Source organism: Rhinoraja longicauda, chromosome 23 (assembly GCF_053455715.1).
Source record: "Rhinoraja longicauda isolate Sanriku21f chromosome 23, sRhiLon1.1, whole genome shotgun sequence".
Classification (NCBI taxonomy): Eukaryota; Metazoa; Chordata; class Chondrichthyes; order Rajiformes; family Arhynchobatidae; genus Rhinoraja; species Rhinoraja longicauda.
The window spans coordinates 32,752,232-32,824,320 of NC_135975.1; the positions used below are offsets into that span (position 1 = coordinate 32,752,232).

Genomic DNA, 72,089 nt, shown 5'->3' on the forward strand with positions numbered 1-72,089 from the left:
AGGATAGGACTTTTCATTGTGAGCAGCAGAACCCTGGAGAGTGTGGTGGAACACAGGGACCTATAAGTGCAAGTACTATAAGCACAAGGCCTGAAGGATCTTGCTGGAGGCATTACCCCAGTTCATAGGGTTGCCAACTGTCCCGTATTAGCCAGGACATCCCGTATTTTGGGCTCAAGTGGTTGGTCGTGTACGGGACCGCCCTTGTCCCGTATTAGGCCCAGACACTGTAGGCCCGGACACTGTAGCCCAGGGGCCGCTGAAGTCTCGGACAGTGTAGGCCCAGGCGCTGCCTAATGGAGGTTGCATAGCAACCCACCTCCCGGCCTGGGCGGCCACCATTGGTGGAGCGTGAGCACGTGGCCTCTGGCTGGGTGACGTTACCCTTTGTCCCTTATTTTGGAGTGAGGAAGTTGGCAACTCTACCGGTTGTCCCTCCTCACGGTTCTCTGGTCGTCGGAGGACGGGCAGGGTGCGGGCCAGGCGGTTTTCCCCTATAGGCCTCCGACGGTCGAGCTACTGGCTCCCTATTTACACGTCATGCATTCAGCAAAAGGGAGTTCAGCGACACTTGGTTCCAGTGCTCCTCACCCATTGAGTCCTATCTGGGACACGTGAGTTTTTCACCAGACTAAGGAGGAATCTGGCAAATAGTCCTCAAGTGGCACATCAATGATGGTCTTTAGATAACCCACGATGGCAAATTGGGCCATAGATAGAACCACATTTTCTGCCAAGGTGGTCAAGGAAGTACTAACCGTTGCTCTTTTGAACATCCCAAGATTGTGTTTTAATTCCATATTCTTCATCATTGAATGTAAAGGCGAGGAAAATCACGACCTTACCGTCACCAGACCCACGGCATCCGATGGTCAAGTACTGGTAACACTGATCCTTCAAATGACAGCCGATAGACATAAAATGCTGGAGTAACTCAGCGGGACAGGCAGCATCTCTGGAGAGGAGGAATGGGTGACGTTTAAACAAGAGACAATAGGTGCAGGAGGAGGCCATTCGGCCCTTCGAGCCAGCACCGCCATTCACTGTGATCATGGCTGATCATTCTCAATCAGTACCCCGTTCCTGCCTTCTCCCCATACCCCCTGACTCCGCTATCCTTAAGAGCTCTGTCCAGCTCTCTCTTGAATGCATTCAGAGAATTGGCCTCCACTGCCTTCTGAGGCAGAGTATTCCACAGGCCAAGACTCTTCAAATGACGGCGATGTGTTAACTATCAGGAACCACTTGAGGTGTAACTTTGAGTTTATTTCAGGGATTAAAAATGAAGCATAGTTGACAGACACAAGGAACTGCACTTGCTGGAGTAGTGGTGCGTAGTTCACAATGTCCTGGAGCAACTCGGCAGATCAGGCGGCATTTCCTGAGGGAACGGCGTTTCCGGCCCGAAGACCAGAGAACTGATGAGGTGGGAGCTACCGGGGACGTTGGACATGAGAAGTAAGGACCGGTTGGAGGGCGAACCAGGGTAACGCCTGCAACACCTTCAAGGTCGGCTGCAGGAGGTGCCCCCTGGGACTTAAAGATGGCCGGGCCAGGCGAGGAGAGGACAGGAGAGGGATGTCGGTTCGCGGACCGTGCCGGTCGATGGCGACTGAGGAAGGCCCTGCAGGAGCCTGGGGCTTACCTGGATCGGGAGCTGCTCTAGTAGATATAGAGTGCGTGGGTGGAGCAGACTTTGGGAAATAGCGCCTGTATGTACAAATATGCAAAAAGAATTTCACTGTGCAGTTGCACACATGACAAATTAAGCACCATTGACTGTTGGAATTTATATTTTTTAATTTTGCCCAGGGATACTGCAGAAGGGGTGGCATGCTGGTGCAGTGGTAGAGCTGCTCACAGTGCCAGAGACCCGAGTTTGATCCTGACTACAGGTGCTATAAGAAAATAACTGCAGATGCTGGTAAAAATCGAAGGTATTTATTCACAAAATGCTGGAGTAACTCAGCAGGTCAGGCAGACCTGCTGAGTTACTCCAGCATTTTGTGAATAACTGACTACGGGTGCTGTCCGTACGGAGTTTGTACGTTCTCCCTGTGATCGTGTGGGTTTTCTCCGGGTGCTCCAGATTCCTCCCACACCCCAAAGACGTACAAGTTTGTAGGTTAATTGGCTTCGATTAAAAAAAAATGTAAATTGTCCCCAGTGTATAGGATAGTGTACGAGATGATCGCTGGTTGGTGCGGACTCGGTGGGCCGAAGAGCCTGTTTCCACACTGTATCTCTAAACCCGACTCAAACCATTGCCTCAGTCGTCATCTATAACCACTGCTTTACATCTAGGAAGCACACTGCGAGCAAATCTTTAAAAGGTCAGAACAAGATTGAATCGTTTTATTATTTGACTTAAAGTACAATTTTTGTCATCAAAGCCATTGTGACAAATACCAGACAAACTTCTAAAAACTTCTATAAAACTGGCCTTCAGTTCTGTGGAGCATTAATCCACATGCCCAAATCAGCACACTTAAGAATTCGGAGAGGTATTGTCGACAAAGCATATAACATATAAAATCTGCACCTCGGGCTTTACAACCTTATAAAAATGTAGTTAAAATATATGTAGGAAAGAACTGCAGATGCTGGTTTAAATCGAAGGTAGACACAAAATGCTGGAGTAACTCAGCGGGTCAGGCAGCATCTCTGGAGTGAAGGAATAAGTGACTTTTTGGGTCGAGACCTTTCTTCAGACTGATGGCAGGGGAGGGGGCGGGACAGAGATAAACTGTAGTCGGAGACAGTAAGACTGGTGGGAGAACTGGGAAGGGGACAGAGGTGTCAACTTCTCTATATCGGCGAGACCAAGAGCAGGCTCGGCGATCGTTTCGCTCAACACCTTCGCTCAGTCCACCTTAATGTACCTGATCTCCCGGTGGCTCAGCACTTCAACTCTCCCTCCCACTCCCAATCTGACCTTTCTGTCCTGGGCCTCCTCCATTGCCAGAGTGAGGCCCAGCGCAAATTGGAGGAACTGCTCATATTTCACTTGGGTAGTTTACACCCCAGCGGTATGAACATTGACTTCTCTAACTTCATATAGCCCTTGCTTTCCCTCTCTATCCCCTCCCCTATCCCAGTTCTCCCACTAGTCTTACTGTCTCCGACTACATTCTATCTTTGTCCCGCCCCCCTCTCCTGACATCAGTCTGAAGAAGGGTCTCGACCCGAAACATCGCCCATTCCTTCTCTCCACAGATGATACCTGATCCGCTGAGTTACTTCAGCATTTTGTGTCTAGTTAAAATATATTCCAGGTAAACCAAACACAAGAGAGAGATTCCATTAAGTTGTTGGCACTGAAGTGAAAATGTATCGTATATATTTTCAGCATGATAAATAAAGCTGGAGAGTGTACAGAGAGGATTTACCAGAATGTTGCCAGGACTAGAGTCTGAGCTATAGGGAGAGGTTGAGCAGGCTGGGACTCTATTCCTTGGAGTGCAGGAGAATGAGGGGTGATCTTGTAGAGGTGCACAAAATCATGAGAGGAATAGATCGGGTAGATGCTCAGAGGCTCTTGCCCAGAGTTAGGGAAACCGAGGACATAGGTTCAAGGTGAAGGGGATTTTTTTTTAATAGGAATCGGAGTGGTAACGTTTTTACACTAAGGGTGGTGGGTGTATGGAACAAGCTGCCAGAAGAGGTACAGTCGTTGAGGCCAGAACTATCCTGATGTTTAAGAAACAGTAAGACAGGTACATGGATAGGACAGGTTTGGAGGGATACGGGCCAAATGCAGGCAGGTGGGACTAGTGTAGATGGGACATGTTGGCCGGTGTGGGAAAGTTGGGCCGAAGGGCTCATTTTCACACTGTATGGCTATGACTCTATAAACATGCTGAGAAAAATAAAAGCATAGTTACATGCACAGGAGCCCCAGCGAACTTGTCAATTAGCTTCCCGACTGACAAGAGTAATGGTAGACACCCAGGGAATACTGGAACAGGAATGAAACAAAGCATACACAACATTTTTCTTTTCATCTGTCACAATCTAACAGCCATCATTTCCATTAAGCAAAATCTGGTAAGAGTACTGATAAAAAGAAAGCCTAATAATTTAGTGCAATGTACAAAAAATACAAAAGATAATCAGGTTTTATTTTTCCAGCTAAGCAAACATCTTCCACAGTAAACCCTATTCACATAATGAAACACTTTTTCTTGGATTTCTTTTTCTTCTTTTTGCCATCTTTACTCATTTTCTCTTTGTGTTTCCGAATTTCACGGACGAGTGTGTAGAATGCATCATCGACACCCTGGAAATAATGAAGAAAAATCAACTCGTTTGTTTTCATACCAGTTATTCACACAGTTAGGCTTAGAGTCATAGAGTCAGACAGTGCGGGAACAGGCTCCTCGGCCCAACTTGTCCACACCGGCCAACATGTTTAGCTTACTTTAGAGATACAGCGCGGAAACAGGACCTTCGGCCCACCGAGTCTGCACTGACCCTCGATCCCCGCATATTAACACTGTCCTACACACACACACTAGGGACAATTTACACATACACCAAGCCAATTAACCTACATACCTGTAATTCTTTGGAGTGTGGGAGGAAACTGAAGATCTCAGAGAAAATCCACGCGGTCACGGGGAGAACGTATAAACTCCGTACAGACAGCACCCGCAGTCAGGATCGAGCTCGGGTCTCTGGTGCTGCAAGCGCTGTAAGGCAGCAACTCTACCGCTCTGCCACGGTGGCCGCCTCATCTACACTACTCCCACCGGTCTGCGTTTGGCCCATGTCCCTCTAAACCTGTGCTATCCAGTTCAGCTCAGTTTATTGTCACGTGTACCGAGGTACAGTGAAAAGCTTTTGCTGCGCGCAAACCACAGCAGAAAGACAATACATGACTACAATCGAGCCATTTACAGTGTATAGATACATAATAAGGGAATAACGTTCAGTGCGAGGTAAAGCCAGCAAGGTCCGATCACGGATAGTCCGAGGGTCACCAAAGAGGTAGATGGTAGTTCAGCACTGCTCTCTGGTTGTGGTCCATGGACCTGTCTAAATGTTTCTTAAATGTTGCGATACTACCTGCTACCTGCTCTGGTAGCTCGTTCCATACACCCACCACCCTATGTGTGAAAAAGTTACCCCCTAGGTTCCTATTAAATCTTTCCATCACTTATCTGAAATTTATCATATCATCATATCATATATATACAGCCGGAAACAGGCCTTTTCGGCCCACCAAGTCCGTGCCGCCCAGTGATCCCCGTACATTAACACTATCCTACACCCACTAGGGACAATTTTTACATTTACCCAGCCAATTAACCTATGTCCTCTGGTTCTCGGGCATCTTAATCTGAAGTTTGGTATTTTAATAAACACACACACACACACACACACATACAGGAAAGAAGGGGTGGGCGCTGCTTTACATCCTCGTCATCCACCCCGAGTAGTTCTACGGAACTGGCAAAATGTGCAGCAAAGCGTCAACTACAGCACTCTGAAGCACCAATTGCCACTTTTGATTGTTGTACTTGACATGCGAAAGAAGAAGATAGGAAAGAAAAGACCAAAACGTGCTGGAGTAACCCAGCGAGTCGGGCAACAACTGTGGAGGACATGAAGAGGTGACGTTTCCACTCGGGGCCCTTCTACAGACTGAAGGGCCCCGACCCAAATCATCACCTATCCATGTTCTCCAGAGATGCTGTCTGACCTGCTGAGTTAATCCAGCGCTGTCATTTTCTTGACATTTGCAGATCCTTGCATCTCCACACAAAACTGGAGTCTGCCTTCAAGAACACTTTTAGAAAGGAAACATGGATGAATTTCTTTAGTCAGAGGGTGGTGAATCTGTGGAATTCATTGATTCAGACGGCTGTGGAAGCCGTCAATAGATATTTTTAAGGCGAATTCTTGATTAGCAAAGGTGTCAGGGGTGATGGGGAGAAGGCAGGAGAATGGGGTTGAGAGGGAAAGATGGATCAACCATGATTGAATGGCAAGTGGTGACTTAATGGGCTGAATGGCCTAATTCTCTCCTATAACTTATGAACTGAATTAGTATTATTTCCCCTGTGATGGCTGGACCTAAAAAGGCAATCTAACAAATGCAGATCCACTGAAAGGCAACACGCACTGGGCATTAGGTTAAAGAAAATCTTCTGATCTTTACAGAACAAGATATGAGCAAGTGGACAAAAAGGTTGTCAGTGGATGAATATAACCACAGGAAATGTTAATGCCTTGCCTTCATTTAAGGTCATAAGTAATAGGAGCAAAATTAGGCCATTCGGCCCATCAGGTCTACTCCACCATTCAATCAGTCTGAAAGGTCACCCATTCCTTCTCTCCAGAGATGCTGCCTGACCCGCTGAGTTACTCCAGCATTTTGTGTCCAACTTCAATTTAGACCAGCATCTGCAGTTTTTTTCCTACACATTCAATCATGGTTGATCTATCTCTCCCTCCCTGGGGTTACCATTCTCCTGCCTTCTCCCCATAACCCCTGACACCCGTACTAATCTAGAATCTATCTGTCTCTGCCTTAGAAATATCCATCAACTTGGCCTCTACGACCTTCTGTGGCAATGAATTCCACAGATTCACCACCCTCAGATGAAAGAAATTCCTCCTCATCTTCTTCCTAAAGGAAGGTCCTTTAATTCCGAGGCTCTGACCTCCAGTCCTAGACTCTCCCACTAAACGTTAGTCTTCCACTTCCCATCAGTTCAGCTTGGCCCATGGGAACAGAGCAGCATCCCAAGATCAGACACTTTGTTCATCTGCCAGGTGAGAGGGTGTGTGAGGAGGGAAGGGGTGAATGGGTGCGAGGAATCGCCATTATAATTCCTAGGCCCCAGTGCCCTTGCAATGTAAAGCCTCCTCCGGCCTACAAAGGAAGGTCAGTTTAGAGATGTAGCATAGACACAAACCCCTTTGGCCCACTGAGTGTGTGTGAAGCAGAGAATCTATGCTATTAGCTGATATAGTCAATTAGAGATATTGTATTTTGTTGTAGTAGAGATGGTTTATTTTGTTGTTTTAGCTAATATAAAATGAATGCTTATTTTCAGTGGAAAGCAGTAAGATGGATGCTTGTGGCAGAAATGTTATCCTTGGGAACAGAATGTGTTTGTCCCTTTACGAATGATAAGGAGTATACAGAATAGGGGTTCTTGTCCTCACCCACTACTCTGTCTGACTGTGTGAGTGCTGTGTATTGAAACAGTAAAGCAAGGGGTCATGCAGCTGTGAGATTGCTCGTCTATAGAGATAAAGAAAGTTTCTTTCTTAATAACAACTCCTTATATGGGTGCGTGTGAAAGTAGGAAAAGTTTTGAATGCGTTTCACCGAAAGCATGGGACTTGTATTAATGGTTTGGTTTCTGAGCATGTGACCTGTATTAATGATTTTGTTTTCTCTGTAACCATGGGAATTGTATCAGATTTGTAATTGGTCCTTAATTTTATCTGTTACGCCCCTTTTTCCTTTCTGTATAAAAAAGTAAACAACCGTGGAGAAGTTGTTCTTCCCCTCCCCTGAGTTGAGATCTTTTCAGACACTAGTGTTGTGTCTGGAGATCTTCTCGGGAAGAACCCCATGGTGGAATAAATCTGATGTGCTAATCCAGTATTACGTGTGATTATTCAGACTGAAGGTAAAGAACTTGATTTAACAAAGCAACCATTGACACGTTATCCCACTTTCCCTCCATTCTCAGACCAATTTGTCATATGTTGAAAGACTGGAGCGACTAGGCTTGTATACACTGGAATTTAGAAGGATGCGAGGGGACCTTATCGAAACGCATAAGATTATTAAGGGGTTGGACACGTTAGAGGCAGGAAACATGTTCCCAATGTTGGGGGAGTCCAGAACAAGGGGCCACAGTTTAAGAATAAGGGGTAGGCCATTTAGAACGGAGATGAGGAAAAACTTTTTCAGTCAGAGAGTTGTGAATCTGTGGAATTCTCTGCCTCAGAAGGCAGTGGAGGCCAATTCGCTTAATGCATTCAAGAGAGAGCGAGATAGAGCTCTTAAGGATAGCGGAGTCAGGGGGTATGGGGAGAAGGCAAGAATGGGGTACTGATTGAAAATAATCAGCCATGATCACATTGAATGGCGGTGCTGGCTCGAAGGGCCGAATGGCCTACTCCTGCACCTATTGTCTATTTACAGAGGGCCAATTAACCTACCTACCTGCATGCCTTTGGGACGTGGGAGAACTGGGAAGAAACTCACACAGTCACAGGGAGGATTTAGAGTCATTTATCAAATGACTGATTTGGACAACACCATCCAAAAGGGAGGAAGAAGCAGATACAATAATACATTCAGAGGATAGGGTTTTTGGATAAAATATACAGGTATGTGGGGTGGAGGGGTTGAGTAAGTGAAACTAGAACTCTTATGTGAGGTTGAAGAGTCCCGCCCTGAAACATCACCTATTCCTTTTCTCCAGAGATGCTGTCTGACCCGCTGAGTTTCACCAGCCTTTTGCGTCCATCTTCGGTGTAAAAACAGCATTTGTTTAGTTCCCACCTGCCCAGGTTTGTCGGAGAATCGGGTAGTTCCCACCTGCCCAGGTTTGTACGAGATTCAGGTAGTTCCCACCTGCCCAGGTTTGTACGAGAATCAGGTAGTTCCCACCTACCCAGGTGTGTAGGAGAATTGGCCCTTGTGTGTCGGGGGTAGAGGAGTAAGTGGAAGTGGGGAAGATTCCAACAAGGGGACATAGCTTCAGAATTGAGGGACAAAGGTTTAGGGGTAACATGAGGGGGAACTTCTTTACTCAGAGGGTTGTGGCTGTATGGAATGGGCTTCCGGTGGAATTGGTGGAGGCTGGCTCGATTTTATTATTTAAGAGTAAATTGGATAGGTATATGGATAGGAGGGGATTGGAGGGTTATGGTCTGAGTGCAGGTAGATGAGACTAGGTCAGGGAGAATGGTCGGCGTGGACTGGTAGGGCCGGACAGGCCTGTTTCCATGCTGTAGTTGTTATATGTTATGTTATGTTACTATTAACATATAACAACATATAACATATAACAACTACAGCATGGAAACAGGCCTGTCCGGCCCTACCAGTCCACGCCGACCATTCTCCCTGACCTAGTCTCATCTACCTGCACTCAGACCATAACCCTCCAATCCCCTCCTATCCATATACCTATCCAATTTACTCTTAAATAATAAAATCGAGCCAGCCTCCACCACTTCCACCGGAAGTCCATTCCATACAGCCACAACCCTCTGAGTAAAGAAGTTACCCCTCATGTTACCCCTAAACCTTTGTCCCTCAATTCTGAAGCTATGTCCCCTTGTTGGAATCTTCCCCACTCTCAAAGGGAAAAGCCTACCCACGTCAACTCTGTCGGTCCCTCTCAAAATTTAAAAAACCTCTATCAAGTCCCCCCTCAACCTTCTACGCTCCAAAGAATAAAGACCCAACCTGTTCAACCTCTCTCTGTAGCCTAAGTGCTGAAACCCAGGCAACATTCTAGTAAATCTCCTCTGTACCCTCTCCATTTTGTCGACATCCTTCCTATAATTTGGCGACCAGAACTGCACACCATACTCCAGATTCGGCCTCACCAATGCCCTGTACAATTTCAACATTACATCCCAACTTTTATACTCGATGCTCTGATTTATAAAGGCAAGCATACCAAACGCCTTCTTCACCACCCTATCCACATGAGATTCCACCTTCAGGGAACAATGCACAGTTATTCCCAGATCCCTCTGTTCCACTGCATTCCTCAATTCCCTACCATTTACCCTGTACGTCCTATTTTGATTTGTCCTACCAAAATGCAGCACCTCACACTTATCAGCATTAAACTCCATCTGCCATCTTTCAGCCCACCCTTCCAAAAGGCCCAAGTCTCTCTGTAGACTTTGAAAATCTACCTCACTATCAACTACTCCACCTATCTTAGTATCATCTGCATATTTACTAATCCAATTTGCCACACCATCATCCAGATCATTAATGTAAATGACAAACAACAGTGGACCCAACACAGATCCTTGGGGCACTCCACTAGACACTGGCCTCCAACCTGACATACAATTGTCAACCGTTACCCTCTGGTATCTCCCATTCAGCCATTGTTGAATCCATCTTGCAACCTCACTATTAATACCCAACGATTTAACCTTCTTAATCAACCTTCCATGTGGAACCTTGTCAAATGCCTTACTGAAGTCCATATAGACAACATCCACAGCCTTGCCCTTATCAATTTCCCTGGTAACCTCTTCAAAAAATTCAAGAAGATTAGTCAAACATGACCTTCCAGGCACAAATCCATGTTGACTGTTTCTAATCAGGCCTTGATTATCCAAATAATTATATATATTGTCCCTAAGTATCTTTTCCATTAATTTTCCCACCACAGACGTCAAACTAATAGGTCTATAATTGCTAGGTTTACTTTTAGAACCTTTTTTAAACAACGGCACAACATGCGCAATGCGCCAATCTTCCGGCACCATCCCTGTTTCTAATGACGTTTGAAATATTTCCGTCATAGCCCCTACTATTTCTGCACTAACTTCCCTCAATGTCCTAGGGAATATCCTATCAGGACCTGGAGACTTATCCACTTTTATATTCTTCAAAAGTGTCCGTACCTCCTCTTCTTTAATCCTCCTAATTTCCATCACTACTCTACTTGTTTCGCTTACCTCACATAATTCAATATCCTTCTCCTCGGTAAATACCGAAGAAAAGAAATTGTTTAATATCTCCCCCATTTCTTCCGGCTCAGCACATAGCTGTCCACTCTGACTCTCTAATGGACCAATTTTATCCCTCACTATCCTTTTGCTATTGACATATCTGTAGAACCCCTTGGGGTTTACTTTTACATTACTTGCCAAAGCAGCCTCATATCTTTTTTTCGCTTTTCTAATTTCCTTCTTAAGATTCCTTTTACATTCTTTATATTCCTCAAGAACCTCATTTACTCCCTGCCGCTTATATTTATTGTATATCTCCCTCTTTTTCCGAACCAAGTGTCCAATTTCCCTGGAAAACCACGGCTCTTTCAAATTATTATTCTTTCCTTTCCACCGAACAGGGACATATAAGAAACATTCAGGCAGGTACATGGATAGGACAGGTTTAGTGGGATATGGGCCAAACGCAGGCAGGTGGGACCAGTGTAGATGGGACATGTTGGTAGGTGTGGGCACGTTGGGCTGAAAGTGCTGTTCCCACAGTGTATGACTGATCGCTGACTGGTTCGCACGCGACCAGAGCTTTTCACTGTACCTTGGTGCACGTGACAGTAAACTTAACTGATCTAAACTGAATTGCAATTGTGTCCTGTAATACAAGTATGTTATGGTGAGAGGGGCAAAGTTTAAAGGAGATGCAAGGGGCAAGGTTTTTATTAAAGAGAGGGTGGTGGGTGCCTGAAGTGCACTGCCAGGGATGGTGGAGGCAGATACGTCATTCATTGTTCCTTATCTCTCTACATCACCATCTATATCTCGTTTCCCTTATCCCCAACCAGTCTGAAGAAGGGTCTCGACCCGAAACGTCACCCATTCCTTCTCTCCAGAGATGCTGCCTATCCCGCAGAGTTACTCCAGCTTTTCGTGTCTACCTTACGTTTAAGAGGCTTTTGGATTGGCACATGGATATGCAGAAAATGGAAGGATATGAATTATGTGCAGGCAGATATATCTAATAGTTTATCTTAGTTTAGTTTAGAGACACAGCACAGAAACACTGTGCTGTGCTATGATTTTATGATCAAGACAGCTGCAAGCCAATTATCCAAAAGGCAGGCCTTTTGCTCTACCGACTCCGCACCGACCAGCGATCCCCGCACACTAACACTATCCTACACACACGAGGGACAATGTACATTTATACCAAGCCAATTCACCTACAAACCTGCACGTCTTTGGAATGTGGGAGGAATCTGAAGAACTCGGAGAAAACACACGCAGGTCATGGGGAGAACGTACAAACTCCACACAGACATGCACCAGAGGTTAGGATTGAACCCGGGATCTCTGGCGCTGTAAGGCAACAACTCTACCGCTGTGCCGCCCTTGTCTGTCGCACACATTGTGCGCCTAAGGGCTTGTACTTGTGCTGCACTCTTCTAGATTATCTATATACTAAAATTCTCGTTTGTTTCTGAACTACAGCCAAAACAGTACACAGTAGCGCGACAATTTTAGGCCCACCTTACTCACCGTCGTCCCTTTGGTGCTAATGGAAGAAGTTTCATTGAAATCGGTGTTATATTTTTAAAGTTATTCACATTTTAATGTTTAAATCTATCTCCTAGGGAGGGAGGGGGGGGGGAGCAGGGAGGATAAGGGGTGTTGAGGTGGATGGAGAGGGGATGGGGAAGGGGGGCAGGGGAGTGGAGGAGGAGGGGGAGGAAGAGGGGGAGGAGGGAGGGAAGGGGGAGGGGAGGGAGGAGGGAAGGAGGAAGGAGGGAAGGGGCGAGGGGGGAGAGAGGAGAGGGGGGGAGAGAGGAGAGTGGGGAGAGAGGAGAGGGGGAGAGAGGGGAGAGAGGAGAGGGGGGAGAGAGGAGAGGGGGGGAGAGAGGAGAGTGGGGAGAGAGGAGAGGGGGAAAGAGGAGAGCGGTAGCGCAGCGGTAGAGTTGCTGCTTTACAGCGAATGCAGCGCCGGAGACTCAGGTTCGATCCTGACTACGGGTGCTGCACTGTAAGGAGTTTGTACGTTCTCCCCGTGACCTGCGTGGGTTTTCTCCGAGATCTTCGGTTTCCTCCCACACTCCAAAGACGTACAGGTATGTAGGTTAATTGGCTGGGTAAATGTAAAAATTGTCCCTAGTGGGTGTAGGATAGTGTTAATGTACGGGGATCGCTGGGCGGCACGGACTTGGAGGGCCGAAAAGGCCTGTTTCCGGCTGTATATATATGATATGATATGATATGAGAGGGGAGAGAGGAGAGGGGGGGGAGAGGAGAGGGGGGGGGGGAGAGGAGAGGGGGGGAGGAGAGGAGAGGGGGGGAGAGAGGAGAGGGGGGGAGAGAGGAGAGGGGGGGAGAGAGGAGAGGGGGGGAGAGAGGAGAGGGGGGGAGAGAGGAGAGGGGGGGAGAGAGGAGAGGGGGGGAGAGAGGAGAGGGGGGGAGAGAGGAGAGGGGGGGAGAGAGGAGAGGGGGGAGAGAGGAGAGGGGGGGAGAGAGGAGAGGGGGGGAGAGAGGAGAGGGGGGGAGAGAGGAGAGGGGGGAGAGAGGAGAGGGGGGAGAGAGGAGAGGGGGGGAGAGAGGAGAGGGGGGGAGAGAGGAGAGGGGGGGAGAGAGGAGAGGGGGGGAGAGAGGAGAGGGGGGGAGAGAGGTGAGGGGGGGAGAGAGGAGAGGGGGGGAGAGAGGAGAGGGGGGGAGAGAGGAGAGGGGGGGGGGGGGTGAGAAGAGCATGCTGCACCAATGCAGGAGAGATTTGGGCCTAACGGGTCCACTTGGTCTAGTCCCTTCTAAAAGGGACACAAGTAATCTGTCCCAAGCATTCCACAGTGACCTTTTAAAATAAAAAGGAAACAGGATCTTGTATTTTAAAACACAAAACTTACCACGTCACATGATAATACATTTAAAGGGCACACAACGTACAGTCTTCTCCTCAACGTTCAGCTTTCGCGACCTATACTGGCGAATCTCGCGTACCAGTGTATAAAAAGCATCCTCCACTCTCTGCATTGTAAAACACAACTCCTTCAATGATCATTCGCACAACAGACAAACCGAGGCTCCGGTCGGTGGAAGCCGCCACAAAGCTAGGAAATTTGCACAAAATCCAAATCAATCTTTGAAGTAAATTAACTAATTTTGGAATAACACTATTGATTCGAGACTCCGACATGCACATGATTCAAGGAGTTGTGATTTTAGTCAGACAGAGATTTAAAACAAAAAAAATCAAACACCATCACAAAAGAAGTGCTGGGAGCAGTAATCAGCGAATCACAAGTCATTGGTTATTAGTAGAGAAAGAAGAGGACCATAAAGTAGCAACAATTGTAGGAACGAACCAGAAATGATTTATTCCCACCTTACTGCAGTACAATTTTTCAAATCATGTCCAGGTCAGTATCTTTGAAGATGGAAACTTCAAGTCCAGAGCTGTAGAACAGCATTTTGAAGACTTTCACCCCCACTGCGGGCCACCTTTAGTGGCAGTTCACAAGTCAGAGCGCCACATTGTGTAGCTTTTATAAAGCAAGCTTTTATAAAGCAAGCATATAGAGTAAAGCTCCCAGTATCCCGAATCAGGCATCGTGGTTGTCGTTTGCCTCTGCTCAAAGCAAACTCAGACAATTTGCAAAACTGAAATCCAATCACTTCAAAGCGTAGCATTAACATTGCAATGGACGTTTTGTCAAATTTTTAAAAAAAATCGTTGGAGCTCATCCGTACAATTGTCAAATCCGCTTTATGTTTCAAATCCACACAAATGTTTGATTATTATATTTAGCTTAGTGATTCAGCACAGAAACAGGCCCTCCGGCCCACCGTGTTCGCGCCGATCAGCGATCCCCGCACACCAACACTATCCCACACTCACACTAGGGACAATTTACATTTATACCAAGCCAATTCACCTACAAACCTGTACATCTTTGGAGTGCGGGAGGAAAGTGAAGATCACGGAGAAAACCCACGCAGGTCACGGGGTGAAAGTACAAACTCCGTACAGACAGCACCTGTAGTCGGGATGGAATCCGGGTCTCCGGCGCTGTAAGGCAGCAACTCTACCGCCACCTTTGGTATGCTGTTTGACACAGACATTGTGGGCCTAAGACCCTGTGTTTGTGCTGCACTCTTCTAGATTATCTCTTCTAAAAGGGACACAAGGGGCAGATTGCCACGAGTTGTGAGGATTTTATGATCACGGCAGCTGCAAGCCAATTGTCCAAGAGGCAGACCATTTAACAATGCCAAAGCGAATCTCATTTATCCTTTCCATTTCCTGGAATACTCTGATTTTTTTTAAAGCTCTTTTAACGATGCTCTTTAGAGGTTGATTTTAACATTACGATGATCGGGCAAAACGGAGAAAGACGGATGAAGGTTTTGCTTTCAGAGGGCAAAGAAGTCAACTGATGCCGAGTTGAATCAGGGAGCTACTCACAACACAAATGTGGACAGGACATTACGTCAGCAGAACCCACTGCAGTATTTTGATTAAATCATTTCTCGAGTCACACAACTCTGCCCTGCGCTCATCACCCACCAGTCGCGTTTTGGCCGACGTTTCGATGAAGGGAATCCCGTAACTGCGTGCGAGATCCTGCGCTTGCTTGGTGTCCACAGTCCGTGAGGGCAGGTCGCATTTATTTCCCACCAATACCATCGGCACGTCCTCAGAGTCTTTTACCCTTTTGATCTGCTCTCTGCAAAGGGAGAGAAAGAAGCTTACCCCACAGTTCATTACTTGAATTTAGTTTAGAGATATAGGGCGGAAACAGGCCCTTCGGCCCACCGGGTCCGCGCCGACCAGCGATCCCCGCACATTAACACTATCCCACACACACCTGGGACAATTTACAATTGTGCCAAGCCAATTAGCCTACAGACCTGTACGCCTTTGGAGTGTGGGAGGAAACCGGAGATCTCGGAGAAAACCCACGCAGGTCACGGGGAGAAAGTACAGACAAATGCTTGTAGTCAGGATTGAACCCGTCTCTGATGCGGGCAGCGCTGTAAGGCAGCAACACTAACGCTGCGCCACCATGCCGCATGAATTTGGATTAGTTATTTGAATAACAACAGGCCGGGACACACCCGGCAAGCAGGCCCGGTTCACCCGCCTCAGACTCCGGCGCGAACAGTACCCTGTCCAAAGGCTCGGCAGACGATGTAACCGTGAGGGTTTGGAAGTTGGGAGGTCATGTTGCACTTGCTTAAGACGTTGGTGAGGCCGCATTTAGAGTATTGTGTTCAGTTCTGGGCACCATGTTACTGGAAAGATGTTGTCAAGCTGGGAAAGGTGCAGAGAAAATTTACCAGGATGTTGCCAGGGCTCGAGGGCCTGAGCTACAGGGAGAGGTTGAGGAGGCTGGGACTCTATTCCTTGGAGCGCAGGAGGATGAGGGGGGAATACTATAGAGGTGTATAAAATCATGCGAAATAGATCGGGTAGATGCACAGAGTCTCTTGTCCAGAGTAGGAGAATGGAGAACCAGAGGACACAGGTTTAAGGTGAAGGAGAAAAGATTTAACCGGAATCTGAGGGATAGTTTTTCCACACAGAGGGTGGTGGGTGTATGGTACAAGCTGCCAGAGGAGGTAGTTGAGGCTGGGACTATCCCAACGTTTAAGAAACAGTTAGACATGTACATTGAGAGGACAGGTTTGGAGGGATATGTGCCAAAACGCAGGCAGGTTGGGACTAGTGTAGATGGGACATGTTGGCCGGTGTGGGCAAGTTGGGCTGAAGGGCCCATATCCATATTGTATCACTCTGTGTCTAAGAGGGAGCTGGAGATGTCGGACATGAGGGGCAAGTTGGCCGCCATTGGTGGAGTGGGAGCACGTGGCCACTGGCTGGGTGAGGTCACGTGGTGACATCACCTTTTGTCCCTTATTTGGGATTGAGAAAGTTGGCAAACCCTACTGATGGGTGATCTTATAGAGGTTTATAAAATCATGAGGGGTATTGATAGGGTGAAAGCATTAAAGAGTCTTTTACTCAGGGTAGGTGAACCAAGAACCAGAGAACATGTGTTAAAGTTGAGAGGGGGTATGATTGAATAGGAACTAGAGGGGCAATTTATTCCACAGAGGGTGGTGGGTGTATGGAATGAGCTAGCTGTCAGAGGAGGTAGTTGAGGCAAGTACTATTACAAGATTTAGAAGACATCTGGACAGGTACATGGATTGGAAAGGTTCAGAGGGATATGGCCCAAACGCAGACAGGTGGGATTAGCGTACTTGGGGGCATCTTGGTCGGCATGGGCAAGTAGGGCCGAAGGGCCTGTTTCTGTACTGTGTGACTCGACAACTCTTATCCAGCAGAGCTGTAATGTGTCCACACCCCACAACACTTGTGATTCACAACGAAACAGCCAGTTTAGTGTTGATCCATGCCTAACATTTTGATAGTGGTTATTTTACTCAATTGGAACTGTGGGGAGAATGCCCGATTCAATCATCTTGCACTGTGCGGGTCAAGGAGACGTGTACAGGGAGTCATTCTCTTCGTTGGAGAACTCCACTTGAAGCCAATTATGACAGATAGATTTGTGAACTTGCTGTGCCTAACTACTCCAGCTTTATGTGTCTATCTTCAGTGGAAACCAGCATCTGCAGTTCCTTCAAACACATTTTGTCCGCTCTGCTGTGAAATCTCCTCAAGGTGTGTCTACTTTGAAAAAATCCCCGCCGAGAGTTCTGCAACATTCTCTCTCGCCACTCCCCCTGTGTTTCCTGCTTATTGCGTATCTTTCGTTCATTTGTCCTTGGTACCTTCTACATCTAAAGAAGGGTCTTGACCAGTAACGTCACCCATTCCTTTTCTCCAGAGATGCTGCCTGACCCGCTGAGTTACTCCAGCATTTTGTGTCCGTCTTTAGCCCTCAACAAAACACCTTTACTAAAGCATGGAAGTTTATCTCACTTATATCCCATCACAAATGTGGACTCAAACAACACGACCATCTGGCACGTTGTGTCAGTCCCACAGCGAAACCATGACCTCCATCGCAAGCACTGGCTAACCCTGAACATGATCCGCACCCACCCTCCATGCAAGAACAGCCCATCACCTGCACAAGTGGGGGGGTGACAGACAGACAGCCCTGCTTGCGACTGCGGATGTCCAGACCAGACCATCCTACACATCGTGAATGACTGCTCACTGAGGCTTTTCCCTGGTAGCATCAAGGCCCATCCACCCAGCAACTGATGCTGCCCTGGCCTGGCCTGGGTGTCTACCCTTGACCTACAACCTTCGGCTGTGCCTGCCATCCGCAAGAAGACGATTGTGTCGGTTCAAGCCTTCCAAAGAAGTTTTCAAATTGTCACATTCCTTCTCCAGAGATACGTTAATGTGCGCCTCACAGATCCAGAGACCTGGGTTCGATCGGGCGCTGTCTGTGTGGAGTTTGCACGTCCTCCCTGTGACCCCATGGCTTCCTCCTCGTGCTCTGGTTTCCTCCCACATCCCAAAGACATGCAGGTTTGTAGATTAATCAGCCTCTGTAAAATTGCCCCTAGTGTGCAGGGAATGGATGGGAACGTGAGATAACATAAATCTAGGGTGAGCGATGGTCGTCATGGACACGGTGGGCCGAAGGGCCTGTTTCCACGCTGTATCCCCAAATGTTCCCATTTGAAGTTTGAGGCCAATCTCCGTAAATAAACGACCCTTTGAAACTTTCCCCCATTATTTTTGAAAACTGGTCTTGGTGTCAAATTCAACGGACTTGCTTTGTCATGTGTTGAAGGAATGCAGCGACAGGGCTTGTATACACTGGAATTTAGAAGGATGAGGGGAAATCTTATTGATACATGTAAGATTATTAAGAGATTGGACACACTAGAGGTAGGAAACATGTTCCCGATGTTGGGGGGAGTCCAGAACCAGGGGCCACAGTTTAAGAATAAGGGGTAGGCCATTTAGAACGGAGATGAGGAAAAACTTTTTCACTCAGAGAGTTGTGAAGCTGAGGAACTCTCTGCCTCAGAAGGCAGTGGAAGCCAATTCTCTGGATGCTTTCAAGAGAGAGTTAGATAGGGCTCTTAAAGATAGCGGAATCAGGGGGTATGGGGAGAAGGCAGGAATGGGCTACTATTGTGGATGATCAGCCATGATCACGGTGAATGGTGGTACTCCTGCACCTATTGTCTATTGGAAGAGAGGGAGATCACAACCCATTTGAAAGCCCACCTATAATGATGGATATCTTCGAATGACTTGGAATTATTGATGGCAAAGACACACAGGAAGCCCTCGCCCGTTCTCATGTACTGATCTCGCATCGCACTGTACTCCTCTTGACCCGCCGTGTCGAGGATATCTAACAGGCACGTTTCTCCATCAATCACAACTTGTTTTCTGTAGGAATCCTAAGGACCAACCAAACGAGAGACAAAGTTAGAACATCAGGTGCAAATTCCTCAAGAGGCAGCAAGTACAGTGTTGACGTTTACTATTAACTCGTTTGTCAGACACAGTGAAAAGCTCTGGTTTATCACACTCTCCAAGCAAATCACATGATACTACATACAAATACAGTCAAGCCAGTAGGTGGAGCAAAGCAAAAGATGCAGAGTGCAGAATATAGTTCTCAGCATTGTAGCGCATCAGTTCCAGAGACAGAGTGCAATGTCCGCAATGGGGTAGAGGTGAATCGGACAGTGCCCTGGCTTGTGGAAGGGCCGTTCAGAAGCCTGATAACAGAGGGGAAGAAGCTGTTCCCGAGTCTGGTGGTGCACGCTTTCAAGCTTCTGCCCGCGAAAACATGGAGAAGGAATGACTGGAGTGGGAAAGGTCTTTCAGTCAGAGAGTTGTGAATCTGTGGAATTCTCTGCCTCAGAAGGCAGTGGAGGCCAATTCTCTGAATGCATTCAAGAGGGAGCTGGATAGAGCTCTTAAGGATAGCGGAGTCAGGGGGTATGGGGAGAAGGCAGGAACGGGGTACTGATTGAGAGTGATCAGCCATGATCGCATTGAATGGCGGTGCTGGCTCGAAGGGCCGAATGGCCTCCTCCTGCACCTATTGTCTATTGTCTTCAATTATGTTGCATGTAAGAAGGAACTACAGATGCTGGTTTAAACCGAAGATAGACACAAAAGGCTGGAGTAACTCAGCAGGACAGGCAGCATCTCTGGAGAGAAGGAATAGGTGAAGAAGGCAAAGAAGGGTCTCAACCCAAAATGTCACCGATTCCTTCTCTCCAGAGATGCTGAGTTACTCCAGCTTTTTTGTGTCTATCTTTGATTATGTTGGTTGCTTTCCCGAGGCAGCCATGAAGTGCGAACAACATGACTGCACGCGGTAGAGCTGCAGCCGTACAGATCCGGACCCAGCTGCGATCCTGACTACGGGTGCTGTCTGTGCAGAGTCTGTACGTTCTCCTGTGACTTTTCCCCGGGTGCTCCAGTTTCCTCCTACATTCCAAAGTCGTGCAGGTTTGTAGGTGAATTGGCTTCTGTAAATTACTTCTTGAGTGTTGGACGCCAAAGTGGGATAACTGAACATGTGAATGGGCGATCAATGGTCAGCATGGATTTTGTGGGCTGAAGGGTCCGTTTCTGTAAACTAAACATAGCTGGAGTCAATGGTGGGGGACCTACCCCATTGTGGACATTGGACTTTGTTTCTGGCATCAGTGCCTAACAATGCTGAGAACGATATTCTGTACTCCATCTTTCCATTCACTTGACCCATTGTTTGTGTGCTTGGCTTGATTATATTTAATCTGATTGAAGTAGATGGAGTCAATGGTTTGGACAATGCACTGGGCTACATTAACAATTTTCTGCAATTTCTTGCGGTCTTGGGCAGAGCTGTTCCCAAACCCTGAAGAAGGGTCTTGACCCGAAACGTCACCCATTCCTTCTCTCCCGAGATGCTGCCTGACCCGCTGAGTTACTCCAATATTGTGTGTCTACCCAAACCCAGCTGTTCAGTTCAGTTTATTGTCACGTGTACCGAGGTACAGTGAAAAGCTTTTGTTGCGTTGTTATCCGGTCAGCGGAAAGACAATACATGATTACAATCGAGCCATTCACAGTGTACAGATACATGATAAGGGAATAACGTTTAGTGCAAGGTAAAGCCCGTTCAAAGATAGTCCGAGGGTCACCAATGAGGTAGATAGCTGTGTTGCAGCTCGACAGTATGCTTTCTAAGGTGTATTTGTGGATATATATAAGAGTTGTTGGAAAAATGCTGGAATTCCTCAGTCTCCAGTAGATGTAGAAGCATTGTAGGAAAAAAAACTGCAGATGCTAGTTTAAATCGAAGGTAGACACAAAATGCTAGAGTAACTCAGCGGGTCAGGCAGCATCACTGGAGAGTTACTCCACCTTTTTTTGTCTACCTTCGATGTAGAAGCATTGGTGTGTCCTCTCGGCTGTGACGGTTGACCAGGTTCGACAGCCATCAAACATACTGGACAATCACCCAAAGGCATAGACTTATCCATGACGACACAGGGAGGCACGGTGGCGCAGCGGTAGAGTTGCTGCCTTACTGCGCTTGCAGCACCAGAGACCCGGGTTCCATCCCGACTACGGGTGCTGTCTTCACTGAGTTTGTACGTTCTCCCCGTGACCTGCGTGGGTTTTCTCCGAGACCTTCGGTTTCCTCCCACACTCCAAAGACGTTTGGGACGTATGGGTAAATTAGCTTGCGTTTCTATACTTGGTACAAGTGTAAATTGTCCCTAGTGTGTGTAGGCTTGTGTTAGCATGTGGGGATCGCTGGTCGGTGCCGACTCGGCGGGCCGAAGGGCCTGTTCCCGCGCTGTATCTCAAAACTAAACTAAAAACTGAAGTAGGATGTCACGATTTACCCAGGGAACAACAATCGTAGGAGAGATAGTGAAACACTGACAACTATATTCTGCACTCTATCTCCTCCTCAGCTCCATCTATTGTTCTTGAGTTTGAAATGATTGTATGGTATATCTGATCTGCTTGGATAGCATGCTAAACAAAGCTTTTCACTGCACCTCGGTACACGTGACAATAATAAACCTAACCCTACCCCTCATGTGGCCCCAAGGTCTCAAATACGTCCAACATTTAACTCTTCAAAAGAAAACATTTCAAATACCAAAATAAACCATTCACATAAAATATAGAACAGTATAGCATAAAGACAGGCCCTTCCACCCACAATGCATGTGCCAAACATAATACAACTAAACTAATCTCCTCTGCCCTCACATGACCCATATCCATCCATTCACTGCATATCCATGTGCCGATCTAAAAGTCTTTTAAACACCATTATACATCTGCCACCACCACCACCCTTCACAGTGTATTCCAGGCACCCACCATCCTCTGTGTAATAAATTCCTTTAAATCTTGCCCATCTAACCTGAAAGCTATGCCCTCTAGTCTTTGACATTACCAGCCTGGGGAGAAGGTTCTGACTGTCTACCTTATCCATGCCTCTAATCTGTTTATATATTTCTATCAGGTCTCCCCTCAGTTTCTGATAGGGTTGCCAACTGTCCCGTATTAGTCGGGACATCCCGTATATTGGGCTAAATTGGTTTGTCCCGTACGGGACCACCCTTGTCCCGTATTAGGCCCGGGGGGTGCTGTAGGCCTGGACACTGTAGGCCCGGAGTTGGTGGAGCAGGAGCACGTGACCGCTGGCTGAGTGAGGTCACATGGGGCGCGGGGCGGTGACGTCACCCTTTGTCCCTTATTTGGGGAGTGGGAAAAATGCCAACCCTAGTTTCTGATGTTCCAGGGAAAACAATCCAAGTGTGTCCACTCTCTCTCTACCTAGCCAATACCTTCTAATCCAGGCAGCATGCTGGTAAACCTCTTCCACAACCTCTCCAAAGCCTCCACATCCTTCCTGTAATGGGGCGACCAGAACTGCATGCAATACTCCAGATGCGGCCTAACCAACGCCCCATAAAGCTGCAGCATGGCTTCCTGACCCTTACACTCAATGCCCTGATTTACGAAGGCAAGTGTGCCATATGCCTCCTTTATCACTCGATCTATGTGCATTGCCACTTTCAGGCACTAACATACGAGCACTCAGAAAGTAACCTAAATTAACTCAAGTTATTCTCATATTTTCACTTCTGTCCACAGTCACTTCTTGCTAGCTATTAAAACTAGTCGTTCTACTGGATTCAGAAGGTCGTGTTCATAAGTGATAGGAGCAGAATTAGGCCATTCAGCCCATCAAGTCTACTCCACCATTCAATCATGGCTGATGTGCTGAATTGTACCAGAGTAATTTTAACATTAACTGGACCACGAGTGGACCCGTTGGGCCCAAACCTCTCCTGCATTGGTGTAGCACCCTCTCCTATCATCCCCTCCTCCCCCTTCCCCCCCTCCCCCTCCGTGCTGCTAAAGATAATTACCATCCTGATCATGACATAAATTTGCACGCTGCTTTTTTGTCCAGGAAGTGCCTAGAATGTTTACACTTATTCTGGATAATGGATAGAAACATAGAAAATAGTTGCAGGAGTAGGCCATTCAGTTCTTCGAGCCAGCACCGCCATTGAATATGATCTTGGCTGATCATACAAAAACAGTACCCCGTTCCTGCTTTCTCCCCATATCCCTTGATTCCATTAGCCTTAAGAGCGAAATCTAACTCGTTCTTGAAAACATCCAGTGAATTGGCCTCCACTGCCCTCCGTGGCAGAGAATTCCACAGATTCACAACTCTCCGGGAGAAAAAGTTTTTCCTCATCTCAGTCCTAAATGGCCTGCCCCTTATACCTAAACTGTGACCCCTGGTTCTGGACTCCCCCAACATGGGGAACATTTTTCCTGCAGCTAGCCTGTCCAATCCCTTAATGGTAGATTATTTCCCTCCCAGCCAGAAATCCAATTTACATTCTACTCTAGGAAGTGTAAGTGCCAGTTGTCACCCAACAGCAGTCTCCTCCAGAGGCCCTGAAGAAGGGTCCATCCCAAAACAGGTCACCTAGAGTCATAGAGTGATACAGCATGGAAACAGGCCCTTCGGCCTAACTTGCCCACATCGACCAACATCTACACTGGTCTCATCTGCCTGCGTTTGGCCCTTATCCCTCTAAACCTGTCCTATCCATGTATGTTTAAATGTTTCTTAAACTTGCCGATAGTCCCTGCCTCAACTACCTCCTCCGGCAGCTCGTTCCATACATCCACCACCCTTTGTGTGAAAAAGTTACCACTCAGATTCCTATTAAATCTTTCCCCCTTCACCTTAAACCCAGGTCCTCTGGTTCTTGATTCCCCTACGCTGGGCAAGAGACTCTGTGCGTCTACCCGATCTATTCCTCTCATAGCACCATCTTACACATTAGGGACAGTTTACGATTTTACCAAAGCCAATTAACCACGTCTTGGGAGTTTGGGGGGAAACCGGATCACTCTGAGAAAACCCACGCAGTCACGGAGAGAACGTACAAACTCTGTACAGACAGCACCCGTAGTTGGGATCGAACCCGTGTCTCTGGAGCTGTGAGGCAGCAACTCAATCGTGGTGCCACATTAGGGCCCCTATGATATGAGCCATTTTAGTTCAGAACGTTTAGATACCCCGCCTGCTCCAAATTAATTCAGATTTGCAAGTTACCAGTTGGATAGCAAAACCAATTTATAAAATTAGCAGAAGGGTCTCGACCCAAAACGTCACCCATTCCTTCTCTCCTGAAATGCTGCCTGACCTGCTGAGTTACTCCAGCATTTTGTGAATAAATACCTTCGATTTGTACCAGCATCTGCAGTTATTTTCTTATAAAATTAGCACGTTTTTCTCTTTGTGTATTTAAAATGTCCATCCTGAAAGTCCAGGCTTTTAAATAGACACATTCATGGCACAAGGGGCGGCACGGTGGGGCAGTAGTAGAGTTGCTGCCTCATTGCTCCAGAGACCTGGGTTCCATCCTGACCATGGGTGCTGTCTGTACGGAGTTTGTGCGTTCTCCCCGTGACCTGCGTGGGTTTTCTCCGGATGCTCCGGCTTCCTCCCACACTCCAAAGACGTACAGGTTTGTCGGTTAATTGGCTTGGTGTAATTGTAAACTGTCCCTAGTGTGTGTCGGATAGGGTAAGTGTGCAGGGATCACTGGTTGGCATGGACTCGGTGGGCCGAATGGCCTGTTTCAATGCTGTATTTCCAAAACTAAAAATAAATAAAAGTAAAATGAAACTTACTTCTATCGTGGGATCATACTCATCGACGAAGTGGTTCTGAATAAGCTGGATGGTGAGAGCACTCTTGCCCACGCCTCCAGCTCCCACTACCACTAGTTTGTACTCGGTCATCTTCTCAACTCAGGGAAAGACCTGTGGCAACGACAAAGGCAACGACCATGAGCAACAGAGGAATGAAGTGGACGAAGCAAAAACAGTTCCCAAAGTTAGCTTGGATGCACAGTCTTCCACCCACTGACTCCACGCCAACCATCGACCACCCGTTCACACTAGTTCTACCTTATCCCACTCACCCATCCACACCCTACACACTTAAGGGTCATTTTACACAGACCAGTTAACCTACAAACGCACACATTTTTGGGACGTGTCCAGTGGAGGTTTACAATAATGATCCTAGGAGCGAGTGGGTTAGCATACGATGAGCGTTTGAAGCCAATGGGCCTGAACTCACTGGAGTTTAGAAGAATGAGGGGGAGACCTCACTGAAACTTACCAAATAGTGAAAGGCCTGGATAGAGTGGATGTGGAGAGGATGTTTCCACTAGTGGGAGAGTCTAGGACCAGAGGGCACAGCCACAAAATTAAAGAACATTCCTTTAGGAAGGAGATGAGGAGGAATTTCTTTAGTCAGAGGGTGGTGAATCTGTGGAATTTATTGCCGCAGACGGCTGTGGAGGCCAAGACAGTGGACATTTTTAAAAGCGGAGATTGACAGATTCCTGATTGGTGGTGTCAGAGGTTATGGGGAGAAGGCAGGAGAATGGGGTAGCGAGGGAGAGGTAGACCAGCCATGATTGAATGGTGGAGTAGACTTGATGGGCCGAATGGCCTAATTCTGCGAATATAACTTTATGAACTGTGTGGGAGGAAGCCCCAGGGAGTACGTGCAAACTCCACACACAGACAACGCCCGAGGACGGGATCGAACCCTGGTCTCCGGCGCTGTGAGGCAGCAGCCCCACAATAAAACCACCCTTAAGTTCAAGGCAACGGGTTTGGCTCAGTGGCTGTACTCCATGGTTGTAGTTTAAAGTCCCACTCCAGGGATTCGCTCAGTCTCCACACAACCACCCCCTTGCAGAAAGTGCTCAAGTCAAGTCGTGTTTATTTGTCACGTACACATTACAAGATGTGCAGTGAAATGAAAGTTCACCCACAGTCCAGCAACAGAGCAATAAAAATAAACAATCTCACACACAATCACAGCCCACACAAAACAAAATTAAAAAGAAACATCCATCACAGCGAGTCTCCTCCAGTCACCTCCTCACTGTGATGGAAGGCCAGAATGTCTTTTCTCTTCCCCTGCTGGTTTCTCCCGCGGTCAAGCTGTTGAAGTTGCCTCGTTCCAGACGGTGAAGTGACAGAGGAGCAATCCCCGATCCAGTAAGTACGCACTTATAAACATTATAACAATAAATGACACCTAATTTTTCCCCTCGGGCAGCTTACAACCCAGCGGTATGATAATTGATTTCTCTAACTTCAAGTAACCCTTGCTCTCCCTCTCTCTCCCTCTCTCTCCCCAGCCCTCCCCCATTCTAGTTCTCCGACTAGTTTCACTGCCCTCCTGATTCATTTTACTATTTGTATGCCTCGTTGTCACCTTTGCCCTCAGTCAACAATGAACCATTCAACATTTCCTCCGTCATCATCGTCTGCTTTGATCTGTCGTTTTCACACCTCACCCTTCCATATCTCTAGTTTCCCTCTCCCCTGACTCTCGGTCTGAAGAAGGGCGTCGAATCAAAACGTCGCCCGTTCCTTCTCTCCAGAGAGGCTGCCTGTCCCCCTGAGTTACTCCAGCATTTTGTGACTGTCGTCCGTGTGAACCAGCATCTACATTTCACCGGGCTGATAAACTGGGCAGCATACCAAAGATCCAACGTCACCACTCTAGTTGACGAGCAAGTCTGGCATCTTTGTCAACATTTACCTGTCAACCAACGTTACTAAAAATAAAACACTTCTTATCGAGATGTGACTTTACTGACACTGTGGAATCTCAAGTGGCCCAGCCAGGCCTGCATGACTCTGCATGACAGAGCTGCTGCCCCACAGCGCCAGAGACCCAGGTCCGAACCCGACTACGGGTGCTGTCTGTACCGAGTTTGTACCTTCTCCCCGTGACCTGCGTGGGTTTTCTCCGAGATCTCCAGTTTCCTCCCACACTCCAAAGACCTACAGGTTTGTAGGTTAATCGGCTTGGTATAAATGTAAATTGTCCCTGTGTAAGCTAACGGTGTGGTGTGTTCGGGGAGCGGGCCGAGTGTGTTCGCCTGACGGAGGTTGCATAGCAACCCGCCTCCCGGCCCGGGCGGCCGCCATAGGTGGAGCGGGAGCACGTGGCCGCTGGCTGGGTGAGGTCACGTGGGGCGCAGGGCGGTGACGTCACCTTTTGTCCCTTATTTGGGGGTTAGAAAGTTGGCAACCGTACTTACATTACAGCAATGAATGCTCTTCAGTTATTTGATTGCTGAGAAGCAGACTGAGCTGCCCAGGAGCACAGATGCTAATCATTTCATTCTGCCATAATTCCAACAACGTGCTCCCTCACGTGGGTGGTTGACATATGCCCCCAGGCCCAGAAAAGTTCTACTTAAAAATACATTCTATTTCGCCTCACTGCAGTGGCCTCAAGTCTCCCAGCATACGACAATACAAAAGAAAGGGTGACGACAGGGCTTGTGTGCAGGCCTTGCTGCCTGACCCGCTGAGTTACTCCAGCACATTTAGTTTTTTTTGTAAACGTCCCGCGGTGGCGCAGCGGTAGAATTGCTGCCTCAAAGTGCCAGAGTCCTGGGTTCGAACCTGACTATGGGTGCTGTCTGTGCGGAGTTTGTACGTTCTCCGCCGTAACCTGCGTGGGTTTTCTCCGGGTGCTCCGGTTTCCTCCCACGCTCCAAAGACGTGCAGGTTTGTCGGCTCAATGGCTTCGGGGAAATTGTAAATTGTCCCTAGTGTGTAGAATAGTGCAAGTGTGCGGGGATCGCTAGTCGGCATGGATTTGGTGGGCCGAAGGGCCTGTCTGCGCACTGTATCTCTAAACTAAACAATCTGCAGATAGGTACAAAATGCTGGAGTAACTCAGCAACTGGGACAGGCAGCATCTCTGGAGAGAAGGAGTGGGCGACGTTTCGGGTTGAGGCCCCTCGTCAGACACACTAGTGTTTCTGAACAAAATCAATTTACATTAATTTTAGTTTAGTTCAGAGATACAGCGCGGAAACAGACCCTTCGGCCCACCGGGTCCGCGCCGACCAGAGATCCCCGCACATAACAAGAGGAGTTGAGTATAGGATCAAAGAGGTCCTTCTGCAGTTGTACAGGGCCCTAGTGAGACCGCACCTGGGGTGCTGTGTGCAGTTTTGGTCTCCAAATTTGAGGAAGGATATTCTTGCTATTGAGGGCGTGCAGCGTAGGTTTAATAGGTTAATTCCCGGAATGGCGGGACTGTCGTATGTTGAAAGACTGGAGTGACTAGGCTTGTATACACTGGAATTTAGAAGGTTGAGAGGGGATCTTATTGAAACATATAAGATTAATAAGGGGTTGGACACTTTAGAGGCAATGTTGGGGGAGTCCAGAACCAGGAGCCACAGTTTAAAAATAAGGGGTAGGCCATTTAGAACAGAGATGAGGAAAAACTTTTTCACTCGGAGAGTTGTGAATCTGTGGAACTCTCTGCTTCAGAAGGCAGTGGAGGCCAATTCTCTGGATGCTTTCAAGAGAGAGCTAGATAGGGCTCTTAAGGATAGTGGAGTCAGGGGGTATGGGGAGAAGGCAGGAATGGGGTACTGATTGAGAATGATCAGCCATGATCACATTGAATGATGGTGCTGACTCGAAGGGCCGAATGGCCTACTCCTGCACCTATTGCCTATTGTCTATTAACACGATCCTACACACACACACTAAGGACAATTTTTACATTTACCAAGCCAATTAACCTACAAACCTGCACGTCTTTGGAGTGTGGGAGGAAGCCGACGATCTCGGAGAAAACCCACGCAGGTCACGGGGAGAACGTACAAACTCCGTACAGACAGCACCCATAGTCGGGTTCGAACCTGGATCTCCGGCGCTGCATTCGCTGTAAGGCAGCAACTCTACCGCTGCGCCACCGTGATAAACTGATAAAAACTTATTTTAGAGAGCATATTTCGTACCTTCCCGCTGAAATAGTATTCCAGTGAATAAGTTTTGCTGGAGTCCTCGATCACAGCTATTTTACTTGCTCGTCATGCAATGAACCCAGCATTGCCCCCAAGGCAGGTAGCCCACGCTCAGTGTAGATTTTGCTCTGAGCCAAAACCCTCCCAACTTTCAAAGGGTGATAGACACAAAAAGCTGGGGTAACTCAGCGGGCGGGACAGGCAGCATCTCTGGAGAGAAGGAATGGTGACGTTTCGGGTCGAGACCCTTCTTCTTAAGGGAGATGAAGGGTCTTGTGAGGAGTTTTTTTAAAACTTCAAGTTCACTCCCTTCACGATCACTAATTCATTACAAAAAGCGCAGATGACTGAATTATTGCAGAACAATTTTTACTTTCAAACCAATAAAAGTTGAATTACCAATAATTTAGTTTAGTTTAGTTTAGACATACAGCAGGGAAACAGGCCCTTCGGCCCACCGAGTCCACACCGACCAGCAATCCCTGCACATTAACACTATCCTACACACACTAGGGTCAATTTACACTTACACCAAGCCAATTAACCTACAAACCTGTACGTCTTGAAGCGTGGGGTGAAACCAAAGATCTTGGAGAAAACCTACACAGTCACAGGGAGAATATACAAACTCTGTACAGACAGCGCCAGTAGTAGGGATCGAGCACGGGTCTCCGGCGCTGCCAGCGCCGTAAGACAGAAACTCCAGCGCAGTGCCACCGTGACCCGCCCCCTCTTTAAATTTGTGTTCGTTAATTTCTTACGGGGGTTGAGGGAGAGAGGGAGGAGGAAGGAAAAGCAGCGAGAAACATCCAGGAAGATGGGGGGACAAAAAACGTGTCGGAACAGCAGGGAAGAGTGGCTTATGGATCGCCTGAAGAAAGGGCTCGACCCAAAACGTCACCCATTCCTTCTCTCCAGAGATGCTGCCTGACCCGCTGAGTTAATGCGGCACTTTGTGCCTATCTTATGGACAGTTTGTCGAGTTTCGTCGGAAAGGAGAAACAACACGTGGACGGCAGAAGTCGATGTAAAACACGCAAGGGAGAATCTCTCTGCTCACTACACCTCTCCACACTCCCAGAAAACACTGGCTCCAACCGTGCCAGGGGTTATGGGGAGAAGGCAGGAGAATGGCATTAAGAGTAGGGGTGCCAACTATCTCACTCCCAAATACGGGACAAGGCGACGTCACCGCCCCGCGCTCCACGTGACCTCACCCAGCCAGCGGCCACGTGCTCCTGCTCCACCAATGGTGGCCACCTGGGCCGGGAGACGGGTTGCTACTCAACCTCTGTTAGGCGGCGCCTGGGCCTCTGGGCCTATGCTGTCCGGACCTACATTGTCCGGAGGTAAAATGTCAGAAACCTAAAGGGTTGGGACCTAAACTGTCAGGATTTTACCGGGTGCTCCGGCTTCCTCTCGCATCCCAAGAAGACGTGCGGGTTTGTGGGTTAATTGGCCCCGGGTAAGAGTGGCCCTAGTGTGCGTGAAGCAAGAAGTGGGATAACGTAGAACTAGTGCGAACGGGTGGCCGATGGTCGGAATGAACTCGGTGGGCCGAAGGGCCAGTCTCCATGCTGTGTCTTTTAATCATTCCACAAGCGGGCTCATTCCCAAGCTGAAGGAAGCATGGCAGCTGAGGATTTGAGGCCCATTGCCTTTCAAGAGGCAGCGCCATCACATCCAAAGTGAGGCGCTCCAAACATCTGACTCTGACGTTGACAATTGGCAGCGGTTTGCCGCTAACCCTTCCTCTCCAGCCCCGAACTCCCAGAAACACACAGTCAACCCTGGAGAATGAGACTAGCAAGACCACACCCAAAAACAAACCAAGTTCCCAAAATACTTGGGCGTGCCACGGTTACAGACAGTGCTAAAAATAAACGCTTGCTGAACTTCACTCTGGCTCCTCCAAAGCAGGGAGAGAGGGGAGGGAGAGAGAGGGGGGGGGGGGGAAGAGAGAGGGAGAGAGAGGGGGAGAGAGAGGGGGGGGAGAGAGAGAGGGGGAGAGAGAGAGAGAGGGGGGGAGAGAGAGAGAGAGAGAGAGGGGGGGGAGAGAGGGGGGGGGAGAGAGAGGGGAGAGAGAGGGGGAGAGAGAGGGGGGGAGAGAGAGAGAGGGGGAGAGGGAGAGAGAGAGAGGGGGGAGAGAGAGGGAGGGAGAGAGAGGGGGGGAGAGAGAGGGGGGGGAGAGAGAGGGGGAGAGAGAGAGGGGGAGAGAGAGAGGGGGAGAGAGAGAGGGGGAGAGAGAGAGAGGGGGAGAGAGAGAGAGAGGGGGTAGAGAGAGAGAGGGGGGGAGAGAGGGGGGGGGGAGAGAGAGGGGGGGGAGAGAGAGGGGGGGGGAGAGAGAGGGGGGGGAGAGAGAGGGGGGAGGAGAGAGAGGGGGGGAGAGAGAGAGGGGGGAAGAGAGAACAAGGCCAGGCCATTCATCCCATCAACACTGTCCTGCCACCTCGTGAGATGACTGTTGATGTGTGCCACATGACATAACTATTTGGGGTCTTAAAAAGGCAGGAACGTTCAAATAAACGACCTCCAACAAAAGGCTTCTTATTCTTGCCGATGTCTCATTTTTAAATGTCAAGCAGCAAGATGCCAATGTTAATATTAATCCAGAGGACGTGCAGAGCTCAAGACTCATGAATTGAATCATGAATTGAATCTGGTTTCTCATTCATATTTTCATGAATTGAATCTGGATTTTTTTTAAAGTACTTTAGCCAGGCGCTGCACGAGTGGGGAAGCTGATGGAAACGGTGCGTTCTGTTTCACCACGAGTGTGGGGATTTTCTGGGAGGGGGAGATGCGAGTTCACAAGTACACGAGATAGCAACAGAATTAGGCCATTCGGCCCATCATGTCCACTCTGCCATTCCATCATGGCTGATCCACCTCTCCCTCCTAACCCCTCTCTCCTGCCTTCTCCCCGTCAACCCTGACACCCGCACTAATCAAGAACCCATCTTATCTCTGCCTTAAAAAGAAGGTATCACAAAATGCTGGAGTAACTCAGCGGGTCAGGCAGCATCTCGGGAGAGAAGGAATGGGTGCCGTTTCGGGTCGAGACCCTTCTTCAGACTGATGTCAGGGGATGGGGCGGGACAAAGATAGGATGTGGTCGGAGACAGGAAGACTAGTGGGAGAACTGGGAAGGTGGAGGGAATAGAGAGGGACAGAGGAACTATCTAAAGTTGGAGAAGCCGATGTTCATACCCCTGGGCTGCAAGCTGCCCAGGCGAAATATGAGGTGCTGTTCCTCCAATTCGCGGTGGGCCTCACTATGGCACTGGAGGAGGCCCATGACAGAAAGGTCAGACTGGGAGGGGGAGTTGAAGTGCTCAGCCACCGGGAGATCAGGTTGGTTAAGGCGGACTGAGCGAAGGTGTTGAGCGAAACGATCGCCGAGCCTGCGTTTGGTCTCGCCGATGTAGAGAAGTTGACATCTTGAGCAGCGGATGCAATAGATGAGGTTGGAGGAGGTGCAGGTGAACCTCTGTCTCACCTGGAAAGACTGTTTGGGTCCTTGGATGGAGTTGAGGGGGGAGGTAAAGGGACAGGTGTTGCATCTCCCAGTTGCAGGGGACTTAAAAATATCTGCCTTAAAAATATCCACTGACTTGGTGTAGCTGTGAGCAGATAGATGGATGACACTGACTGTGACTACACGCAGGCCTGTAGCCCAACACCCACAGTAAGGCCAGAGTGATCAGCCATGATCGCATTGAATGGCGGTGCTGGCTCGAAGGGCTGAATGGCCTACTCCTGCACCTATTGTCTATTGCCAGGGGAACTGGCACAGACCAACTCAGAGTCATGGAGTCACACAGCGTGGAAACAGGCCCTTCAGCCCAACTTGCCCACACCGACCAACATGTCCCACTTACACTAGTCCCACCTGCCTGCGTTTGGCCCATATCTCACTAAACCTGTCCTACCCATGTACTTGTCCGAATGTTGCGATAGTCCCAGCCTCAACTACCTTCCTCTAGTAGCTCGTTGCATACACCCACCACAATTTGTGTGAAAAAAAATTACTACCCAGATTCCTATTAAATCTTTCCCCCCTCACCTTAAACCTATGTCCTCCGGTTCCCGATTCCCCTACTCTGGGCAAGAAACTGTGCGTCTGCCCGATCTATTCCTCTCATGATTTTGTACACTTCTATAAGATCACCCCTTGAGTCCTGAGGGTCTGAGCTAAACTATTACTAGTAATAGTAGTAGTACTGATCTGACAGTAACTCTGTTACCAAACCTTAGAAAGAGCAAGTTATCTCATCAACTCCATGCTTGCTTTTCCAAACCAGACTTCTGCCAGTGATTCCCCTCCTGGTCCTTCCACATCCACACCCATGTTCCGGGATTTCTTTGCCCGTAGCCATGACAACCTGGATCCCCATTCCAGTGTTCTTAGCAGGACATTTTCGTGATCTCACAACCCGTCCTTAAAGAACTGGATCTCAGCACCCACCTGCTCCACTGTCACCTGCTACCCAGCTAGGGGTGCCAACTATCTCACTCCCAAATACGGGACAAGATGACGTCCCGCGCCCCATGTGACCTCACCCAGCCAGCGGCCACGTGCTCCCGCTCCACCAATGGCGGCCACCCGGGCCGGGAGGCGGGTTGGTATGCAACCTCCGATAGGCGAACACACTCCGCGTGTTAGGGTTAGTTTTAGTCTCAGAGATACAGCGTGGAAACAGTGACCACAACTGACACTAGCATTTTATTGAGGGAACAAAAAAAACTGCAGATGCTGGTTTAAATCGAAGGTAGACACAAATTGCTGGAGTAAACTCAGCGGGTCGGGCAGCATCTCGGGAGAGAAGGAATGGGTGAGACCCTTCTTCAGACTCTTTCGTAGAGTTGGAGGGCAGGAGGAATCACAGAGGGGGAGCAGTGAGAGAGGAAGTTGCTAAACTCTCGTCGAAGAGAGGAGGAGAACCTCTCCAAAATGGACATACCTTGAGGAGAATTCACAGTGGAGCGGCAAGATATGTAGGAAAAAAATGTCTACCTAACATTTTATTTAGCTACTAGACCAAGTGGACCTGTTGGGCCCAAACCTCTCCTGCATTGGTGCAGCACCCTGTCCTCCCCCACTCCCCTCCCCTCCCCTCTCCCTTCTCCCCCACTCCCCCCCCCCCCTCCCTCCCTCCTCCCCTCCCCCTCCCCTCCTTTTAAACTTTAAAATGTGAATAACTTTAAAAATATAACACCGATTTCAATAAAACTACTTGCATTATCACTAAAGTAACAACGGCGGGCCTACAATTGTCGCGCTATCGTGTACCGCTTTGGCTGAAGTTCAGTCACAAACAAGATAACAAACGAGAGTTTTAGTATATAGATTTTTACTCCTTCCTCATCTACTGTTACAGGGTTCAAACTAGATCTGGACTGCTGCTGAAAAGATATGTCCATCCTCAGTTCCTTCCCCGCATCCCACAAACATTTGGTTTGGTTTTATTTTTGTCACGTTTAGTTTTTTTTTAAAGTTCAGTCTAGTTTAGAAATACAGCGTGGAAACAGGCTCTTCAGCCCACCGCCCAGCGATCCCCGCACACTAACCTACACACACTAGGGACAATTTACATTCACACCAAGCCAATTAACCTGCAAACCCGTACGTCCTTGGAGCGTGGGAGGAAACCGCAGATCTCGGGAGAAAACCCACGAGGGTCACGGGGAGAACGTACAAACTCCGCACAGACAAACACCCGTAGTCGGGATCGAACCCGGGACTCTGGCGCTGTGAGGCATCGACTCTACCGCTGCCCCACCGTGCCGCCCCATCACGTGTACGGAGATACGGTGGGACATTTCTGCTTTGCGTGCTATCCAGGCAAATCGTACCACACCCAAGAACATCAGGCAGAGCACAGGGGTAAAGTGAGTAGAGGGCAGGATATGGGGCCGCAGCTACGGTGGACGTTAGAGACTACAAGGGCCCCCACGCGGCAGATTGGACCAACGTACGTGCGGCCCGTTCAAGGTTCTGACAGCAGTGGGGAAGACGTTCTTGAACCTGGTGATACACGCTTCCAAGCTTTGTAGCCAATGGCCTAACAGGAGAAGGGAGAGGAGAGGAGAGAATGACTGGGATGCCAGAGGTCTGAAGATCTGACCTGGGCCCAGCACATTGACATAATGTTAAAGAAAGCCTATCAATGCCTCTACTTCCTCAAATCATTGGAAAGATCTGTACGTCGATGAATACTCTCATCATCTTCCACAGGTGAAGAGTAGGGAGCATGGTACACACAAAATGCTGGAGTAACTCAGCGGGTCAGGCAGCATCTCGGGAGAGAAGGAATGGGTGACGTTTCAGGTCGAGACCCTTCCTCAGCCCGATTATGACAGGTTTCTTCACGGCCTGGTCCTGCAACGCGTACACCCAGGAATTAAGGAGATGCCAGAGGGTGGTGGACATTGTCTGGTCCAACACAGGTCCTGACTCCCCTGCCATTGAAGGGATCTATAGCTGGCTCTGCCACAAAAAGGCTGCCTGTATCCACAATCTCCAATAAGACCCACACCACCCTGCCCATGCTCTCATTTCACTCCCGCCAACAGAGAGGTAAAGGAGTCTGAAAACCGTGACCTCCAGGTTCAAGAATAATCTCTTTCCAACAACCACAGCACTGACCTCCATTAACTGTGAAGTATAGACTCTCTTTGGATGCATGAAGGATGTTGTTTTTGTTTCGTACGAGCATCAGTTATTATTTTTTTGAATCTATTTATTACACCGATCAGCCAAAACATTATGACCAGACAGGCGAAGTGAATAACATTGATTATCTTGTTACAATGGCACCTGCCAAGGGGTGGGATATATTAGGCAGCAAGCGAACAGTCAGTTCTTGAAGTCGATGTGTTGGATGCAGGAGAAATGGGCAGGATTAAAGACCTGAGCGACTTTGACAAGGGCCAAATTGTTATGGCCAGATGACTGGGTCAGAGCATCTCTGAAACAGCAAGGCTTGTGGGGTGCTCCCGGTCAGCAGTGGTGAGTACCTACCGACAGTGGTCCGAGGAGGGACAAACCACAAACCGGCGACAGGGTGTTGGGCGCCCAAGGCTCATCGATGCGCGAGGGCAACGAAGGCTATCCCGTCTGGTCCGAACCGACCGAAGGTCGACTGTGGCACAAGTCACGGAAAATTTTAATGGTGGTCACGGGAGGAATGTGTCACAATACACAGTGCATCGCACCCTGCTGCGTATGGGGCTGCACACGGAGGACCAACAGCATATTAGGCAGGTGGTCATAATGTTTTGGCTCATTAGGTCATAATGTTTTGGCTGATCGGTGTATATATTGTCTGTCTGTGTGTGTGTTTACAGGCCTGTTCTGACAATCAAACACACTTGAACACTCTTGACCGTTTATGTCGAGTGTTTTTCTGAGGCAGCGTGAAGTGTAGATGGAGTTGAAGGTGGCTGGAGGAGTCCAGTCCATGGTGGGCTAGGCTGCATTTGCAACTCGGCTGTTTCAGCTGCCAGACTATGGTGCATCTCTCGAAACTAGCAAGATCACCAACCTTGCGTCACACTGCATGCCACCCTTACACAACTCACCCAAACCCGAACCCCCAGCTCAAAGTTAAACCCTTCTCATCCCCTCTAATGCCTTGCTACAACTGTACAGTCAATCCCTAGAAAGAGACCTTTCAGCCCAACTTGCCCATGTTGGCCAAGATGCTTCATCCTAGCTAGCACCATTTTAGACTTTAGAGATACTGTGCAGTGCTGAAACAGGCCCTTCGGCCCAACGAGCCCGTGCCGACCAGTACGCTAGCACTATACTACACGTGATTTTACCATTTTTACAGAAGCGAATTAACCTACAAACCTGCACACCTTTGGAATGTGGGAGGAGACCCACACGGTCACAGGGAGAACGTGCAAACTCTGTAGTCAAGATGGAACCCGGGTCTCTGGCGCTGAAAGGAAGCAACTCGACCGCTGCCGTGCCACCGTGCCACCCAAAAGTGCCCCTCGGTTTTGTTTGAGGAATGGCAATTGGGACCCTTCCCACAGTATCCCACTTCTTGATGCTTCTTGCACACCGCTGTACACGACAGACCTGCCCCATCACCTCAACACCCATCCCGTTAACACCCAACCTCAGTAAACATTTGGCAGCAAGGTCACAACTTCTGTTTCAACAGCAAACACTGCAGAGATATTTTTAGAAATCCGTGTACTGTACATTATCTACATGTGGGTGGGGGAGTCAGGTTCCTGGGTTATGCTTTCGGTCCCGTGCCAACGTGACGTTTGACTTTGCAAGTCTCCTAACCAAATATTTTCCAATTTTGTTTGCTTCATGAGAACACATCCCATGTTTTCCATCCGAGTGGCATTATGTACACCAATTATGGGCACAGAAAGAATCGCAATTCTAAAGAGTGGACATAGCATTACTGAAAGGAAGCATGCAGGTACAGCAGGCAGTAAAGAAAGCCAATGGCCATGTTGGCCTTCATAACAAGAGGAGTTGTGTAAAGGAGCAAAGAGGACCTTCTGCAGTTGTACAGGGCCCTAGTGAGACCGCACCTGGAGTACTATGTGCAGTTTTGGTCTCTAAATTTGAGGAAGGACATTCTTGCTGTTGAGGGCGTGCAGCGTAGGTTCACTAGGTTAATTCCTGGGATGGCGGGACTGTCGTATGTTGAAAGACTGGAGCGACTGGGCTTGTATACATTGAAGGATGAGAGGGGATCTTATTGAAACATATAAGATTATTAAGGGGTTGGACACGCTAGAGACAGGAAACATGTTCGAATGTTCGGGGAGTCCAGAACCAGGGGCCGCAGTTTAAGAATAAGGGGTAAGCCTTTTGGAACGGAGACGAGGAAAAACGTTTTCACTCAGAGATTTGTAAATCTGTGGAATTCTCTGCCTCAGAAGGCAGTGGAGGCCAATTCTCTGGATGCTCTCAAGAGAGAGCTAGATAGATTTCTTAAAGATAGCGGAGTCAGGGGGTATGGGGGGAAGGCAGGAACGGGGTACTGATCGTGGGTGATCAGCCATGATCACGGTGATTGGCAGTGCTGGTGCGAAGGGCCGAATGGCCTCCTCCTGCACCTATTGTCTGTTGTCATACGAATTTTTCTCCCGTTTTAAACAGGTCATCCTCATTTTCAATGGAAACCTCGGTCTGAGCAAGAGAAATGAACACTCCAGTGTTATTGTGTAGGAAGGAACTGCAGATGCTGGTTTACACCGAAGATAGACACAAAATGTTGGAGTAACTCACCGGCTCAGGCACAGAGAATAGTTTTTTTTGTTGCGCGCTATCCAGTCAGCGGAAAGACTATACATGATTACAAATCAAGCCGTCCACAGTGTACAGATACATAACGGGAATAACATTTCGTAAAGTCCAGTAAAGTCCAATTAAAGATAGTCCAAGGGTCTCCAGTGAGGTAGATAGTAGTTCAGCACTGCTCTCTGGTTGTGGTAGTTGCCTGATAACAGCTGGGAGGAAACTGCCCCTGAATCTGGAGGTGTGAGTCTTCACACCCCTGAACAATCCCCTTTTCCCTCCCCAGAAAAATCTCAAACCTCTGTGTCTAACTCCAGTGCTAACGGCAGTTTTCCATTCATTTACTCCACCAAATATATTACAAGGATACACAGTCTGAAGGGTCCCGACCCGAAACGTCACCTATCCCAGTTCTCTGATATATTCCTTTATAATATATTCCTTTATTTGTCCCACACCGGGGAGATTTACAGTGTTACAGCAGCAAGAGATCATTCATTATAAATAAAAGTAAAGGCAAGGATACATTGTCATCGGTTTACTGTGTATTCCTTAACTGTTACTGTTGACTCGTCTGCTGGGAGCAGTGCTGGTTGTGCAGTCTCACAGCAGTGGGAAGGAAGGACCTCCAAATAACTCATTGCATTGTTCCGTACAACAGCCATTGTATTTCGCTGTACAAAACCCACATCACCCTTGGCTCACTGGTATCACTCAGCTGCTGGAAGAATGGAATTCAAGCAATGCGCCAGAGATTTAAGCAGATAATCCAGAGATAGCATCTTGCAGATGGAAAATTACAAGATCTAATCTGTTCGGATGGAAAATCAAATCAAGATCCAATCTGTTCACCTATGTAAAACGTTCCACACTACCAAGGGCAAGGGTTCCCGGGCCAACGTGGAAATATTCTACCACCCGTCTACATGCTCAGTGAATGCGAAACTGAAAACGGTTACGTTTGATAAACTATCCCCATAAACTATGTCCATGAAGCACTGCTTGTACGTTCTCCCCATGACCGCGTGGGTTTTCTCCGGGTGCTCCGGTTTCCTCCCACTCTCCAAAGATGTATGGGTTTGCAGGTTAATTGGCTTCGGCACAAATTGTAAATTGTCCCTGGTGTGGAGGATTGTGTTAGTGTAAGGGGATCGCTGGTCGGCGCCGTCTCAGTAGGCCGTAGGCCCTGTTTCTGCTCTGCATCTCTGGAACAGAAACCTAAAACTAAATGCCCTTCCATGGATTGAGAGAGCACATGATCTGAATCGGCAGATGGATTACTACAGGATAATTCCAGCTAACATTTTAGGGTGGCACGGTGGCGCAGCAGTAGAGTTGCTGCCTTACAGCACCAGAGACCCAGGTTCGATCCTGACTACGGGTGCTGGCTGTACGGAGTTTGTACGTTCCCCCCTGTGACCTCGTGGGTTTTCTCCGGGTGCTCGAGTTTCCTCCCACAGTCCAAAAGACGTGTGGGTTTGTTCGTTAATTGGCTTCTGTGAATTATCCCTAGTGTGTAGGATAGAACTAGTGGACCGGGCGATCGCTGGTCGGCACTGACCTGGTGGGCCAAAGGGTCTGTTTCCATGCTGTATCTCTAAACTAGACCAAAAAATTATGAAATGAAGAAATCAGGGTGTTGGAGGAGTTGTAAACATTAGCCAAGCACCAAAAGATAAAATAATGGAAGCCATTTGAAACAGTAAGTGAAAGACATGGCTGAAGATAGGCATTTTTTGTTGGCGTTGGTACCATGTTACGGTAGGTTGGATTTAAAAGCTAGCTTCACCCAGTAACATCACCCAGGGCTTCATTAGTGTGCCACGCTGCCAACTACGGGAATGGCACTGCTGATGATTAGATTTCAGCCGAGTTAGGGCGGCACGGTGGCGCAGCGGTAGAGTTGCTGCCTTACAGCGAATGCAGCGCCGGAGACACAGGTTCGATCCCGACTACGGGCGCCGTCTGTACAGAGTTTGTACGTTCTCCCCGTGACCTGCGTGGGTTTTCTCCGAGATCTTTCGGTTTCCTCCCACACTCCAAAGACGTGCAGGCATGTAGGTTAATTGGCTTGGTAAATGTAAAAATTGTCCCGAGTGTGTGTAGGATAATGTTAGTGTGCGGGGATCGCTGGTCGGCGCGGACCCGGTGGGCTGAAGGGCCCGTTTCCGCGCTGCATCTCTAAACTAAACTAATCAGAAAGGAAACTGGGTCTTAAGGGCATGGCACATTTTTGCCCAGGTCCATCTTTTAGTTTAGTTGTAGTTTAGAGATACAGCACGGAGGCAGGCCCATTTGCAGCAAGCCAATTAACCTGCAAACCCGTACGTCTTTGGAGCGTGGGAGGAAACTGGAGATCCCAGAGAAAAAACCCATGTAGTTCACGGGGAGAACGTACAAACTCCGTACAGACAGCACCCGTAGTCGGGATCGAACCTGAGACAACTGGGAGGAACAGAAATAACACGCACAGCATCCGCAGTTCCTTCCTATACACACGGTGGCGCAGCGGTAGAGTTGCTGCCTGACCGCGCCAGAGACCCGCGTTCAATTCTGACTACGGGTGCTGTCTGTACAGAGTTTGTACCGCTGCATTTATAACGCTTGCAATGTACTGGGCTATATTATCAGGTTAAACCTGTGACTGAGCTGAAGAAAAGATTTGGAGAAGTGAAGAGAACCCCTGTGACCGGCGTGGGTTTTCTCCGGGTGCTCCGGTTTCCTCCCACACTACAAAGATATACAGGTTTGTAGGTTAATTGGCTTCGGTAAAAAAAAATTGGAAATTGGCGCGAGTGTGTGTGTGTGTGTGTGTAGTGTTAGTGTGCGGGGGTCGCTGGTCGGCATGGACTCGGTGGCCCAAAGGGTCGATTTCCGCGCTGTATCTCTAAACTAAACTTTCCATGTTCACAGCGGAAGAGGAAGAACGGAGCAGGTTGGATGAAAGCAGTGATTTATCCAAAGTAGTTTGGGGTTGATTTGAGGCCCAGGTTCTTGCAGGCTGTGGTCAACCAGAGATGGTTTGTGCCAGGGTTGGTGAATGTTGGTGGCTTTGGTGTTGAGATTCTAATCGTATCCTTGTTCCATCGTCAGCAGATAGGGTTGCCAACTATCTCACTCCCAAATAAGGGACAAAAGGTGACGTCACCGCCCCGCGTGACATCCAGCCAGCGGCCACGTGCTTCTGCTCCACCAAAGGCGGCCGCCGAGGCCAGGAGGTGGGGTGCTATGCAACCTCCGTTACCCCTCATTCTATCACTAGACTGCTGACCAGATCTTGAACAGTGCTGTGTGTTCATCGATAATGTGCTGAGTACCCAGTTAGAGTTGCTCTGGGATTACTCTGCTTCAGACTCTGTCATAGCCCTGGCTCAAAGATGGATCAAAGAGTTGAACTCCAGTTGCAAGGCGAGTGACTGCCCTTGATATCAGGGTACCATTGACCAAGTGTGGCATCTGGTCAAACGGAAGTCAATGGGCATCAAGGGTTACACAGTCCAAAAGTCAGGGCCCCACCTCACACAAAGGAAGATTGTACAGGAAGGGGACATCTTGGTTGGCAAGGCCAACTTGGCCATACCAAACAAGATGCCCCATCTACACTATGTCTGTTTGCTCTATGACTTCCATGCTCAACGACTCTAAAGGAAGATAATTGCCAATTATGTATTTATGCATTTCTGATTTTGTTTACAAAATCGTGAGAGGAATAGATCGGGTAGATGCACAGAGTCTTTTACCCAGAGTAGGGGAATCGAGGGCCAGAGGACAAAGGTTCAAGACGAAGCGGAAAAGATTTAATAGGGGTAACTTTTTCACACAGTGGGTGTATGGCACAATCTGCCAGAGGAGGTAGTTACCGCTGGGACTATCCCATCGTTTAAGAAACAGTTAGACAGGTACATGGATAGGAGATTTGGAACGAGGGTAGCTGGGACATTGTTGGCCGGTGTGGGCGAGTTGGGCCGAAGGGCCTGTTTCCACAATGTATCCCTCTATGACTATCACTCCAGGAGTTGCTCAGGGCAGAGTCCGAGGCCCAACCACCTTCACCATCTGTGCCTCCATATAACATACAATGCCACCATTCAATCCATCAGGTCCATTCAAAACATTTAATGCAATCCCATCTGGCAACATATTTCATTGAAAGCTAATTTTGGTTGACTGATACAGCTTGGAAACGGGCCCTTTGGCCCACCAGCGATCCTCACACACTAACACTATCCTGCACACACTAGGAACAATTTACAATTTTACCAAGCCAGTTAAACTACAAACCCGAATGTCTTTGGAACGTGGGAGAAAACCAGAGCACCTGGAGAAACCGACACGTTCACAGGGCACTCTGTGCAGTTAGTACCCGTAGTCAGGATCGAACCGGGGTCTCTTAGTTGCACTGCCGTGCCACCCAAGGAATTGGAGTGTGAAAGAAAGCCAGAGAGGCCCAGAAGAAAAACCCCCACCGGCACAGAGAACGTGCAAGCTCCAGACAGACAGCACCAAACGACGGACCAAAGCCAGGGAGAGGCGACCGGCCGGGTGGAACATTTGTTGATGTTTACACAATATCCAGACGTACAGAACACAGAACAGTACATCAGAGCAACAGTCCCTTCAGCCCACAATGTCTGCACCAAACATGACTCCAAGTTAAATTAATCTCCCCTGCCTGCACATGATCCATGTCCATCCATTCCCCGCATATTCGAAACCCCCCTCCTTAATGCCACCATTAAATCTGCCTCCACCACCGCTTCAGTCAGCATGTCCTAGGCACCCATCACTATTTTCTTTTTTTTTTTAATTGGCCCTGCAAATCTTTGACATGTCCACCCTGAGGGGAAACGCTCTGACCATCGACCATATTTGTGCCTCTTAAAAATGTATACACTTGTATCAGATCACCCCCTCAACCTCTGGTGGGAACACTCTGAGGGAAAGGCCAACCCAACCTTGTGGTTGGGGTATGGGGAGAGGGCAGGAACTGGTCGTGGATGATCAGCCGTGATCACATTGAATGGCGGTGCTGGCTCGAAGGGCCGAATGGCCTACTCCTGCACCTATTGTCTATGTTTATAACCCGACACCCCCTCCAATCCAAACAGCTTTCGGGTAAACGCACACCCTCAACGCCTCCACTTCCTTCCTGTGATGAGGTGATTAGAACTGCACGCAATACTCTAAATGCGGCCTGATCAAAGTCCCATAAAGCTGCACCGTGACTTTAGTTTAATTTAGTTTGGAGATACAGTGTGGAAACGCGCCCTTCGGCCCACCGAGTCTGGCCGACCAACGATCATCCTTGCACGTGTTCTATCCTACACACTAGGGACAACTTATAGAAGCCAATTAACCCACAAACCCACAGGTCTTTGGAATGTGGGAGGAAACCGGAGCACCTGCAGAAAACCCACGTGGACACAGGGGGGACGTACAAACCCGGGTCTCTGGCGCTGCCAGGCAGCAACTCTACCTCTGCGTAACCATGCCACCCTGGCTGTGTGGAGTTTCTGACTTTTATACTCACTGCCCCAACTATACTTATCGAATCATATAAAATTATAAAAGGGCAGGACAAGCTATTTACAAGAATTTTTTTCCCAATGTTGGGGGAGTCCAGAACCAGGGGCCACAGTCTAAGAATAAAGGGGAGGCCATTTAAAACTGAGACGAGTTTTCTCCGAGATCTTCGGTTTCCCTCCACGCTCCAAAGACGTACAGGTTTGCCGGTTAATTGGCTAGGTGTGTGTAAATTGTCCCCAGTGTCTAGGGTGGTGTTAATGTGCGGGGATCGCTGGTCGGTGCGGACTCGGTGGGCCGAAGGGCCTGTTTCTGCGCTGTATCTCTAAACTAAACAGGTAGGGATACCCAAAACAACAGACACACCCCAGAAAGTTCCTCCATAGCATGCATATCTTAAGCACTATGATTGACTCTGTTTAATTACAGTTGTGGGCAGACAAGTTTTATTTATGGTTTAAGAAAATAAAAAGACTGGAGTAACTCAATGGGTCAGGCTGCATTTCTGGAGGACATGGATGATGTTTCAGGTCAGGACCCTGCTTCAGACTGATAGTTGCAGAGGACAAATGGCTAGAAGAGGGGGGTGGGGGGGGGTGGTACGAGACAATCTGGCAAGTGATAGATAGGTGGATACAGGTGACAGGAAGGCTTGGAACTGTTTTCCAGCATTCTTCCCCCCTTCATCTGTCTGACGGGTCCCAACTCAAAACATCACCTATCCATGTTCTCCAGAGATGTTGCTTGACCTGCTGAGTTATTCCAGCATCTGCACAGTTCCTTGTGTCTACAAGTTATTTATGGTACCGAGTGCAACTCTCAGAAACTATGTAAACATTTGTGCCTCCGATTTAAAAAAAAAAAAGAGATGTAGCACAGAAACAGGCCCTTCGGCCCACTGAGTCTGTGCCGACCAGCTGAGTTACCTTGTGTCTCCACACACTAACACTATCCTACACACACTACGGATAATTTGACAATTATACCAAGCCAATTAGACTACAGACTGTACGTCTTTTGAGTGTGGGAGGAAACCGAAAACACCGGGAAAAAACCCACACAGGCCATGGGGAGAACGTACAAACTCTGTACAGACAACACCCATTGTCAGGATCGAACCCGGGTCTCTGGTGCTACAAGGTGGCAACTCTACCACTGCGCCACCGTGCCACCCTATCATGCTCAACCAAAGTAAAAATAACATCCAACAGACACTTTGATGGGATATTACTGATGGTTTGTGATCAAACTTCAATATCATGGACCGCCCTCTCCCCTAAATGTAACTGAAACCAAACTCAGTTGGACAAAAATAATATCACAGCTTCTACTGGGGTGGCACAGAGGGTGGAGCTGCTGCTGCCTCACAGCACCAGAGACCCAGGTTCCATCCTGACCTCGGGTGCTCCAGTTTCCTCCCACATCCCAAAGACGCGCAGGTTAAATCTATATACTAAAACTCTCATTTGTTTGTTTGTTTGTTCCTAAACTACAGCCAAAACGGTACACGATAGCGCGACAATTTTAGGCCCACCTTACTCACCGTCGACCCATTGGTGCTAGTGGAAGAGGTTTCATTGAAATCGGTGTTATATTTTAAAAGTTATTCATATTTTAAAGTTTAAATCTATCTCCTAGGGAGGGAGGGGGAAGGGAGAGGAGGGAGGATAAGGGGGGAAGGGAGATGGAGTGGGAGGGAGATGGAGTGGGGGGGGGAGAGGGAGATGGAGTGGGAGGGGGAGAGGGAGATGGAGTGGGAGGGGAGAGGGAGATGGTGGGGGGGAGGGAGATGGAGTGGAGAGGGGAGGGGGGAGAGCCGCCATAGGTGGAGCGGGAGCACGTGGCCACTGGCTGGGTGAGGTCACGTGGGGCGCGGGGCGGTGACGTCACCCTTTGTCCCTTATTTGGGAGCGAGGAAGTTGGCAACCCTACTAATACGGGACAAGGGCGGTCCCGTATGGGACAAATTAATTTAGCCCAAAATACGGGACGTCCCGGCTAAGCCCAGGACAGTTGGCAACCCTACTCATGGTCTAAAATTCTCATCCCTTAAGATACAAAGGCCTCGGTCCCCACATTACAACTCCCTTTCCAGAGAACGACTCCACTTGGTTAACAGCAATCAAGTAAGCACAGTGAACAAGCGCTTATATTTCAGGTCGAGTTGTGAACAAGTTGACAGGAGTTAAGAACCATCAACCCAAGATGGTGTTCACATAAATATTGACACCAATTTTGAAACCACTCTAAACATCCGTGACATGTCAATATGTTCTGCTGAATACATGAGCTGTGAAGATGGAGGGCCGCAAATATTTTTTTCTGAACTGTTGATGAATATTGACTCAAGACTACATAAAAAACATCAAGCAGTGGGATTTTTTTAGGACACAGGGCAGGGAAAGATACAGCACAGGAACAGGTCCTTCAGACCACCATGTCTATGCTAAACTTAATCCCAAGATGAAGTCATCTGCCTCCTCATGGCCCCATCCTCTATTCCCCGCATATCTATCTGCACACCTCCCGCCTTTGATTTGTACCAGCAAAAAACTGAGTTACTCCATCATTTTGTGATACCTTCGATTTGTACCAACAAAAAATGTCCCTCTCTTCCCCTCCCCCTTCCCAGTTCTCCCACTGTCTTCCTGTCTCCACCTACATCCTTTCTTTGTCTCGTCCCCCCCCCCCCCGACATCAGTCTGAAGAAGGGTCGCGACCCGAAACGTCACCCTTTCCTTCTCTCCTAAGATGCTGCCTGACCCCCTGAGTTACTCCAGCATTCCGTGATACCTTCGATTTGTACCAGCATGCCCCTCTCTTCCCCTCCCCCTTCCCACCTCTCTATACCACTATCATACCTGCCTCCACCACAACCCCTGCCAGTGCATTCTAGGCATCCACCGCCCTATTTAAAAAGAAAAAAAATCCCCACATATCTCAATAGACAATAGGTGCAGGAGGAGGTCATTCAGTCCCTTGAGCCAGCACCGCCATTCAATGTGATCATGGCTGATCATTCTCAATCAGTACCCCGTTCCTACCTTCTCCCCATACCCCCTGACTCCACTATCCTTAAGAGCTCTCTCTTGAAAGCATTCAGAGAACTGGCCTCCACTGCCTTCTGAGGCAGAGAATTCCACAGATTTACAACTCTCTGACTGAAAACGTTTTTCCTCATCTCTGTTCTAAATGGCCTACCCCTTATTCTTAAACTGTGGCCCATGGTTCTGGACTCCCCCAACATTGGGAACATGTTTCCTGCCTCTAACGTGTCCAGCCCCTTAATAATCTTATATATCTCAATAAGATCCCCTCTCATCCTTCTAAATTCCAGTGTATATAAGCCGAGTCGCTCCAGTCTTTCAACATAGGACAGTCCCGCCATTCCGGGAATTAACACAGTAAACCTACGCTGCATGCCCTCAATAACAAGAATATCCTTCCTCAAATGTGGAGACCAAAACTGCACATAGTACTCCAGGTGTGGTCTCACCAGGGCCCTGTACAACTGCAGAAGGACCTCTTTGCTCCTATACTCAACTCCTCTTATTATGAAGGCCAAAATTCCATTGGCTTTCTTCACTGCCTGCTGTACCTGCATGCTTCCTTTCAGTGACTGATGCACTAGGACACCCAGATCTCGTTGTACGTCCCCTTTTCCTAACTTGACACCATTCAGATAATAATCTGCCTTCCTATTCTTACCACCAAAGTGGATAATGTCACACTTTTCCACATTAAACTGCATCTGCCATGCATCCGCCCATTCATACAGCCTGTTCAAGTCACCCTACAACCTCATAGCATCTTCCTCACAGTTCACACTGCCACCCAGCTTTGTGTCATCTGCAAATTTAGTAACGTTACTTTTATTCCCTTCATCCAAGTCATTAATGTATATTGTAAATAGCTGTGGTCCCAGCACCGAGCCTTGCAGTACCCCACTAGTCACTGCCTGCCATTCTGAAAGGGACCCATTTATCCCCACTCTTTGCTTTCTGTCTGTCAGCCAATTTTTTATCCATGTCAGTACCCTACCTCCAATACCATGTGCTCTAATTTTGCCCACTAATCTCCTATGTGGGACCTTGTCGAAGGCTTTCTGAAAGTCAAGGTACACCACATCCACCGGTTCTCCCCTGTCAATTTTCCTGGTTACATCCTCAAAGAATTCCAGGAGATTAGTCAAGCATGATTTCCCCTTCGTAAATCCATGCTGACTCGGAACGATCCTGTTACTGCTATCCAAATGGTCCGCAATTTCGTCTTTTATAATTGACTCTAGCATCTTCCCCGCCACTGATGTCAGACTAACTGGTCATAATTTCCCGTTTTCTCTCTCCCTCCTTTCTTAAAAAGTGGGATAACATTAGCTACCCTCCAATCCACAGGAACTGATCCTGAATCTAGAGAATATTGGAAAATGATCACCAATGTGTCCACAATTTCTAGAGCCACCTCCTTAAGTACTCTGGGATGCAGACCATCAGGCCCTGGGGATTTATCAGCCTTCAGCCTCCATACTGATTCTACATCTCCTGGTTCTATGTCACCCCTTGCAAGGTACTGAATATCATTCCTTACCAACAGAGCGACACAAATCAGATCACTATATTGAAAAGAGTCAAAAACAACAAAACTTGTATCTATACAACGTACCGCATGGTTTAGGGAAATTGGTGGGTAACAAGGGCATGGATAAACCTTCAAACAGAAGCACAGGCACTAATGACGTTATTGGTTGCATTGGTAGAGGGGTGGGAATGCAGATACATTGCGTAAGAAGGAACTGCAGATCCTGGTTTAAACCAAAGATCGACACTAAAAGCTGGAGTAACTCAGCGGGTGACAGCATCCCTGGAGAAAAGGAATGGGTGACTCTATGAAGAAGGGTCTCCACCCAAAACGTCACCCATTCCTTTTCTCCACAGATGCTGTCTGACCCGCTGAGTTACTCCAGCATTTTGTGTCTATCTAAGAGGGATAACATTCTTGCTTCTAAAAAAAGACAGTGCTGGAGTAACTCAGCGGGTCAGGCAGCGTCTCTGGAGAACGTGGATAGGCGAGGTTTCAGATTGGGACCCTACTTCAGACTGGGTCCTGACCCGAAACGTCACCTATCCACGTTCTCCAGAGATGCTGCCTGACTTGCTGAGTTACTCCAGCACTCTGTGAAACATCACCTATCCACGTTCTCCAGAGATGCTGTCTGACTTGCTGAGTTACTCCAGCACTCTGTGAAACGTCACCTATCCATGTTCTCCAGAGATGCTGCCTGACCCGCTGAGTTACTCCAGCACTCTGTGAAACGTCACCTATCCATGTTCTCCAGAGATGCTGCCTGACCCGCTGAGTTACTCCAGCACTCTGTGAAATGTCACCTATCCATGTTCTCCAGAGATGCTGCCTGACCCGCTGAGTTACTCCGGTTTTTAGTGTTAATCTTTAGTGGGACGATGAGCCTGTTTCTGCGCTACTTCTCTCCACAGCTTTAAGAGCAGGAGAAGTGTCCCGGGGATTCTGACCCAATGTTTCTTCCTCAACTCAGAAATCTTTATTAAATCAATCTAATGCTTAAAATGTGGATTAATTTACTATTGTTCACACCCTCAGGACAGCAGGGATCATAATGATGTTCCTCTGGGTTGCAGTTCCTGTGTCTATCTTCCGTTTAAACCAACATCTGCAGTTCCTTCCCGCACAATACATTGTAGAAGCTCCTAGCCAGCCGTGCAGGACAGCAGAAGCTGTCGGTGAGCCGCGGCCAAACACCGCAACGGCTGGCCTGGCTCACCTGCCGCGGAACCAGGAACCCACCTAGAGTCGCCCGAGACTCATCCCCCGCTCCTCCCCGAAGACCAGGAAGAGGGGAGGAGGGGGGAAGGGAGTCGGCGACGGACACTAGACTAGGGGCCATCTTCAAGATGGCGGCCTAGATAGAGTGGACGTGGAGAGAATGTTTCCACTAGTGGGAGAGTCTAAGACCAGTGGCCAAGATAAATTTTTTAATAAGGATTAAAATAACAGGACAAACCTTGAGAATGGAGACGAGGAGGAATTTCTTTAGTCAGAGGGTGGTGATTCTGTGGAATTCATTGCCGCAGAAGTCAGAGGATATTGGAGGATCGAGGCCAACTCGTTTGGGTATTTTTAAAGTGGAAATTGACAGGTTTTGATTATTGCGGGTGTCAGGGGCTACGGGGAGAAGGCAGGAGAATGGGGTTAGGATGGAGAGACGGATCAGCCATGATTGAATGGCGGAGCAGACTCGATGGGCCGAACGGTCTAATGAACAAATGTTAAACACCTCAGCGCGAGAGCCAGTGTGCTGAATTCTCAATGTGAATCGAGACCAGCCTTTCCCACACCGATACACCAGAGGTGACGGGGGGAGTAACAAGGTCGCGAGTGGGCGGCACATAGAATTACAGGAAGACACGAGAGGTGTTGAACTTGTCATGGGCTGACGCAAAGCCAGACAAGTGACTGGTGTTTACACTCATTGCATTAGTGACTCTAGTGCTATGTTTTACAGAAATGACACATCGTCTCAAATTGCTCATTCTGTTACCAAGGAGCATCGTACAAACAACACCACTGATATGCCCAGGTTGCTAGACACTTTCATCTCTGCCTCCCCTTCCCACACCGGCCAGCTGGGTCCACCCCATCTCCAGGTTGCTAAACACTCGAACACCACATTCCACCAGTCTGAAGAAGGGTCTCAAAGCGAAACGTCGCCCACTCCTCTCCAGAGATGTTGCCTGCCCCGCTGAGTTACTCCAGCGTTTTGTGTCTACCTTCACTGATATACAAACCAGCACTTGATCCCAGTCTTAACACAACCCGCTCCCCAGAAGGGAGAGCTCCCTCTAGCCCCACATCTCACTCCTCTTCCCCTTATCTGACCCCCTTTTGTCTTCTTTTCATCTTTGGCCTTGCTCACTTACTCCACCCAACTGCTAATCGACCCTCACCCTTGTCCAGCCAGAAAGAAGGGTTCCGACCTGAAACGTCACCTATTCCTTTTCTCCAGAGATGCTGCCTGACCCGCCGAGTTACTCCAGCACTTTGAGTCCTTTTATGTAAGCCAACAACTGCATTCCTCATTTCTACCTCCCCAGTTATCATGCCCCTTTCTGCGTTCCGCAGAGACCGTTCCCTCCGAAACTCCCTGGTCCACTCGCCCCTTCCCACCCAAACCACCCCCCTCCCCAGGTACTTTCCCCTGCAACCGCAGGAGATGCAACACCTGTCCCTTTACCTCCCCCCTCGACTCCATCCAAGGACCCAAACAGTCTTTCCAGGTGAGGCAGAGGTTCACCTGCACCTCCTCCAACCTAATCTATTGTATCCGCTGTTCCAAATGTCAACTTCTCTACATCAGCGAGACCAAGCGCAGGCTCGGCGATCGTTTCGCTGAACACCTCCGCTCAGTCCGTCTTAACCAACCTGATCTCCCGGTGGCTCAGCACTTCAACTACCTAACCCACTCCCTCTCCCTCCCCCTCTGACCTTTCTGTCCTGGGCCTCCTCCATTGTCAGAGTGAGGCCCAGCGCAAATCGGAGGAACAGCACCTCATATTTCGCTTGGGTAGTTTACACCCCAGCGGTATGAACATTGACTTTTCCCACTTCAGGCAGTCTCTGCTTCCCCTCTCTATCCCCTCCACCTTCCCAGTTCTCCCACTAGTCTTCCTGTCTCTGACTACATCCCATATTTGTCCCGCCCTATCCCCTGACATCAGTCTGAAGGGTCTCGACCCGAAACGTCACCCATTCCTTCTCTCCCGAGATGCTGCCTGACCCGCTGAGTTACTCCAGCATTTTGTGTCTATCTTTGATTTAAACCAACAACTGCAATGTTTTTCCTAAACATCATGCCCCACCTCCTGTTTCCAGCTTTCTCCACCCCCCCCCCCAACACCCATCACGATCAGTCTGAAGAGGGGTTCTGACCCGAAACATCATCTGTTTGTTCCCTCCACCGATGCTGCCTGACCTGCTGAGTTCCTCCAGCACTCTCTCCAGAAGGCTCAAGGCCAATAATAGCTGGAAATATATAGTCATTTTACATCTGCCATTATTCAAATTCACAAACGCATCTTAATCATATTGCTCCGAGAAAATAGTCAAGGGTCAAGAGGAGCTAATTGTCATTCGTACAGACAATGGAACAATAAAATTCTTACCACACGAATATTTAAAAATAACTCTAGTGACATTTTGAAAAACGAATTAAGGTGACTTCTCCACTTCTATACACTAAAATTCTCGTTTGTTTGTTTATTTGTTCCTGAACTACAGCCAAAACGGTACACGATAGCGCAACAATTTTAGGCCCACCTTACTCACCGTCGTCCCTTTGGTGCTAATGGAAGAAGTTTAATTGAAATCGGTGTTATATTTTTAAAGTTATTCACATTTTAAAGTTTAAATCTATCTCCTGGGGGGGGAGGGAGGATGGGATGAGGAGTAGGGGCGGAGAGGGTTCTGTACCAATGCAGGAGAGGTTTGGGCCCAACGGGTCCACTTGGTCTAGTTATCTTTAAAATTGTTTAAAGGTGGTGGCAGCGGAAATTATTTGAGCTCAGTTTTATTGAAGAAATTTAGAGTTGCACAAAACCACGAGGGACGATTTTGTTGAGATGTATAAAATCACAGGGGGAATAAAGAAGATGAACAGACACAGTGCTTTTCCCACCAGGGTAGGAAATATCAAGAACATGAGCAAAATAACTGCAGATGCTGGTACTAATCGAAGGTATCACAAAATGCTGGAGTAACTCAGCGGGTCAGAAGGGACTCAACCCGAAACGTCACCCATCCCTTCTCTCCTGAGATGCTGCCTGACCCGCTGAGTTACTCCAGCATTTTGTGCTACCTCCTTTAATTCTGTGGCTATGACCTCTGGTCCGGGACTCTCCCACTAGTGGAAACATCCTCTCCACATCCACTCACTCCAGGCCTTTAACTATTCGGTATGTTTCCATGAGGTTCCTCCCTCAACCTTCTAAACTCCAGGGAGTACAGGCCCAGTGGTTACAAACGCTCATCATATATTAACCCACTGTTTACTGCTGAAGGAGATTCTGAGCCACAGACCAGCTTTAAGTCACAAAGCCGCGTGTACACTGAATTAAACAACGCTGCCCAGAGCAGACCAATGCCTCGTCTGCTCCTCAAAGAGTAACAGTCTCACCGCTACCTGTTCCCAACTTGCTGACCCACCAACATTACAGGGCAGTCCGGAGGGGGGTTATTCAGTGGCCACAAAATCCCAAAATAATCCTCCCCCCAAACACACATGCGCTCCCAACAGCTGTAATTAAACAGTGTGGTTTAAAACCTGACTCAACTTCAAAACGTCATCTTCCTATCTCTTGACTACACTATCACCAAGATGTAGGTCTTGTTTCCGCTTTAAGGAACTGTCGTAAGCAGAAGCAAAACAAAAGAAACTCATTCAAATGTTTCACCTCACCTGAGCCCAGTGTTTCAAACATGGGTGACAAGGGGGGGGGGGAAGAGACCTTGGCTTACACAGGAGGGAACTCCCTATCTGACCATCCCCTCAATCTACCCCAAAGGAAACTCCCTCCTCACAAACCCTATCACCTCTACTCCCCTATCACCCCCCCAACCCCTGTACTCCCCTACCCCCTCCTCCACTCCCCTACTTACACACACACACACATACACACATATACACACACGCATATATACACACACACACATATACACACATATACACACACACATATACACACACGCATATATACACACACACACATACACACATATACACACACACATATACACACATATACACACACGCATATATACACACACACACATACACACATATATACACACACACATATATACACATATACACACACACATATACACACACGCATATATACACACACATATACACACATATATACACACACAAATCCACACCTACACCACACAGCTTGCCTCGTGTACATGGTTTACCCGCGGCCACACAGTGGGAAAGTAGCCCACGGGAGAACCTTACGGTGAGGTGGGGAGTGTAGAATTTGAGTCGCCTCTCCACCCCCCTCCCTCCACCCCCTCTTCCCTCCCTCCCCCCGGACCCACCAGCAGCAGATCCGCGCCCCGACAGCGAAAGAGAAACCGAAATGTAGCGCTCGCTCACTCACCCTCCGCCTGCCTCTCTCTCTCTCCCGTCCAACAGGGCTTGGTCCGTCCCTCCCGGCGGCTCCAAACGCATCGGGTAAATGGGGGAGAGGTTGAAGGGGGGGGGGGGGGTGAGGCGTTTCACAGCGGCAGGGTGGGGTTAGTCAGAGTCACAGAGAGAGAGAGAGAGAGAGAGAGAGAGAGAGCGGGTCCCAGTGAAACTGGACAGAAACCAACATGAAACTGACCCGTCTGCCTCCCACTGTCTGTCCCTCCCTCCCTCTGCCTCCCTCCCCCTCCCCTCTCCTCCCTCCCCCTGCCTCCCCCCTCTCTCTACTCCCTCTCTCCCTCTGCCTCCCTCCCTCTCTCTACTCCTCCCTCTCCCCTTCTCCCTCTCCCCCTCTCTCTCACTCCCCCCTCTCTCTTCCTCCTCTCTCTCCCTCCTCTCTCCTCCTCCTCTCTCCCCCTCGCTCTCCCCCCCCCTCTCTACTCCCTCTCCCCCCCTCTCTACTCCCTCTCTCCCCCTCTCCCTCCCTCTCCCTCCCTCTCTCCCCCTCTCTCCCTCCCCTCCCTCTCTACTCCCTCTCTCCCTCTCTACTCCCTCCCCCCTCCCTCTCCCTCTCTCCCTCTCTACTCCCTCCCCCTCCCTCTCTCTCTCTCCCTCTCTCTCTCTCCCTCTCTCTCTCTCCCTCTCTCTCTCTCCCTCTCTCTCTCTCCCTCTCTCTCTCTCCCCCCCTCTGCCTATGTCTGTGTGGCCCTGTTTAAAACACCATTGCGCCGGCAGCTGTAGACTGTGCGATGTTACCAGGAAGGGGCGTTGGTTGTAGAGCGCAGTGTGTCCCGGTCAGCGCCGCCACCTCGCTCTTCCTGCACCGCCCTTGGTTCACATCACATCACACAAACACATCAGGAGCGGCTCTCTGACCGCAGCCCACACTCACACGCCCAGATGCGGCTTGTCGGTGGACAATGCACCCCCGGGCCGGGCAGGGCAGGGCTGGGCAGGTGGTGTTTACACACAAAACAACCATCGCAACGTTTAAGAGAAACGTTTAAGCAGGTACTTTTCAGCCAGAGAGTTGTGAATCTGTGGTTTTTCAGCCAGAGAGTTGTGAATCTGTGGAATTCTCTGCCTCAAGGCAGTGGAGGCCAATTCTCTGAATGCATTCAAGAGAGAGTTGGATAGAGCTCTTAAGGATAGCGGAGTCAGGGGGTATGGGGAGAAGGCAGGAACGGGGTACTGATTGAGAGTGATCAGCCATGATCACATTGAATGGCGGTGCGTACAGGCTCGAAGGGCCGAATGGCCTCCTCCTGCACCTATTGTCTACTTGGACAGATGTGTAGGTGAGAACCGCAGATGCTGGTTCAAATCGAAGGTAGACACAAGGTGCTGGAGTAACTCAGCGGGTCAGGCAGCATCTCTGGAGAGAAGTTATTGGGTGACGTTTCGGGTCGAGACCCTTCCTCAGACTGAGAGTGGAAGTAGGTGAATGAGAACCAGAGGAGATAGGGTTTATCGTGTGAGTGGGGGAAAGATTTAACAGGAACCTGAGGGGTAACGTTTTCACATAAAGGGTGGTGGACGTATGTAACGAGCTGCTGGAGGAGGAGGTAGTTGAGGCAGGGACCATCGCAACGTTTAAGAAACATTTGGACAGGTACCTGGATAGGACAGGTTTAGAGGGGGGGCCCAAACCTCTCCTGCATTGGTGCAGCACCCTCTCCTCCATCAGTGGATATTTTTAAGGCAGAGATAGACAAATTCTTGATCAGAACGGGTGTCTAGGGTTATGGGGAGAAGGCAGGAAAATGGGATTAGGAGGCAGAGATCAGCCATGATTGAATGGCAGTGGACTCGATGGGCTGAATGGCCTAATTCTACTATAACTTGTGAACGGGCAAGAGATGCCATTTTGGCACCAGTTTACAGTCCCAGCTACAGTCGGTAACAAAGACCCATTGTAGCCGTCGCCCCAATCCCAGTCGTCCCGTGCCTAGGGTCGCCAACTGTCCTGTGTTAGCCGGGATATCCCGGACATTGGGCTAAATTGGTTTGTCCCGTACGGGACCGCCCTTGTCCCGTATTAGGCCCGGACAGTGTAGGCCCGGACGCTGTAGGCCCGGACGCTGTAGGCCCGGACACTGTAGGCCCGGACAGTGTAGGCCCGGACACTGTAGGCCCGGACACTGTAGGCCCGGACACTAGGCCCGGACGCTGTAGGCTCGGACACTGTAGGCCCGGACAGTGTAGGCCCGGACAGTGTAGGCCCGGACAGTGTAGGCCCTGACAGTGTAGGCCCAAGCAGTGTAGGCCCGGACAGTGTAGGCCCGGACACCTCAGGCCTGGGCAGTGTAGGTCCCTGACATGGGCCGTTTTTACAGCATTATGGGCCCCCGGGCAAAGCAGTGTACTGGGGCCCCTACCGTTACTCTCCCCCACCTCCCTTTCCCTACCAGCCCCCCCCTGTCGTGCCAGCGAAAAGCACTTACCGAAAAGCACTTAGCGATGGACTTAGGGTGCTACATTGTTGCGAAAAGCACTTACAGATCGCTGTGAGAAGCACTTAGGGACCGAAAATGTTGCGAAAAAAGCACTTATTGAACCTACATTTTTAAAGTAGTATTTATTTATTGCAAGTCACTTAACATACACTGATCAGCATGGGGCCCCTATGCTCGTGGGGCCCCGGGCAAGTGCCCATCAGGCCCATGCGTTAAGACGGCCCTGGTCCGGACAGTGTAGGCCCGGATGCTGTAGGCCCGGGCAGTGTAGGTCCTGACACTGTAGTCCCGGGGGGGCGCTGTAGGCCTGGACAGTGTAGACCCGGACAGTGTAGGCCCGGACAGTGTAGGCCCGGACACTGTAGGCCTGGGCAGTGTAGGTCCTGACAGTGTAGGCCTGGACACTGTAGGTCCGGGTAGTGTAGGTCCTGACAGTGTAGGCTCGGACATTGTAGGCCCGGACAGTGTAGGCCCGGACACTGTAGGCCCGGACAGTGTAGGCCCGGACACTGTATGCCTGGGGGGTGCTGTCGGCCCGGACACTGTAGGCCCGGGCAGTGTAGGTCCTCACAGTGTAGGCCTGGACACTGTACGCCCGGGCAGTGTAGGTCCTGACACTGTAGGCCCGGGCAGTGTAGGTCCTGACAGTGTAGGCTCAGACACTGTAGGCCCGGACAGTGTAGGCCCGGACACTGTAGGCTGGGCAGTGTAGGTCCTGACAGTGTAGGCCCGGACACTGTAGGCCCGGGCAGTGTAGGTCCTGACAGTGTAGGCTCAGACACTGTAGGCCCGGACAGTGTAGGCCCGGACACTGTAGGCTGGGCAGTGTAGGTCCTGACAGTGTAGGCTCGAACACTGTAGGCCCGGACAGTGTAGGCCCGGACACTGTAGGCCCGGGGGGTGCTGTCGGCCCGGACACTGTAGGCCCGGGCAGTGTAGGTCCTGACAGTGTAGGCCCGGACAATGTAGGCCCGGACAGTGTAGGTCCTGACAGTGTAGGCTCGAACACTGTAGGCCCGGACAGTGTAGGCCCGGACACTGTAGGCCCGAGGGGGTGCTGTCGGCCCGGACACTGTAGGCCCGGGCAGTGTAGGTCCTGACAGTGTAGGCCCGGACAGTGTAGGCCCGGACAGTGTAGGTCCTGACAGTGTAGGCTCGAACACTGTAGGCCCGGACAGTGTAGCTCTGGACTGTGTAAGCCTGAACAGTGTAGGCGGACTGAGCGGAGGTGTTCAGCGAAACGATCGCCCAGTCTGCGTTTGGTTTCACCGATGTACAAGAGTCCACACCTGGAACAGCAGATACAGTAGATGAGGTTGGAGGAGGTGCAGGTGAAGGGGACACATTTGACATTCATTTGTCTACCACCACCACCTGAAAAGAGCTTTTACTTTCCTTTTCTCACCCCCCTCTGCCCCACATACCTGTACATACGCCACAAATTATGCTCTGTTTACCCAGTTCTCTATTGAATGTATTATTGTATCTGCTCGCCCCTCCCGTGTGGACAGTGTAGTCCAGATCAGACATTTGATGATAACACTATTCCCTCCCCAAATTCAGTTAAAGCAGCGTCTGTGGTAAGATATCTTAACTTGTTTATCTTAACTATATAATCAGGCATTAGTGTAGGAAAATAACTGCAGATGCTGGTACAAATCGAAGGTATCACAAAATGCTGGTGTAACTCAGCGAGTCAGGCAGCATCGTATCACAAAATGCTGGAGTATGAAGAAGGGTGTCGACCCGAAACGTCACCCATTCCTTCTCTCCTGAGATGCTGCCTGACCTGCTGAGTTACTCCAGCATTTTGTAATCAGGCAATAGAACCATCCGACCAACAACCAGAGAACAGTGCTGAACTACTAACTATCTCTTTGGTGATCCTCGGACTATCCTTAAATGCTGGAGTAACTCAGCAGGTCAGGCAGCATCTAGGAGACAGGGAATGGGTGATGTTTCAGGTCGAGACCCTTCTTTAGAGTGAAGAAGGGTCTCGACCTGAAACGTCACATATTCCCTCTCTCCTGAGATGCTGCCTGATCTGCTGAGTTACTCCAGCATTTTGTGATACCTTCGATTTGTACCAGCATCTGCAGTTATTTTCCTACTCGGACTATCCTTGATCGGACTTTGCTGGCTTTGCCTTGCACTAAACGTTATTCCCTTATCATGTATCTATACACAGTGGATGGCTCGATTGTAATCATGTATTGTCTTTCTGCTGACTGGTTAGCACGCAACAAACGATTTTCACTGTACCTCGGTACACGTGACAATAGACTAAACTGAACCGAACTAACTCTTTAGACTTTAGATTTACAGCGTGGAAATGAGACCTTCGGCCCACCGAGTCCACGTTGACCAGTGATCCCTGCACATTAAGAACACTAGGGACAATTTACACATACACCAAGCCAACCTGAGGACCCGGAGAAAACCCACGCGGTCACAGGGAGAACGTGCAAACTCCGTACAGACAGCACCCGTGGTCAGGATCGAACCCGGGTCTCTGGCGCTGTGAGGCAGCGACTCTACCGCTGCGCCACCATCTCTGATGAGATTAATTCTGGGGATTGTAAAGTCACGGAGATAGATTTAGAAAACAGAATCTATTTTACTCTGGAGTGCAAACATTCTGGTCTTGGACTCTTCTTTCTATATCTCCTACTTGAGTTCACTTGGTTTCAGTTACCACTGAAGAAATGTAACAATGAAATTCAATTTTAAATCACTAGAGCAACAACAAAGTTATTGTTTTGTTCTCTGAGGGTATTGGCCATGCGTGGAGCCTCTTCTTCAAGGCCTTTCTTTTCTGCCTTGTGAAGCTGCCAAGCTTTGTTGAACTTTAGTTTAGTTTAGAGATACAGTGTGGAAACAGGCCCATCGGCCCACCGAGTCCGCGCCGACCAGCAATCCCCGCACACTAACACTATCCCACACACACTAGGGACAATTTACAATGATACCACACCAATTAACCTACAAACCTGTACATCTTTGGAGTGTGGGAGGAAACTGGAGCTCCTGGAGAAAACCCACACAGGTTAAGGGGGAGAACGTACAAACTCCGTAAAGACAGCACCCGTAGTCAGGATCAAACCCGGGCCTCTGGCGCTGTAAGGCAGCAACTCTAACCCTGCGCCACCGTGCCACCCTGCTCTCGAGATGCTTACTAATACTGCAGTGTACCGTGGGGCAATCTGGTTGTTGATGACAATGGAAGGGAACAGGTCAGTTCTCCTGGTTCCTGACACACACCCCTATAATCGATGCTTCTCCTGCACCCACGTTTAGGATTGGAATAATTTATTTAAGTTGATAACGCTGTCATGGAGCCATGGATAGATGCAGCACAGAAACAGGTGGTTCATGATGGAGGCCCACCACCATCTTCCCAAAGACCGCCAGGGGTGAGCAACTAGGGTTGCCAACTGTCCCGTATTAGCTGGGACATCCCGTATTTTGGGCTAAAATGATTTGTCCCGTAAGGGACCGCCCTTGTCCCGTATTAGGCCCGAGGGGCGCTGTAGGCCTGGACACTGTAGGCCTGGACACTGTAGGCCTGGGGGGCCGCTGTAGGCCCGGACACTGTAGGCCCGGGGGCCGCTGTAGGCCTGGACACTGTAGGCCTGGACACTGTAGGCCTGGGGGCCGCTGTAGGCCCGGACACTGTAGCCTGACGGAGTGTGTTCAGGGAGCTGAGCCGAGTGTGTTTGCCTAATGGAGGTTGCGTAGCAACCCACCTCCCAGCCCGGGCGGCCGCCATTGGTGGAGCGGGAGCACGTGGCCGTTGGCTGGGTGAGGTCACGCGGGGCGGTGACGTCACCTTTTGTCCCTTATTTGGGAGTGTGAAAGTTGGTAACCCTACGAGCAATAGATGCTGCCCTTGCCAGCTATGCCCACATCACAACGATAGAGTTGCTGACTACAGCTGCTGCCCGAATGGAGTTTGTACGTTCTCCCCGTGACCTGCGTGGGTTTTCCCCGGGTGCTGTTTTCCTTCCATACTCCACGTTTTGTAGGTTAATTTGCTTCAGTATAATTTGTAACTTGTCCCTAGTGTGGAGGATAGTGCTAGTGTGTGGGGATCGCTGGTCGGCACGGACTCGGTGGGCCGGAGGGCCTGTTTGTGCGCTGCATCTCTGAACGTAACTAAAACTAAACAATCAAAAGAAGTTCAATATATAAAAACCAATCAAACAATATTATGCCAAGACAGAGATATATAAAATCAAGAGGGGAATTGATGGGGTGAATGCACAAAGACTTTTACCAGAGTTGGGGAATCAAGAACCAGAGGTCATAGGTTTAAAGTGAGGGGGGAAAGATTTATAGGAATCTGAGGGGTAACGTTTTCACATAAAGGGTGGTGGGTGTATGGAACGAGCTGCCAGAGGAGGTAGCTGAGGCAGGGACTATCGCAACATAGAAACATAGAAAATAGGTGCAGGAGTAGGCCATTCGGCCCTTCGAGCCTGCATGGCTGATCATCCAACTCAGTATCCCGAACCTGCCTTCTCTCCATACCCCCTGATCCCTTTAGCCACAAGGGCCACATCTAACTCCCTCTTAAATATAGCCAATGAACTGGCCTCAACGTTTAAAAGACCCTTCTTCAGACCAAAGTCTTCAGAATCTGTAGAAGGGACCCAACCAAAAATGTCAACCTATCCATGTTCTCCAGGGATGCTGCCTGGTCCGTTGAGATACTCCAGCACCTTGTGTCCTTCTCTCTAAACCAGCCCCTGCACAGTTCCTGGTTTCAACATTGAAAATAACACTTGGACAAGTACACGGATAGGGTTAGGGTTAGGGTTATATGGGCCAAATGCGGGTAAATGGGATGAGCTTAGATGAGGCATCTTGGTCGGCATGGACGAGTTGGGCGGAAGGGCCTCTTTCCATGCTGTCTGATTCTGATTCCTGTACTTGTCCTCTTGGAAATATCCACCAGAGGGCACAATATACAAGACAATGAACTTCCTCCTTCCAGTAACTCCATACAGTATAGTTTAGTTTAGTTTAGTTTAGAGATACAGCACAGAAACAGGCCTTTCGGCCCACCAAATCCACGCCAACCAGCGATCCCCGAACACTAGCACTATCCTACATACACTGGGGACATTTCACAATGTAACCGAGGCCAACTAACCTTCATATACTGGTGATATCAGGGACACTAGTGGGAGAGTCTAGGACTAGAGGTCACAGCCTCAGAATTAAAGGACGTTCCTTTAGGAAGGAGATGAGGAGGAATTTCTTTAATCGGAGGGTGGTGAATCGGTGGAATTCATTGCCACAGAAGGCTGTGGAGGCCAAGTCAGTGGATATTTTTAAGGCAGAGATTGATTAGTGCGGGTGTCGGGTTATGGGGAGAAGGCAGGAGAATGGGGTTAGGAGGGAGATCAGCCATGATTGAATGGCGGAGCAGACTTGATGGGCTGAATGGCCTAATTCTGCTCCCATCACTTATGACCTTATGAACCTACAAACCTGTATGTCTTTGGAGTGTGGGAGGAAACCGAAACACCCGGAGAAAACTCAGGCTGGTGGCAGGGAGAACGTACAAACTCCGTACACACAGCACCCGCAGTCAGGATGGAACCCGGGTCACCAGCACAGTAAGGCAGCAACTCTACCGCTGCACCACCGTGCCAGGCCTTTAATCCCCACCGTCAATCCCCCTTTAAGCGGCATGCTCAGAACTTTGTTGTTATTCGATGGTCTGTACATCACATACTTAATTCATTTCTTGTTTAAATGGTTTCAGGGTGGAACAGTCCAGCGAATCCTTCGTTTAAAGGGAGTGCGGCGAACAAGCAATGGCAAAGAACTGCAGATGCTGGTTTACAAAAAAAGACACAAAGTGCTGGAGCAACTCAGCAGGTCAGGCAGCATCCCTGAAGAACAGGGATTAGAGTATTGTGTTCAGTTCTGGGCACCATGTTATAGGAAAAATGTTGTCAAGTTGGAAAAGGTACAGAGAAGATTCGCAAGGATTTTGCCAGGGCTAGTGCGTCTGGGCTGCAGGGAGAGGTTGAGTAGGATGAGACACTTTTCCTTGGAGCGCAGAAGGATGAGGGGAGATCTTATAGAAGTGTATAAAATCACGAGAGGAATAGATCGGGTAGATGCACAGAGTATCTTGCCCAGAGTAGGGGAATCGAGGACCAGAGGACATAGGTTTAATGTGAAGGGGGAAAAGTTTAATAGGAATCTGAGGAGTAACGTTATCACACAGAGGGTGGTGGGTGTATGGAACGAGCTGCTGGAGGAGGTAGTTGAGGCTGGGTCTACCCCAACATTTAAGAAACAGTTGGGGTAGGAAGTGGCGGCGCCTAACGGCTGCGGCTCGCTAGCAGTCTGTTCGTCTTTTTTCCTTTTTTTTGTTGTTGTGTGTCGGTGTTGGGATGGTTTTTTTTTTTTTTTGGTTGTGTATGTGTGGGGGGTGGGGGGGTGGTGGTGTGGGTGGGGGAAACCTTTCTCTTTTAGGTCTCTTCCTCACGGCGCAGGGTGCGGCTCGGCCGCGGGGCCTTCCATCGCCCGGTGCAGCTCGGCCACTGGACTTAACATCGCCCGGTGCGGCTCGGCCGCTGGACTTAACAGTGCCCGGTGCGGCTCGGCCACAGGGCCTAACATCGCCGGTGCGGCTCGGCCGCTGGACTTAACAGTGCCCGGGCCGTGGGGCCTAACATCGCCCGGCGCGGCTCGGCCACGGGACTTTTCATCGCTGGTGCGGCTCGGCCGCTGGACTTAACATCGCCCGGTGCGGCTTGGCCGCGGGGCCTTCCATCGCCCGGTGCGGCTCGGCCGTGGGGCCTAACATCACCCGGTGCGGCTCGGCCGCTGGACTTAACAGTGCCCGGTGCGGCTTGGCCGCGGGGCCTTCCATCGCCCGGTGCGGCTCGGCCGCGGGGCCTAACATCGCCTGGTGCGGCTCGGCCGCGGGACTTAGCTGCGCACGGCTCGGTCGCGGGGCCTTCCATCGCCCGGCTCGGCCGCGAGACGTTTCAGCGCCCGGTGCGACTCGGCCGCGGGGACTTCCATCCCCTTGCGGGGACTGTGCGGGTCGGTCGGGGACGAGCTGTCTGTCCGTGGGCGTGGGGAAGAGAGTGGAAGTTTTGTTGCCTCCATCACAGTGAGGGGGTGTTTGGAGTCACTGTGATGGACGTTTGTGTTGGGGTCATGTGTCTTGTGTTCTTTTTTGTGTGTGACTGCTATGTAGTTTCGTTCGGTACCTTGGTACCGAATGACAAATAAAGCTCTGTTGAACTGTTGAACTGTTGACAGTTTCAAGGGTAGGACAGGTTTGGAAGGATATGGACCAAATAATGGTAGGTGGGACTAGGGGTGCCAACTGTCTTATTCCCAAATACGGGACAAGGTGACATCAACGCCCCGCGCCCCACGTGACCTCACCCAACCGGCAGCCACGTGGTCCCGCTCCACCAATGGAGTCCCCCCCGGGCCAGGAGGTGGGAGGCGGGTTGCTACGCAACCTCCGTTAGGCAGCACCCGGGCCTCCGGACATACACTATCTGGAGCTAAAATATCGGAAACCTAGAGTGTCGGGACCTAAACAGTCCGGACCTACAGCATCGGGACCTACAGCGTCCGGGCCTACAGTGTCGGGGCCTACAGCGTCGGGACCAACAGTGTCGGGGCCTACAGCGTCGGGGCCAACAGTGTCCGGGCCTACACTGTCCGGGCCTACAGCGCCCCCCGGGCCTAATACGAGACAAGGGCGGTCCCGTACAGGACAAACCAATTTTGCCCGCAGATTCGGCCTCGTAGGTTGGCAATGGGAACGGATCGGGCCAGTGTTCCAGAGCCCTGGTCACAGGGGGACTAATTCAACCGGCCGATTGGCCACGGAAGTCCCAGTGAGATCGAGATCGGCGTCCGGGGGGGGGGGAGATTTTGTCCGGATTAAAGGGGGTGGGGGGGTCGGACAACTAGTTGCTGTAAAATCACCAGTGGACCTGTATTATCCTTAAACATGACAATGGCAGTCAACTCCTACCTATTGACAACCGTTCTCATTGACCCATTTCATTGCCCATTGAACCAGATTCAACAAGCACCAATAATCCCATGAGATGCACTAAGTATATTTACATGCTCTACTCAATAATCAAAAGTCTGTAGCCTCCTTTTGCTCTGGTATTTTATTTCATTCACATGTTTAAACTATAATGTTTTATTATAGACAATAGACAATAGGTGCAGGAGGAGGCCATTCGGCCCTTCGAGCCAGCACCGCCATTCAATGTGATCATGGCTGATCATTCTCAATCAGTACCCCGTTCCTGCCTTCTCCCCGTACCCCCTGACTCCGCTATCCTTAAGAGCTCCATCTAGCTCTCTCTTGAATGCAATCTCTCTTAATGTTTTAATGTTTTATGCTTTATTCTTAATTGTTTACTGTATGTTCGTGTTGTTACTTGCGAGCGGAGCACCAAGGCACATTCCTTGTATGTGTACATACTCGACCAATAAACTTATTCAATGCATCGGATAAAAAAGATGGCGGAAAGCACTTTGTTTTAAACATTTTTTTTAATGTTTCAGTTCATCAAAAGTTAACATTTGTAAACGTGAACAGCATTTGGCAAAGTGTGTCGTGCTAAACTGAGGAAATAATCTATACAACTTTCAATTTGCATCGTCACACTTCAATTCTGCACATGAACTCTCTTGGAGAATGAGTAACAAATGGTGAGAATCACAATCTGATCCCACCTCACCAGAGGGGGAAAAAAACTGCAGATGCTGGTTTAAATCGAAGGTAGACTCAAAATGCCGGAGTAACTCAGCGGGTCAGGCAGCATCTCTGGAGAGAAGGAATGGGTGACGTTTTGTGTCGGGTCTCGACCTGAAACGTCATCCATTCTTTCTCTCCCGAGATGCTGCCTGACCCGCTGAGTTACTCCAGCATTTTGTGTCTACCCACCTCACCATAGCCTGTTTTCATTGTGAAAACCACCACTCTTAAAGCTGGTATACTCTTCACAAATCAAGACTTAAGAAGTATACTTAAAATATGTTTTGGCACAAGAAAATACATATTATTTTTAACTGCATTGTTCAATAAAATACATTTCATGATTTGTGCTTTCCAATATATTTGCCCTCTATTTGTATGGAGCTGATGTACACCCATAATGTTAGCTGCCAGTGAACCTTTGGAGCAAGGAGCGATCAGAAAACACCCTATAAATCAATTCTGAAAAAAGAAATTGCAGATGCCGCAAATCTGAAAAACCCCCAGAAAAAAGCTGGAAACATTCAGCGGGTCAGGCAGCCTCCGCGGAGAAAGGAACAGAGTTAACACTCGAAGGTAGACACAAAAAGCTGGAGTAACTCAGTGGGTCAGGCAGCATCTCTGGAGAGAAGGAATGGGTGACGTTTCGGGTTGAGACCCTTCTTTGGACATGTCAACTGAATGAGACCCGAAATGTTACCCATTCCTTCTCTCCAGAGATGCTGCCTGACCCGCTGAGTTACTCCAGCTTTTTGTGTCTACCTACAGTTAACGCTTTTCAGAAGTGGGAAAGATTGGACAAAGTCTCTCAGTTCTGAGAAAGGATGTTGAGTTGAAACGTCAACCCTGTTTCTCTCTCTTTAGATGCTGCCTGATCTGCTGAATGTTTACATTATTGTTTTTGTTTTTTTTACATTCTGTGAATGTGTGGTTCCCAAAATTCGACCACTAATTCTACAGAATAATTTATTTTTCCTCAGGAGTACCATGGCTCAATTTCCACATGATTTACAAATAATTAAATTAAAAGTTCACCACAGCTGAAGTACAATCAAACACGTAAAATCAAGGCTGACACAAGAAAACCAGTGCTTATGTTCATAGGTTAATTAGTTCTAGGAGCAGAATTAGGCCATTCAGCCCATCAAGTCTACTCCAACATTCAATCATGTCTGCTCTATCTTTCCCTCTCAACCCCATTCCCCTGCCTTCTCCCCATAACCCCTGACCCCCGCACTAATCAAGAATCTGACACTCTCTGCCTTAAAAATATCAATTGACTTGGCCTCCACAGCCTTCTGTGGCAATGAGTTCCACAGATTCACCACCCTCTGACTACTGTCTAAAGAAATTCCTCCTCATCTCATTTCTAAAGATACGTTCTTTTATATTGTGGCTGTGACCTCTGGTCCTGGACTCTCCCACCAGTGGAAACAACCTCTCCACATCCACTCTATCCAGACCATGTTTGGGTTCATAGCTCAGGGTAAAGGTAGCTCACTTTCCAAATTATCTTTGGTGCTGGTGACTGTGTCAGGATAAGATGCGCCACCGTGCCATCCTAGTTAGATCTGGGTGAGTACAGAGCTGTAGATCCAAGGGTGAAACTGGGGCCAGGGCAATTGTTCCATTGATAACGCTGCCTTGACACAAAGGCCAGAGAGTCGGTGATGGATCAGGACAAGCTGAATCCTGGGATCCCATTCAATCTCTGTGCTAGGTCCTCATCACCCCTGCCCCTCTCTCCCTCCCCATAACATCCCTTTGCCCATCTTCTACCAAGCCCCAACCCCTAATTATTCCTCTCTGTCTCAGCCACATCCTCACTGCGACAACCCACTGCCACCCGCCCAGTCTTTCCCACTCCCCCTCCTGAGTCTATCCTCTGCCTCTTAGTCTGTCGGACCCAGCCGTGAGCTCTCCCTGGCCTCCGTCCTCTTGTCAATCCACTGCCAGCCTTCCCAACGTTAACCCACTCCGAAACGTGGGAAGCCGAATTCAAGCCGGCAACGTGAAACCAATGGGGGATGTTGAGTGTTGTGGAGGAATAAAGTGATCTCGGAATGTACCTCCACACATCGTTAAAGGCAGCAGAGCAAGTCAACAAGAAGGCTTAGGGGAAGCTTTTATTTAGTCATCTGCGTAAGAATATTAGTGAGGGAATTATAGAATCCTTAGTTTATGAGAATCCTCGCTGTAGTCCAAATCTCCCAACCTACCTCATTGTTACCCTTGCACTTTTTTTAAAATCCGCGCTTTCTCTCTGTAACTGTTCAATGGTGCTTTTATGTGTGAAGCGAAATTCTTTCCTTGCAAACAGTCCAGTAGAGTATCGCCATACCTAAGCACATCCCCGATTAGCAAGTTGTACAGAAATAGTCCACTGATCCCACATGCAAGAAGCTCCACGTTGTAAATACTATCTTCTGCACTTTTCCCTTCATACGAGCGCATGGATTGATTGCACTCATGTTTTGTACGATTTTACTGGGTTGTACGCAAATCAACATTTATCACTATATCCCGGTACATGTGACAATAATAAATACCAATACCTACAGAACTGTACAGGGCATCATGCACTGCTTGACATCGTACATACGTCTGGTCACCATATTACAGGCAGCTGCGATTGCAATGGGCAAGGTGCAGAGGAGATTTACAATGTCGTTTCCTGTGCTGGAAAATTATATTAGCGAGGCAACGATGGATAATTTGGGGTTCACAAGTTACAGGAGTAGAATTAGGCCATTCAGCCCATCTAACTCTCTTTTAAATTCATCCAGTAAATTGGCCTCCACTGCCTTCTGTGGCAGAGAATTCCACAAATTCACAACTCTCTGGGTGAATTTCTTTTCCCTCAAACTCAGTTTTAAATGGTCTCCCCTTTATTCTTAGACTGTGGCCCCTGGTTCTGGACTCGCCCAACATTGGGAACATTTTTCCTGCATCTAGCTTGTCCAGTCCTTTTATAATTTTATATGTCTCTATAAGATCCCCTCTCATCTTTCTAAATTCCAGTGAATGCAAGCCCAGTCTTTCCAATCTTTCTAAGGTGGAGATTTCTAAGGTGAAAGGCTTAGTTTTGAGTGCTATCCAGACATGTGTACAACAGGGAGCACAAAAGAGAAAAGAAACTGATTACACTCGCAACAAGGACAGAATCCCACTCATTCTCACCTTCCACCCCACCAGCCAGCTTTCCAACAAATCATCCGCCAACATTTCCGTCACCTACAACGGGACCCCACCACTGGCCATATCTTCCCATCCCCTCCCCTCTCTGCATTCCGCAGAGACCGTTCCCTCCATAACTCCCTGGTCCACTCGTCCCTTCCTACCCAAACCACCCCACCCCGGGCACTTTCCCCTGCAACCGCACGAGATGCAACACCTGTCCCTTTACCTCCCCCCTCAACTCCATCCAAGGGCCCAAACAGTCTTTCCAGGTGAGACAGAGGTTCACCTGCATCTCCTCCAACCTCATCTATTGCATCCGCTGCTCTAGATGTCAACTTATTTACATCGGCGAAACCAAGCGCAGGTTCGGCGATCGCTTCGCTCAACACCTGCGCTCGGTCCGCATTGGCCAAACTGATCTCTCGGTGGCCGAGCACTTCAACTTCCCCTCCCACTCCCAGTCTGATCTTTCTGTCATGGGCCTCCTCCAGTGCCATAGTGAGGCCCACCGGAAATTGGAGGAACAGCACCTCATATTTCGCCTAGGCAGCTTGCAGCCCAGCGGTATGAACATCGACTTCTCCAACTTTAGATAGTTCCTCTGTCCCTCCCTTCCCCTCCTCCTTCCCAGATCTCCCTCTATCTTCCTGTCTCCACCTATATCCTTCCTTTGTCCCGCCCCCCTGACATCAGTCCGAAGAAGGGTCTCGACCCGAAACGTCACCCATTTTCTCTTTTGTGCTCCCTGTTGTACACATGTCTGGAGAAACTAAGCCTTACACCTTAGAAATCTCCACCTTAGAAAGACTGGATAGACTGGGCTTGCATTCACTGGAATTTAGAAGGATGAGAGGGGATCTTATAGAGATGTATAAAATTATAAAAGGACTGGACAAACTAGATGCAGGAAAAATGTTTCCAATGTTGGAAGAGTCCAGAACCAGAACCCACAGTCTAAGAATAAAGGAGAGGCCATTTAAAACTGAGGTGAGAAAAAACTTTTTCACCCAGAGAGTTGTGAATTCGTGGAATTCTCTGCCACAGAGGGCAGTGGAGGCCAATTCACTGGGTGAATTTAAGAGAGAGTTAGATAGAGCTCCAGGGGCTAGCGGAATAAAGGGGTATGGGGAGAAGGCAGGCACGGGGTTACTGATTGTGGATGATCAGCCATGATCACAATGAATGGCGCTGCTGGCTCGAAGGGCCAAATGGCCTCCTCCTGCACTTATTCTCTATGTTTCTATGTTCTCTGCATCTCGGCAAAGATAAACCAATTCACATCCAATATTCCCTTCGCCCTGTGGTCAAAGATTATAGCAATGAGTGGCGTCTGAGAGAAGATGAGGGGAGGTTTCACGCATGGGGTTGTCGGGGCTGGATCTCACAGCCTTGGGTTGGTGGTAGAGGGAAGAAATTGTCCTCACATTTAAACACCCATGGGATAGACCATGATCGCGAGGCTTTGGTACCACTGTTAGAAGTTGGGGTTAGGCTGATTGATTGATTGAATGCATTGAACGATGCAGCAGGGCAACAGGCCCTTCGGCCCACCGAGTCCACGCCAACCATCCATCGTCCGTTCACACTAGTTCCACCTTATCCCACTTTTGCATCCACTCTCTACACACTCGGGGCAGTTTTTGACAGAGGGCCAATTAACCTACAAACCCGCACGTCTCTGGGGCATGGGAGGAAACCGGAGCACCCGGAGAAAAACCCACGCGGTCCACAGGGAGAAGGTGCAAACTCCACAAACACAGGCAGCACCCGAGGTCAGGATCGAACCTGGGTCTCCGGCGCTGTGAGGCAGCGGCTCTACCAGCCGTGCCACCCTGCCGGGCACCTCGTTTCTGCCCAGCAGCACCAAGCCACGGGGCTGAATGGCCTGCTTCTGTGTTGTAAAGGTCCTGAGCTTCCTCCTGAGTTTGGCAATGCTCTATTGCAGTGGGCAATTTCCGACGCATGGCACGCTGCATGGCTTGGTCGCAACCTTGCATTGCCCAGGATCACCTGTGCTTTAGCTCATCGCATATTCAATCAGAATCTGCACTGGCTTCTTACAATGCATCTTCACTGCATAGCTGAAAAATCTGTAACCCAATATATATTTTTGTGATAGGAGCAGAATTAGGCCATTCGGCCCATCAAGTCTACTCCGCCATTCAATCATGGCTGATCTATCTCTCCCTCTTAACCCCATTCTCCTGCCTTCTCCTCATAACCCCTGACACCCGTACTAATCTAGAATGTCAATCTCCACCTTAGAAATATCCATAAACGTGGCCTCCACAGCCACCTGTGGCAATGAATTGCACAGACTCACCAACTTATTTACATCAAGCCAAATGCTGGAGCCACTTCCCTTTGAACTCACATGATGCACAGAGGAACACACTGGTCCCCACTAGGGTTGCCAACTGTCCCGTATTAGCCGGGACATCCCGTATTTTGGGCTAAATTGTTTTCTCCTGTACAGGACTGCCCATGTCCCGTAGGCTCGGACACTGTAGGGCCAGACGCTGTAGGGCCGGACGCTGTAGGGCCGGACGCTGTAGGCCCGGACGCTGTAGGCCCGGACAGTGTAGGCCCGGACAGTGAAGGTCTGGACAATGTAGGCCCGGACGGTGTAGGTCCGGATGGTGTAGGCCCGGACAGTGTAGGCCCGGACAGTGTAGGTCCGGACAGTGTAGGTCCGGACAGTGTAGGCCCAGACAGTGTAGGCCCGGACAGTGTAGGTCTGGATGGTGTAGGTCCGGACAGTGTAGGCCCGGACAGTGTAGGTCCGGACGGTGTAGGCCCGGACAGTGTAGGTCCGGACAGTGTAGGTCCGGACAGTGTAGGCCCGGATGCTGTAGGTCTGGATGGTGTAGGTCCGGACAGTGTAGGGTCCGGACAGTGTAGGTCCGGACGGTGTAGGCCCGGACAGTGTAGGTCCGGACAATGTAGGTCCGGACAGTGAAGGTCCGGACAGTGTAGGCCCGGACAGTGTAGGTCCGGACGGTGTAGGGTCCGGACAGTGTAGGTCCGGAGGCCCGGGAGCTGCCTAACGGAGGTTGCATAGCAACCCGCCTCCCGGCCCGGGCGGCCGCCATTGATGGAGCGGGAGCACGTGGCCTTGTCCCTTATTTGGGAGTGAGATAGTTGGCAACCCCTAGTCCCCACTGAAACATCGGCATTGACCCGAAGCACAAAAAAGAAACTCAGTTCTTGTTGGTTTCAATGGTTCTTCAAATGCACAGACTCACAGAGGTTGTTAATTGTCAAGACAGAAATAGCTCTGTTAAACTCAGGTTAAATGTTGAGGTCGGGTGTGGCCTGGTGGGAGTGTGTGTTGTCGTTGGAGAGTGTTGGAGAGGAGAGACGGACAGAGGTGGATCCAAACATGAAGCACCCAGCGCTGGTGAGGCTGAAACACAACGACGGGCAGAGTTACTGCAGAATCAAATACAACCATGTAATAGGCAGGAAGGATCTGCAGAGGCTGGCTCGCACACAGAATGCTGGAGTAACTCAGCGGGACAGGCAGCATCTCTGGAGAGAAGGAATGGGTGACGTCTCGGGTCGAGACCCTTCTTCAGACTGCCAGAAGAGACAGGTCTGAAGAACGGTCTCGGCCGGAAACGTCACGCTTTCCTT

The 72,089-nt window shown here is 49.2% G+C and overlaps 1 protein-coding gene across 1 annotated transcript; it reads right to left on the reverse strand.

The window, feature by feature from the left end:
- Positions 1-2,338: 2,338 nt before the first annotated feature.
- On the reverse strand, positions 2,339-54,285 carry LOC144605001 (GTPase KRas). The gene is made up of 5 exons (XM_078420015.1): positions 54,025-54,285; positions 24,854-24,985; positions 18,881-19,059; positions 15,224-15,383; positions 2,339-4,279 (listed from the first exon to the last, which is right to left on the reverse strand). The coding sequence occupies exons 2-5, from the start codon at positions 24,962-24,964 to the stop codon at positions 4,163-4,165; spliced, it is 567 nt and encodes a 188-aa protein (XP_078276141.1). The 5' UTR covers positions 24,965-24,985; positions 54,025-54,285; the 3' UTR covers positions 2,339-4,162.
- Positions 54,286-72,089: the final 17,804 nt, after the last annotated feature.

Coding starts and splice junctions, on each gene's coding strand:
- LOC144605001 (XM_078420015.1), bottom strand. CDS start 24,964: ATGACCGAGTACAAACTAGTGGTAGTGGGAGCTGGAGGCGTGGGCAAG. Junction 19,060..24,853: donor AGTATGATCCCACGATAGAA/GTAAGTTTCATT, acceptor GTTGGTCCTTAG/GATTCCTACAGAAAACAAGT. Junction 15,384..18,880: donor GAAGATATCCATCATTATAG/GTGGGCTTTCAA, acceptor CTCCCTTTGCAG/AGAGCAGATCAAAAGGGTAA.